The following is a 72,089-nucleotide window of genomic DNA, read 5'->3' as shown; positions in this document are numbered from 1 at the left end:
CAGTGACCTGAACACTAATAATAATAATAATAATAATAATAACATCAAAAAATACCTTAGGAATGAGAACCCAGATTCGAAATTTCTGCAAGACACCTGAAGAAGGGTGGAGAGTATATCAGCCGAAACGTTGTGTTAACAACAAACAAGATGAGGACAAATATCCATCGAATGTAAATAATGTAAATAAAAATTGCCCATGGCAAAAAGTAAACATTGTTCAAAAGTAGATGTTCTGTGGTCCAGACTACACATCAATTTCACTGGTCCTTTAAACGGTTATTACTACTTAGTGGTAATCAATAGTTTCTCGAAATGGCCAGAAATTTGCAAGTGTAAAATAAAAAAAACCCTCTTCAACTATGATAAATTTTTTAACATAAATTGTTTGCAAGGTTTGGCATCCCAGACAAGATAGTGTCTGACAATGGAAAGCAATTTGTGTCTAGTGAATTGAAAAAAATTTGTTAAACATTCATGGTAGAATATATAACTACAGTGCCATACCATCCCAGATCTAATGGACAGGCAGAATGTTTTGTTGATACCTTCAAGAGAGCCCTAAGAAAGTTGAATAAGGATGTCATGGATGAGGTAGCTCTACAACAATCCTTAAGAGTGTACTGTGTGACACCCAGTCTGAATGCACCAGGGGCTAACTCACCAGTGGAGCTGATGTTTGCAATGAAAGTAAAATCAGTCTTTGATAAATTGCTACCTGGCAAGAAAAGAAAAAGTGCCTGGGAAGACACAGCAAGATTCTTTAAAGTTGGTGAAAAGGTGTATATGAGGGCACACAAGAATGGAAAGCAGAGTTGGGAAGATGGTGTAATTACCAAATGCATAGGTAAAATGATGTATTGGGTAAAAAGTAGAAAAAGCCTACAAAGGGGACACAGGAACCAACTGGAAAAGAGATTTGTGGAAAGCAAACCAAAGAAGTTGGAGGAACCGATGGAATGGCTGTATGAAATGTTCCAAGTACCAACACCACTGCAGGTGATTGAACCCAGGTGTACAAGTGAGAGGAAAAGAAAATATACAGAGTTCCTGAAAATATATGCCAAGTACAAAAAATATTAAAATTGTATGGAAAAAAAAAGACTCACAAATGGGAGGTAGGGTGAATAAAAAAGGATTATTGCTGAATAAAATGACACTACCTAAGGAAAGCTTGAAAGGGGAGATGTTGTAGGGAATTAGTAATAATGGTACATCCCTCCCACATGAGGAATGGAATAACTTAGTCACTATAAGTAAAGAGAAGTACATGAAGTACCAGAGTGCATAGTAGGCGGTCAGAGATGGTCGTGTCTGTACTAGTTTTATTAAATATACTGTATACTGAAGTGTGTGTTATAATAATCCTAACGTTATTAAGGATTATAACAGATCATAACACACACACACACACACATACACACACGCATACACACACACACACATATATATACATGCATACATACAAACATACATGCATACATACATACATATAAATAAATATATATATATAAATACTAAAATAAAATATGTATTAATTACCAGAACATATGCATGTCACTGGGAACCAACTCATCTCCAAGAAAATTAATTGGAACCTTTGTCAGCCAGGCATAAACACAAAGAGAGAGCATTTAACCAGAATATAAGTGCACTCATGCAAACAAAACGATAATGTGCAAGGTGTCAATACTTTGTTGTAACATGACTGATTCCAGTCTCCCATATACATGTGCAGATGAATATTAGAATGCATCAAGAGATGCAGAACGATCTGTACTCAGAGTATTAAGTATATAATTATTTCAAAATGCATCAGTAATGTATCTTAAATAGAGGAATCTATCTCTAAAAAGCTACATTTAGAGCATTATAAATTGAGTGTGTGTAAATGCATATGCATGTATATGTATACATACATATACATGTCATGTGTGTGTGTGTGTGAAAAATGGAACATGTTCTATAAGTTTCTCATGGATTTAACTTTGGATAAAAATTATATGGAACCCACAGGCTTTCAGGGAGAATTTGCTCGAATATATTTTGCAATATATATATAATATATATATATATATATATATATGTAAAATACAAAATGGGACAAGAACGCAAAACATCCGGACAACTAGGTGATACAAAAAGGGACAACAAAACATCCAGATAGACGATAGAAAAAAACACACAAAAAGGACATGTATGCATATATATATATATATAAATATATGATGATCTCATTTGAATGAAACAGTTCTAGTCCTGTAGAAGCTCCTTCTATAAAATAAATATGTATATATATATATATATATATATATATATATATATATATATATATATATATATGAATGAAAGAATAGAGTCAAACGAAGATGTTAACAAAATTCCTTTACTCTCGACATATGTTTCGACGACAGCATCTTCGTTCGACTCCATTCTTTCATTCATTCATATACAACACACAAATTTCTACACAAGAAACCGGAGTTTCTACCCTTGACAGGTCGCTTCAACCGTGTTTTCTGATGTAAATTTGCTACCTAGGTTTCGGTTAAACGAATTTTCCATGCTGACGATAAACATAGGATAATTCATTCACCTACTTAAATATATATATATATATATATATATATATATATATATATATATAAATATCACGTGATCACGTGACCGACCAGACCATCAGATGTTGTTACACATTGCTGGTCACAATGCGTTTGCATTGTTTTAGCCTTCAAATGACGCCACCCCGCTGGCTAAGCGAGCAGGTCAATATATAACAACATGTCAAGACATGTCAAGAAGTCTGGATGTGCTTTCAGGAAGACATTGTTTATAAACCGGAAAATGCAAGACAAATATGAATGCACTCACACAAACATAAGCTCACCTAGATACACATACATACATATGTACACACACACAAACAAGGAAGGGCATCCAGATCAGAACACTGCCAGATCAGACTGGAGCCTGGCGCAGCCTCCTGGCTTCCCAGACCCCAGTCAAACCGTCCAACACATGCAAGCATGGAAAACAGACGTTAAAAGAAGAAGAAGAAGACGACGACGACGACGACGACACGACGACGACACGACGACGACGACAACGCTGCTGCTGCTGCTGCTTACATACATACATACATACATACATACATACATACATACATACATATATAATTTTATTATGTAGCATTATCAAATTATTTTATTAGTCCAAAATACCCTAATTTAGATATCAGTTGGCAGAGAAAGACAGAGAAATGTTAATGCAACAGAATATTATAATCTTTTTAACATCTATTTATAAATTTCTTAATGTCCAATATCTTTTGAAAAGTAATAATTAAAATGTCGAACTTATCATATAATCTAATATATCTTTTTTTTTTTTTTTCTCTTTGTATCTTCTTTTTTCAGATCCCTTCATTGCAAGTCATAAAAATTACATTGAGGTTCTACGTGATGGTGAAAATAAGTCAGATGATGACAATAACGTATCGCAAGACTGCTACGAACGTTGTCACTTGGAATCACAGCTTGCAGCTTCCCAATCTACAACAGGCTGTGACAGCATCCCTTCCCAAAATGTAACTAAATGTCGAGAGTTGCAACTGTTTGGCAATCATTCGGCTGTCATGGCAGGTGGTTCTAGCCACCTCCTTTTAACATTTAAATCATCAAGCAGCTTTTGGTGTAATTTAGTTAAATATGTACATATATTTTGGCTTTCGCAGACTTTATATCAATATTTGTCTGCTGGACTCACCTAGAATTGGTTTTAGAATTCTTTCCCTTATGCTTCATCTGTCCTAAATTGTTTGTGTCCATAGCTGGGGTTGTTATAACTAATTCCACTCAAATTTAAATACAAAAGAAGACATATACACAGAACAGAAAATGTGTGTTTAGTTTATAGACACACTTACATTAAAAATAGAAGTTGCCAAGATAAAAAGATAGGAAAAAGAAAAATATATCTCTTTCAATTTTCTGGCAGTAAATTTTCTGTCCTTTTAGATTTTCTGAAAAGAGAGGAAAAAAAAAATTCTTTTAATAATTATAGTGTTTGTGGTTATATATATAAAAAGAAAAACAGAAAAAAAAAATCAAACAAAAAATGTTTTATCAAGGCATTTGATGTTTTGGTTAAGTATTAAAATTATGGTTGATGGCATATTCTTAGGTGTGCTCCAGTAAGAGAAATTTGAAAAAGAAAGAAAAAAAACAACAACAAAATTCTTTGAAGCAAATAAAGGATGAAAAGAGAGAAAGGTTACTGAAATTATATGTATGTATGTATGTGTGTGTGTGTAAGCATGCATGCATGTATACATACATATGTATGTATGTATGTGTATATATAGATACATATATATCATATATATATATATATATATATATATATACCGTAATCCGGGGTGAATAGGGACAATAACCGGGGAAAAATATTTTCTCGTTTCTTTCTAGTTATTTTGTACTACAAAATAGCTAGAAAGAAATTAGCACAATTTGAGTTATCTCATCTTTATTGTTCTAAAATATTTTTTCCTGGTTATTGTCCCTTTTTACCCCTTAGTCCCTATTCAACCCAGATTACGGTACACACACACACACACACACACACACACATATATATATATATATATATATATACAATCTAATAGTGTTAACAGAGAGGAGAGAAAATACCAGCAAAATATATATGTGTGTATACATGGAGGTGTGTGTGTGTGTGTGTGCGTGCGTGTGTGGATTGACAAGCTGAAAATGTTGAATCAGGAGGGTTCCAGTCACATGGATTGATGAATGATAGTTATTTACTGCACACATACAAAAACACTAAAATATCTCTCAGAAACATCATTTCAGTAGCCAGGAAAAAAAAGTATTTTATTGCTGTTAAAAAAAATTTTTTTTTTTAATTGCAAAATAAACAAAATTCAAATCTTCCCTATCAAGTCTATCTATTATTATGGCAATATATATATATATATATAAATGAAGTTATAAGTAATCATGATAAAAAAAAAAGCATTCATATATTCTATGGATGTGTATTTGAGACACAAATAGCGGAACCAACAGACACAAATGACAGTAAAATATAAATTATTAAAAAAGTTTTGAAAAAACTTACAAAAAAATTTATCAAGAAATAATTAATTCAACATTATGGGAAATTAAAAAAAAAAAGAATTAGTCTTTAATTTTTCTAGGTGTAATGTTTATTTATTCTAGTTTAACCCATGCAAACATGGAAAAAAAACAGATGTAGAAAGATGATGATGATGATTATGATGATGTACATATATTATAACATATATACATCATATATATGTATACACACACACACACATATATAACACATTATATATATATATATGTATATGTATGTATTGTATATATATATATATATGAATTATGTAACAAATATATAATGCAAAGCATACATGCATATATATTTATATGCAATACACACACAAATACAAACACACATACACATATCATATATGACATATATTATATATATGTGCATATATAAATAGATGTGTATATAGATGTATACATATATGCACAAGTGTACATATATATGTGTGTGTGTGTATTACAATATATACATACACAAAGACACACATATATATACATAATATATAAACATGCATATGTGTGTGTGTGTGTACACAAAGTTCACAATCTTCCATTTTTCTTAATTTTATCTAAATTTATATCATTATCCCTCTTTCTATAATTCTCTTTCTTCTTCCTCTCTCTCTCTCTCTCTCTCTCTTATTCATTCTTCTCATTTCTTTTCTAACATCCCTACTGTTTTCTCTCTTCCCTCCTCTGCTTTTCCTTTAAATCCATCAAAAAAAAGCATCAAGGACCTTTATTCCAAGGACGTTTATCCTGGCACAAATCTGAAAGGAATCTTTATTTTTCATAAAAATACTTTTAAAAAAATCCATCAAAAATTCCAACATCCTTTTCTTTTCATTCTACCATTTTTCACACTTAGTGGCATTAAAATTTCCAAAAAAAAACAAAAAATTAGTCACATATGCATTTATCTTTTAGACTAAATTAGCATTTTTGTTGGGGGTTTTTTAATTTATTCTGTTCTTTAAGCTTTAGTAGAGTTATCGACCCTGTTTTTTGTTTTCATTTTCTTTTGCTTTTACTAGTTCCTCTCTAGTAGTAAACACAGAATCAAGGATCCCTCTCAAGCTGTATAGTTTGTCTTTCCACACCCATTTCATTCTCTTTATCTGTCCATCTCTCTCTACGTACATCTCTTTATAGCTCACTGTATCTCTATATCTCTTTCTGTCCCTCTACCTCAGTCAATCTATCTGTATATTTCTCTTTTTAAGTCTATATCCCCTCCATCTTTATGAGTCATTTTGTCTGTCTGTCTATCTATCTATCTATCTATCTATCTATCTATCTATATATATATTATATATATATATATATATATATATGTATGTATTTATGTATGTATTTATATATATATATATTATATATATATATATATATGTATGTATGTATTTATGTATATATATATATAATATATATATATATATATATATGTATGTATTATGTATGTATTTATGTATATATATATATATATATATATATATATATTATATGTATGTCCCTGGAGAAGGACATCATGCTCGGAATGGTCAGTGGCAAGAGAGGAAGAGGCCGACTAAGAACCCGCTGGCTTGACACCAGCAAGAGTGATACCGGAATGGACAAAGCCAATCTGAAAGAAGCGGCCCAGGATAAACTGACTGAAGGACACTGATCCATCGAGTAACTGAGAGTCGACTTTGACTGAGTGGATAGATAGATGTTTTATATATATATATATATACACATATATAAATATGTATGTGTATGTATATATATATATATATATATATTATAAACAAACTTTAGAAGTGTAGAATGTGTTCGTATTTCACAGACAAGAAAGTGAATTTCAAATGCAGTATAGCTGTGAGAACAGCAGAGAAAGATTGGATGTTTTACCCTTATAGGACACTAAAAAGTTACCACTGGACATGCTATCTGTTTGTCTACTTATCTAGCTATTTATCTATATCTATCTATCCATCCATTCATCCACCCTTCTATTTATCTCTTACTCTCCATACCATCTGATATTCAATGTAAAATCGACTTCATGTACCTCCTTACTATCAAGTGCTCCATATCATCAACCTAACTCTGTCTCCCTCATTCCTAGTTTCGTGGGGCACTCTATGATTAAATGCTGTCTTGAGTCACAGAGAATTCAATTTTGTTTTTTATTTTCCGGAATGTAGGTAACTTTACATCAAGCAAACATTACAATATATATACACAATACCTCTCTAAACTTACACACAGAATTCTCCTCTATCATAATGTATGCATTAAAAGTAACCATATTTGACCAAAATCATAAAGCTCCTTAACAAAAACCCGTATCTCCTCATAAAATATTTTTTAAAAATGAAGAAAAATTATGTTAATTGTTTTAGGTATTTTTTGTTTGCCTTTTCTGTTTGAAATGTTTTTTCTTTTTGTATTTTATTTCTTTAATTTTTTTTTATCTGAAACTTACCCTTTCCCTTCAAAACTTCCTCCAGTAATGGAACATTCTTTTTCTTTTTTTTTTTTGTCTGATAATATATTTAATTATTTATAAAATGACAAAGGGATGCAAGGATGTTATATTTCAGAAAATCCTTAAAAAAAATGGCTGTTCTTTTTCCTCACTCATTCCTCTCCCACCCAACACTAAAGAATTATAAGAACTGATTTACAAGAAACTGCAATGGAAGAAAGTATTTTATTCAAGAGGTTTTGGGTAACATATTCAAAATTCTTGAGTATTTTATTCAATAAATATGAGTCTTTAATTCCAGGACTGAGATTAATTTTTTCAAGATACTCTTGACTATTTTGTATTACGTAACTCCTGAGAAAGTTTATTTTTAGTTCATGTGAAAATGTGTGCATATGTATTTGTGTGTTTGTGTGTGAGTATACACATATATGGCATATACATTATAGATATGTATATATGTGTGTATATTTGTTATGTTATATATAATATATGAAGTATATACACATGTGTTATATATTAGATACAACGTTATTGTAACAAATATATGATAGCATCTATAAAACATATATTCTATATATAAAATTTATTATGTGTGTGTGTGTGTATATATGCATACATATATATATATGTATGTATGTATATATATATATATATATATATATATATATATATATATACATATATATATATAGAGAGAGTGAGAGATATACATACATATATATATATATACATACATATATATAGATATATAGATATATATATACATGTATATGTATTCAATGTGTGTGTGTGTGTGTGTGTGTGTGTGTGTTTGTGTGTTTAATTCTTAAATGACCCAATTGAGTATATTTTCTCTCTGTAGCAGCAGCGAACGTTGGAAGTATGGAGTTACTTCCCCTGAAAACTTTCAACTCCAAGTAATGGTATCTCTGAAAGAGATGTGAAAATATTGTTTTAAGAATTCTTATGATCAGTGACTAATGTAATTCTTATCAAAGAATTCTGATATCAGTGACAAATGTAATTTGTTTTCAAAGTAGAAGGGAAATGCCATATTCTTAATAAATATAATTTTTTTGTTACTTATTTTCTTCATGAGATTTTAAGAAACTTTTTTAATATTTTTTATTTCTTTTTTCATTGGCTCAGTCTTTAAAATACTTTCAGGATAATTTGAAATGTAAAAATTTTAGGGGATTTTGTTTTTTTAGTTTAGAAGCATCATTATTTCTTTAAACATTGAGCTTCTTCATATTCATGCTGCCAGGAGATATATAAAATTGTTGATTAGATTTTTTTTTTTAAATATCAAATTATCTCAGTGAGTAATTTAGAGAACATAAAAATCTTAAATTCAGACTGTTTACACTAGATTTAGTGCACAACAACACACCTGAATAATTATTTCTAGGTGTCAGCTTTCTCAGTAGTATTTTCCTGTATAATATTCACTCTGTGTGTGTGTGTGTGTGTGTGTGTATGTGTGTGTGTGTGTGCATGTGTGTGTGTTTGTGTGTTGTAAGGATAGATCAGGCTGAGGTTCTTGTTATTTCTTCAGGTGAGCTCTAATGAAACACACCTATGATCAGGGACTCTGAGATAAATCTTACAACCCTGAGTGCTTTTGAACCAAAACAATCTTCTCAAAATTCAAGGTGGTTACAATTAATTCTCTGGGCCACAGGCTAATGTACCACCTGAATCAATATATCACCTGAATCAATATATTACCTGAATCAATATATTACCTGAATCTCTTTCTTAGGCCCAACATCTGATCAAAGCTATCCTGTGATCATTTGGTAGATTTTGTTGGGTTTTTTTTTTTGTGTTCTTTTTGTTTTTTCAGGTAGTGAGTATCTAAAACCACAATATCCAAAGTGTCATTCTTTTTAAGAAAGTAAAAAAGGTAGCAATGGAGAGATTTGCTGCTATTTCTAGCACATCAGATAACTGCATGCAGGTTCCCTCATTGGTTGAGGTTAGGACAACTGGCTTAAAATTTAGAAGTGATGTTTCAAGAAGGAGAGAAATGAAATGAAATGAAATTATGCATTATATATATATATATATGTGTGTGTGTGGTAAATAGCTTGCTTACCAACCATATGGTTCTGGGTTCAATCCTGCTGCGTGGCATCTTGTGCAAATGTCTTCTACTATAGCCTCGGGCCAACCAAAGCCTTGTGAATGGATTTGGTAGACGGAAACTGAAAGAAGCCCGTCGTATATATATGTATATTCATATATATATATATATATGTCTGTTTGTGTGTCTGTGTTTGTTCCCCCAACATCACTTGACAGCCGATGCTGGTGTGTTTACATTCCTGTAACTTAACAGTTTGGCAAAAGAGACTGATAGAATAAGTACTAGGCTTACAAAGAATAAGTCCTGGAGTCGATTTGCTTGGCTAAAGGCGGTGCTCCAGCATGGCTGCAGTCAAATGACTGAAACCAGTAAAAAGAGTTAAAAAAAAAGAGTATCTGATGACCCTGGCTGGAAATTAATGCAAAGGAGATAATCATTTCCTAACAATATTTGGCAGGATTAGAAGTTTGAATTTGAAATTAAGGAATAAGGCAAAAAATGCGTTGAATACACATATTTATGTTTGTTTGTTTTTTGTTATATATTTATATATAGCTTCACACCAGCTTTATTCTTTTCAATTACCCTAACAGTACACTTTTATTCTGCTCTACTCAGCTGATAAAAATAAGACCCAATACTATTCAGTTCGTGAATTAGCAGAGGCATTAGAGTATTGAGTGGCATGCCTTGTAGTATTTATTCCATCTATCTATGTTCTGAATTCAAATCTCAATGAGGTCAGCTTTGCCTTTCATCTTTTGGGGTCAATAAAAGAAGATACTAGTCTAGATCAGTAGACTGATTGAACTGTTAGTGCACTGGAAAGGATGCTTCATAATATCTGCTCCAGCTCTGCACATTCTGAGTTCAAACTCCACCCCATCACCGAAAAATGGTAAAAGTTCTGTTAAGAGTTGTGGTTGACAGATAGTATCAGCACTATGACAAACCAACAGAAATATGAATTGTTTGCTTAGATCAGTATATCAACTAATACTACATCACCATGCCACCTCTATTAAAGAATTTTAGATTTAGTAGAGCTATCATTTAAGTATTTAGATCCTAGTAACCAACACAAATATTGAAGTAGGAAAGTGAAATGAGAATATATAAGACGTAATTAGCCTCTCTTGTTTCAAGATCTACTTACTCCCTCCACAACACTAATCTCAAAAAGTTTTCTCAAGCTGTACATCGAAATAAAAAGGACAGATCCTGTACACTATAGATCTTTATTGCAATCAGCCCTAGACACAATGCAGTAGTGGATCATGGACTGGCAACTCAAGCTGGCTGTGAACAAATGTACCACCATGCATTTTGGGAGGAAAAACCCAGCATCTACTTACTCTCTCCACTACACTAATCTTGTGAATATGACCCGGGCATTATTGTTGACAGCGATTTGCGTTGGACAAAACACATTGCTAAAATTGCCAAGAAGGCAAGTCTTTTGTGAGTCGCTCTCCGGCTAACTATCTGAGGATTTATATAGCTATGGTGCAGCCTCACCTGCAATTTGCATCATCGGTCTGGAACCCCTATCTTGCCCAGGATATTAATCGTCTGGAAGCCGTTCAGCGACGTGCAACCAAGAGAATACCCTCCATCAGGCATTTGCCATATTCTGAATGCCTTACTTCCTTGGGCATGGATACATTGAAACTCCGACATCTGGCGACCGACTTGGCAGACACCCATAAAATTATTAACCATCTTACTAGCAATAACACTGAGCACCTTTTCAAACTACATCTGTCTAACACCCGTGGACAGGTTTACAAAGTCAGAAAACAGTACAGCTCCCATGACTTTCAGAAACATTTTTTCATGCTAAGAGTTGCTGAAGCAGGGAACAAACTGCCGGCATCAGTTGTTAGTTGTCGGAGCACTGCATCCTTAAAAATTTCCATGCTTCCTGAGATTTGCCAACACTACACCTGATTTTCTCCCCTCCATACACATGCAAGCAAGTATCTGACTCATACACTGTTCACTTCCCAGACATTTGTACATTACTGCATATGCTTTATACGCACTTTTGACAAGTTGTGGTGCACCTGAGCACTGTATACAATAATTTCATTATTATTTTTATAAGATTGTTTTATCTTGTATCTATTTTGCTTATCAAATAATTCAAACATAATTATGTAACATGTATTTCTATTGCAAAAAGATTTCTTGATATTTAACAAATCCCTTAATTCACCAGTTCACTGTATTTCTTAAAATTCACCCCACTGAGCAACTTGTTTGTCTCATACATTCCTCGATTGTCTGCCAATCTCCTTTTGTATTCTCCAAAATTCCACATCTTTTAGACATTAAAAGATGACAACTGTATCTACCAGATACCAACACAAATCTTGCTACATTTCTTCAAACCAACCAAAGTATTTCAAATTTCACCAGATATATTTTCAAAAAGTTTGATTTTGATGTGGCTTTGCACGCTGATGACGAAAAGTGCATTCGTTTTTTCTTTCCTTTTTTTTTTTACTAGAAATTAATGATTTCTACTATAATTTCTATTATTAATTGCTAGAACTCAATAATAAATAAGTCTCAATTTTCGTCCTCAGCCCACAAAACAACATCAAAACTACATTAAAAATATATATATAATCAGGTGAAAATCTGAGATACTTCAAGTGATTGGAAGAAATTTAACCAAGACCGGCCGACAGTCATAGCTAAGACATTTGCAATCGCAGTACTATTTAAGAAGAGTGGTCCCGGTGCGCATCCGCGCTAGCTAGTCGATCTTACTATGACTACCTAGCGCGTGTGCGCGTATGCAAAGTATTAGATTTTTTTTTTTTAACAAATAGGTTTTTTTTTAAACAAATAGATGTGATACCAAAATACACCCATTTCAAGGTGAGCCATTCCGAAAATTTTGTCGCTCCTATAACAAATGTTCGTACAAATTCGGTTGAAAGTTAGAATAACGTAAAATGACGTTTTCAGAGTATGATGGGGGTACCAAAAACAGGTAGTGTGTTATTTTTATTTTAGTCGTTGTAGGATCGACTAGTCACGACTAGCTAGCGCGGATGCGCGAGTGCGCGGATGCGCGAGTGCGCGCACTGGGGGCCACTCTTCTTAAATAGTACCTGCAATCGCAACTTTATCGTTTTGGTTTTGGTTCCCCTGAACAGCATCTTAAGTAAGTGTCTTCTATTGTAGCATCGATTTGACAATAACTTGTGAGAGAAATTTGAAAGATTGAAGCTCCGTGGATGCACGTTGTGTCTGCATATATTTTTCCTTTGCAGATGTATGTAACTCCGACGTCTGGCAGACACCCATAAAATTATTAAGCATCTTACTAACAATAACTCTGAACAATAAGCATCTTAATAACAATAACTCTGAACACCTTTTCAAACTCCACCTGTCTAACACACGTGGACAGGTTTACAAAGTCAGAAAGCAGCACAGAAACATTTTTTTCACTCTAAGAGTTGTTGAAGTATGGAACAAACTGCCAGCATCAGTTGTTAGTTGTCGGAGCTCTGCATCCTTAAAAATTTCCCTGCTTCCTGAGATTCGCCAACACTACACCTGATTTTCTCCCCTCCATACACACGCAAGCATGTATCTGACTCATACACTGTTCACTTCCCAGACATTTGTACATAAAACTGTATGTGCTTTATACGCACATTTGACAAGTTGTGGTGCACCTGAGCACTGTATACAATAATTTCATTAATATTATAATTATATCAGCGAAGGTGAACACGTTGGCAAAACAGTTCGATAAACTGCAACATTCAAATAAGAAAAAAAAAAAGCCTAGTGAAATTTTATTTTATCTGGTTTGAATTGATACTACCTTGTCCCTTATGCCACTCAGAAATTCGGGGTCCCAATGTTCGGTACATTGAAATCCTACAACCAACAATAATTATTGTTTGGGAAATACTTGCTGAAGTTTAAAAAAAAAAATGCACAAGGGAGAGCACTGGAAGTTAAAATAGCGACTTGAAATATTTGTTATCTACCTTGTTTCTCAATATCGACTAACCAGATTATTAATAGTCAAAACAGGTGATTTGATTAATGTATTGACAGGTGTTAGCGTGCTATAGTAATAGTTTCACAATCTGAGGCTCTTTCGTAGATCATTTGTTTTTATAAGTTCAAATGGTTTAAAAATTAAAAGCAGATTGAGCAAATTTTGTTAACACGACAATTGGTCCAGCATTTTGTAAAAGATTTATTCAATGGAGGAAGGGTAGTGTACAGGATTTTTTCTCAGAGATTAAAGGGCAGAAGGGATGAAGCTATGCTTACACCAGACAACTGAACTGAATACTTGCAACAGAGTCAATTCTATGAAGAACAACCAAGAGCCAAGTGATTGTGTAAAATCAGGTGACAGATAAAATACATCAGGAGTTAAGAACAGCTTTAGGTTGGCTGATATTTTGGGGGTTGGAACTTGTTAGATGGAAACTGAGCAGAAGCTTGTTTTATATAAAAATGTGTGTGTGCTCTTACATCAAAAGATACTCTCTACTCTCTTTTACTCTTTTACTTGTTTCAGTCATTTGACTGTAGCCACGCTGAAGCACCGCCTTTAGTCGAGCAAATCGACCCCAGGTCTTATTCTTTGTAAGCCTAGTACTTATTCTATCGGTCTCTTTTGCCGAACCGCTAAGTTACGGGGTTGTAAACACACCAGCATCGGTTGTCAAGCGATGTTGGGGGGACAAACACAGACACACAAACATATACACACATACATATATATATATATATATATATATATATATATATACACACACATACATACATATATACAATGAGCTTCTTTCAGTTTCCGTCTACCACATCCACTCACAAGGCTTTGGTTGGCCCAAGGCTATAGTAGAAGACACTTGCCCAAGGTGTCACGCAGCTGGACTGAAGCCAGAACCATGTAGTTGGTAAGCAAGCTATTTACCACACAGCCACTCCTGTATAAATATGTAAATATTAATGAGAAAACCAAAGAACCAAGAGCCTTTTAAACAAAGTCACTAGTAATATTTATTCTGTATTGTGACAAATACTCTCTTGTCATTCACATCATCCAAAATGCAGTAAATCTGAAGTTGTCCTATTGGAAAACTATAACAAGTGACATTATTGATCAACAGTTATGATATAAATAAAATATGGGCCCAAATCTGTTTAGTATCTTGCTGAAAAGCCTGGGGGAACTACAGGGAGTATGGGTAGATGTTTTCAAGAAGAACCTTTACTTTCTGGTGTCTAAGATCTCCGATGAGCCTCTATCAAGGTAAGAAATATAAATGAGGGCAGCAATATCGAACTCCCTCATTCAACAAAAGCCAATCACATAAGAATGGACATTGAAAAGGTGATGAAAATGGCAGTACTCCAACATAGCCACAGCCATTTGGCTGGAACATATAAAAGACTAAAGGAATCTCTTCCAATTAAGAAGTAACAATGTGAATGAAGGTGCTCAATACACATAGCCTTACTGGTACCAAATGGTCATTACATGAAGAAACTACCAATATGAGGAGACAGGTTTTTGATTAAGTAATCGTTGTTACAACTGTGCATCTTTTGTTCTGGTGATTCTACCATCACCAGTTTCCATCCTACCATCCCACTACACTATCATTGCTATACCATCATCACTCTATCATCACCATGACATTATCAACCTTTTACTGTACCATCTCCACTCGATTGTCACTACTATATCACTACCATCAGCAAATATCATGGACAGCGCTTCGTATTGGAGTAATCCCTCTTGGAAATGTTTCATATGTCATGGCACATGACTTTTATCTTTATTTCTTGCCTTTATGTTGATTTTTGTTTGATTAAAAACAGTCCAATAGTGTAAAGGGGAATGCATCTTAATTAATGTGTAGAAGAGAGTTATATGAAAATGTCTAGATATGAACATATTTTAGTTAATGCATGCAGGAGAAGCAGATCAAATCATATAGAGGTGAGTGGCCTTTACTTAATGTATGAACCTAGGACAGATCAAATTAATATAAGAGAGTGGCTGTAAGTTAATGTATACAGCAGAAATGGAATCAAATTGTATGGAAGCTGTGGTTAATCCATGCTGGTGAAATAATTGAATTATGTAGAGGTGTGTGTATGTTAGTTAATGTGCTGGACAGAGACATGGGTCAACTTAAGTAGAAAAGGCTGTATGTTAGTTCATGTCTAGAAGTTAATGGTTTTTTGCTAATGTATGCAGAAGAAGCAATCAAATTGTGTAAAGTCATATGTTGACATATTCAAGGGGATCGGATAAAGATTTCCTCGCTTGAAATGAGTGGATGTCAATGTATTCTTTTAACAAATAAATCAAAGAGGGGGGGTGCATTGCATGACCTTTTACAGGGCTTTTAAGAACCTGCTTTTAACAGTGAACTCTGCTAAATGTACCCAAGCCCCAAGTGGTAGAGTTAAACTGGTGACAGATATTGAGCATCTTCCAAAAAGAGGAAAGGACCCTCCAGTAGACTTCCATACAAATTTCAGTTACAATGCATTGGTTAGTCCAAGACTGTGACAGAAGGCACTCACTTAATGAGTGTGTGCAGAGTGATCAAACACTTGAGCATGTAATTGTGAAAGAAACTTCTTATTCCTAGAGTCATGCTTACAAAACGATTAAGTGTCAGTTAATGTATGCAGGAGAGGCCACTCACATTGTGTCGATGATGAGTGTATGCTAGTTAATATATGCAGGAGAAATAACTCAGGCATTTGCCTGAGCAATTAAAGAGATCAGATAACATAGTCAGGAGAGGCAACTGCTCTGATATAGAAATTTGATACAAAATGAGTGATTCTTTCTGGGTAAAAATATCCCATGTGCTATCAGTAAAAATTAAGTATCTGTTACTGAATAAAACTAAGAAAGAGATAAGAAGGAACAGTGGGGCCAGATTTCAGAAAACTGGTTTTCATAATAAAGATAGCCCAAGATTTAGAAGAAATATCCTGTATCATAGACATGTGAACACACTAGCAGAGTTATGAAATCTGCATGTGATAAATATTCTGTTTTCTAGTTCATTATTCCTTCCATCCCACCATTCTCGAAAGCTCAAGAAGGAAGTAGAATCATAAGATGCAGGCATGGATGTGTAGTTAAGGTGCTTACTTCTGAACAATGTGGTCTTGGTTTCCATCCCACAGTATGGTACCTTAGACATGTAACTTTTACTGTGTGTGTGTTTTGTATATGTGATGATTGTAAACAAGCATGAAAAACAAGTCTGGCTATGGGAAATATCACCTTGCTTAGAAAGTTAATGGTTGGCAACAGGAAAGGCATCTGGACATAGAAAATCTGCATCATTGAATTCTGTCTGACCATGCAAGCATAGAAAACTGGACGTCAACTGATGATCGTGGTGATGATAATGATGAACACTGCCCTTCCCTCCCTGACTCAGCAGTAGAAAAAATATTTTTTTAAATCACTAGAGTTGTTTTCTGTCCAAGAGGAGCTCAATCTCTCATCTATGTATCATAATGGAATCACGGATAAGTATTCACCCCATGCTTTTGTCTTTTAATGATCTTCTCAGATTAGAAATCTAGACTGAATGCCTACTAAATTGATGGATTCTATTAAAACTCAAAGACCAGCCAGATGGTAATGTTAATTGAAGGATTGAGTCTACCAAGGCAAGCTCTGATCCAGCAGACTGATCAAAAAGCATTGAAAATATGACCAAACTTCTTTATCCTTTTTTTTTTATTCAGTGTGTCTGTGGTTAAGAAACTCACTTTGCTACCACATAGTTTCAGGTTCAGTTCCACCACATAGCACGTTGTGCCAGCATCTCCGGCTATAGGCCCGGGTTGATTAATGCCTTGAAAATGAATCTGATAAATAGAAACTGTGTGGAAGCCCATATTATATGTGTGCATATGTCTGTGTGTGTTTGAGCTTGTTATGCCAGCATTGCTTGACAACCAGTGTTGGTTTGTTTATGTTCCTGTGACTTAGCAGTTCAGCAAAAAGAAACAGAATAAGTACCAGATTTATACTGGGGTCAATTTGTTCAACTAAATACTACAAGGCAGTGTTTCAGCATGATTGCAATCCAATAATCAAAAAAAGTAAAAAAATTAAAAAATTCTTTTTTTTTGTTGGAGTAGCATAGTTAAGACATGTCCATCATCAATGACATCACCAACATTATCATCATCATCTTCACCATCATTTTCATCATCATCACTACCACCCAAACTCTATGACACTAATATTTTTTAACATTATCTTAATATCTCTAATCAATCATAATCATCATCATAGAAGATGACATTCTTTTTTAAACCTCACATAAACCCCACCACCAACCATTTGATGACAAAAGTTATCATTACATTAAGCTGTGTGATAAAAATGACTGTATCATATTTATATAGTCAGAAGACATCCTAACATTTATGGGTTTCTGTTATAGAAACATATTGTACTTTGGGAGGGTCATTCTTTGAATAAACACACACATACACACACACTAGTTGTAGTTTACTTTTTTTATCTTTACTGTTAAATAATTTATGAACTAATTCTTTATTTTTCTTTTGGAGTTTCTTTTACTCTCTTTTACTTGTTTCAGTTATTTGACTGTGGCCATACTGGAGCACTGCCTTTAGTAGAACAAATCGACCCCAGGACTTATACTTTGTAAGCCTAGTACTTATTCTATTGGTCTCTTTTGCCAAACTACTAAGTTACAGGGACGTAAACACCAGCATCGGTTGTCAAGCGATGTTGCGGGGGACAAGCACAGACACACAAACCTATACACACACACATATATACATACACATACATATATACGACAGGCTTCTTTCAGTTTCTGTCTACCAAATCCACTCAGAGGTTTTGGTCGGCCCGAGGCTAAAGTAGAAGACACTTGCCCAAGTGTGCCACACAGTGGGATTGAACCCAGAACCATGTGGTTCGTAAGCAAGCTACTTACCTCGCAGCCACTCCTACACCTATACTTACCACACAGCCACTCCTACGCCTTTGTTAGAGAATTTTTCATCACACATCTGTGACCTTCTCAAATGATCTTGATTTTGCAACTGACTTTTCTATTTGATGTTTGCAATTTATATGTTGCCTAGTATGTGCTCTTTATTGTGTTAGTATGTGCTTGCATGTATGTGTGTGAGTGTAGTTTGTATTGTTGTGTGTGTGTGTGGTGTGTGTGTGTGTGAGAGAGAGAGAGAAAGACACAGAGAGAGAAAGACAGAGAGAGAGAAGACAGAGAGAGAGAAAGACAGAGAGAGAGAGCTTTGTTTTCATTGTTCATGTAGGCTAATCTCGATATAAATTTATGTTTTTGTATAAATGATGCCTGGCAGCAACATAGACAAGAAAAAGAGCCATCAGTTTCAGGATGCACATCAATTAAGAAGGTCACAGATGTATGACAAAACATTATTTGATAAACCAAAAGGGACTAAATCAATAATTTATTAATTATTGATTAATTAACACTGACAATAAAGAAATGTAAATGCTTTTATTTGCAGTATGACCCTTTGAAAGTACAAAAGTATCTGTTTCAGTATTGAATATCATGTTATAAATCTTAGCAAACAAATACAAAAAAGGAATAGTTTAAAAGAAAGATTTTGATGAAATTACTCTATTCTTTGCAGAGGAACAGTTTTTCCTCAGAAGTAGAGTATGATTAGTTGAAATAAATGACTATGTTACTGATATTTAATCAATGAAGCACTTGAAGAGATGAAAGACAAAGTTGACTGAGACAAAATTTGCTGTTAAAGTATAGGATTAAAAACTGAAAAGGTTTTAGTCATGTGCTCTTAGTTATTTTTCTCCTTTACCAATTCTATCAATAATCTTATATACTTACTAATGAATTCTTTTATCACATCTTCAGTAAGTACAGTGAAGTCTATGTTTTGCTAATGCAATTATAATAAGTTGGAAGCATGTCTAGAAGCAGCAGTTGGCAGTGGTGGTGGTACACTAAATATGTGGATTAGGTTCACTGCTGCTTGCAACAGAAAGAACTCTAATAAATGCACCCAAGAACCAGTGGTGTTAAATCAGGAGTTATATTGGGCCACACACTCGTTTTACGATAATTTCAATACTTAATTAACAAATTATAGGAACAACAGAGTATTTGATAAAATAGCTTACATGGGTGAAGAGAAAGAGTATATGTGTGCTTTGTTTCCATTGTTCATATTGGCTCATCTCTGTATAAATTTACTCTATTGAATAACTCATCGTTGGCAACATTTTTCTATAAACGATTGTAGATATCTTTTCTGTTCAAGATTCAAGTCCAGACAAGGTCAATTTGGCCTTTCATCTTCCTTGGGACAATAAAATCTATAACAGTCATGTAATGTATTGAGGCATATTTAAATAATTATGTTCTCCCAACAAAAAAATGTATCCCTGTGCTAACAATAAGGATCTATGTTTCATAAACAAGAAAGGATAGAATGGCTGAAATAATAGACTGCTGGAACAAATGACAAACAATATTTAGCTTCGTCTCTCAATAATCTGAGTTCAAATCATGCCAGGGTGAACTTTGTCATTATCTTTCGGAGGACAATTGTAAAGACAATACCCTACACCTAGAAATTTTTGACCCCATGGTAAAATACTATATTCCTTCCCGGCTATGCTTTGACCTTGTGTCAAAGTGGGAAATTAATATGTACCACCGGCACAGGTATCACAACTACAATTTCCATTTTTTAGTTTGTTTTTTTTTTGATATTGAGTCAAGTACATCAACATCAAAAAATCAAATGGAAATTGTAGTTGTGATACCTGTGCCGGTGGCATGTAAAAAGCACCATCCGAACATGGTAGATGCCAGTGCTGCCTGACTGGCGTCCGTGTCGGTGACACATAAAAGCACCAACCGATCGTGGCCGTTTGCCAGCCTCCTCTGGCCCCTGTGCCAGTGGCACGTGAAAAGCACCCACTACACTCCCGGAGTGGTTGGTGTTAGGAAGGGCATCCAGCTGTAGAAACACTGCCAAATCAGACTAGAGCCTGGTGCAGCCTCCATGGCTTCCAGACCCCAGTCGAACTGTCCAACCCATGCTAGCATGGAAAATGGACATTAAATGATGATGATGATGATATATATATATATATATAATATATATATATATATATATATATGTTGCTTTGTTTGTTCCTTCTCGAGCCATGCCTGGCTCATAAGGGCCAGTTTCTGGTTTCCTTGGCATAAAGGTTCCCCACCTGGATGGGACACCAGTCTGTCGCAGGCGTGCTGCAAGATGCAGGAGGAAAGAGTGAGAGAAAGTTGTGGCGAAAGAGTCAGCAGAAGTTCGCCATTACCTTCTGCTGGAACCGTGTGAAGCTTTGGTGTTTCACTCATAAACACACACATCGCCCAGTCTGAGATTTGAACCCACAATCCCTCGACCGCAAGTCTGCTGCTCTAACCACTAGGTCATGTGCCTCCACTTGGTAGATAGAAATTGAAAGAAAACTGTCATTTTATATATATATATATATATGTATATAATGACAGTTTTCTTTCAGTTTCTATCTACCAAATCTACACTCAAAGCTTTGGTCAGCCTGGGGCTATAGTAGAAGACACCTACCCAAGGTGCCACACAGTGGAATTGAACCCAAGACCTCGTGGTTGGAAAGCTAGCTTCTTAATCACACAACCACACTTGGGCCTTTGGTTGTGCATGTGTGTGTGTGTTTAAAAGTTATTTTCATCTATAAAAGTGATTATATTCTTTTTTTTTTCCCCCACCTGTTTTTAAAAAATTCCATCAGAATGCATCTCATTATTTTAATGGAGGTCAATATAAAAATAGGTTTCACAGAATGGAATTCCAGATTGCATCAGGATTTTCTGGAATGCAGTTTTTTCTCTAATGTACAGGATGTCTGTACTTACATTAAATAATGCAAATGATAACAAAAAATTTCATATAAATATTGAAAAGTTAATAATGGGTTGAATAGACAATGTTTATGCCAAATAGTTGGACAGCTTCTCAGAGAATATTCTGTTAGATTGTCTTAAAAGAATGACTGGAGAATGGGGTGGGATTATAACTTTTCAAGGTCACCTTCTGAAGGTATCTTAACTGTAAAGTGGATGCTAGCATACTTGATTTAGAAAACCATTTAATTTTAATGATAATAATAATAATAATTGTGTACAGTGCTCAGGTGCACTACAACTCATCTAAAGTGTATATATAATCAGGTGTAGTTTCGACGGATTTCGGGAAGCATGAGGGCCTTAAAGGATGCAGTGTCATGGCAGTCAACAACTGATGCAGGCAGTTTATTCCACGCTTCAGCAACCCTGAGCGTGAAAAAATGTTTCCGAAAGTCATGGGAGCTGTGCTGTTTTCTGACTTTGTAGGCATGTCCACGTGTGTTAGACACATGGAGATCAAAAAGGTGTTCAGTGTTGTTGTTGGTGAGGTGGTTGATAACCTTGTGGGTGTTTACCAAGTCCGTCGCCAGACGCCGGAGCTTCAGTGAATCCATGCCCAGGGAAACAAGGCGCTCAGAATATGGTAGATGTCTGATGGAGGGTATGCGTTTGGTTGCACGTCTCTGGACAGATTCCAGGATGATTACAATCATTATCTAAATTACAAATTTTTGGTTAAAAAACACAAGGGACTTAATTCTGAAATTTTAATTAATTAAATTTTATCCTATATGTAAATAACAGGAATGGCCGTGTGGTTAAGAAGCTCGCTGCACCACCAATTGGTTTCAGGTTCAGTCCCATTGTACAGCATCTTGGGCATGTATCTTCTACTATAGCCTTAGGTTGACCATTATCTTGTGAGTGAACTTAGGAGTTGGAAACTGCAACGAAGCCTATTGTATAATATAATACATATATATATTCTTTTACTTGTTTCAGTCATTTGACTGTGGCCATGCTAGAGCACTGCCTTAAAGGGTTTTCAGTTAAAGAACTCGACCCCAGGAGTTATTCTTTGTAAGCCTAGTACTTATTCTACCAGTCTCTTTTGCCGAACTACTAAGTTACAGGGATATAAGTACACCAGCATCGGTTGTCAACCAATGGCAGGGGACAAAGACAAACAGACACACAAACACAAATAAATATATGTGAAACCTATTTTTGTATTATCTTCCATTTTATATAAAATAATGAGATGCATTCTGCTGGAATATTTTAAAAACAGGGGGGAAAAAACAATAAAATCACTTTTATAGATGAAAATATCTTATAAACACACACACACACACACACACACACACACACACACAACCAAAGGAGTTGGTATGTGGTAAGTGGCTTGTTTACCAACCACATGGTTCTGGGTTCAGTCCCACTGTGACACCTTGGGTAAGTGTCTTCCACTATAGCCTCGGGCCAACCAAAGCCTTGTGAGGGGATTTGGTAGATGGAAACTGAAAGAAGCCCGTCGTATATATATATATATATATATATATATATATATAAAGTTTTGAATGGTACAACAATGCACTATAATACTAACAGTGGGCTATATACTTGTTGTAATTTAGTCATCCATAGTCTGATATCATATTTCGGAATAATATTCCTTCTTCAGATATTCTATTTGGTAGATGGAAACTGAAAGAAGCCCGTGGCATATATATATTCTTTTATTTGTTTTAGTCATTTCTTTCCGAAATATCATATCATACTATGGATGACTAAATTACAGCAGGTAAATAGCCCATTGCTTGTATTATAGTGCATTGTTATATCATTCAAAACTTTTCATTACAAACAATACACAATGCTTCAAGCGAACTACAATACCCTCCTATATATGTATGTATATATATGTGTGTGTGTATCTTTGTGTGTCTGTGCTTGTCCCCCCAACATCACTTGACAACTGATAGAATAAGTACTAGGCTTACAAAGAATAATTCCTGGGGTCGATTTGCTCAACTAAAGGCAGTGATCCAGCATGGCCATAGTCAAATGACTGAAACAAGTAAAAGAATAAAAGAATATATATCTATACTACGGGCTTCTTTCAGTTTCTGTCTACCAAATCTACTCACAAGGCTTTGGTCAGTCTGCCTGAAACTATAGTAGAAAACATTTGCCCAAGGTGCCATGCTGGGACTTAACCTGGAACCATGTGATTGAGAAGCAAGCTTCTTACCACACAGCTACGATCACACCTATGGACTTTTATACATATAAAAGTCTTGGCAGTCATGCACTTTCAAAAATTCCATTTGTTCTGATATAGACCCACCTGTAGCAGCCTTTAAATCACCACTGGCAACTTCACTGATCATTTTAATGTTGAACAATTTAAGGTACCTGCTAAACCTTTCAAACTAGACATTATTAGAAAACATTTTGTATCAGAAATTGTACTTCTTCCAGCAAATCATCATACAAACTTTGGTTTTCACAATGTGTTTATCAGTCAATTTCAACATGTCTGATCATCACTTCACACAATCAGGAGCCATGCCATATTAATTAGCATTTCAAATCTATGAAAAAAAAAGCAATATCCAGCCGTTTCACAGAGTAGCTGATTCAGCAGTTGGTCAAAGTTTGTCATTATTGTCAAAATGTGGAAATTGCAAGCTTTACTGATTTTGCCCAAAATCAAACTTTCATAAGACATCAGATTTAACATCTTACATCCTTTATAATTCCTTTTGCTCCCCCCCCCCTACTGCTTTTATTTCTATTTGGTAGTCTATTTTCAGTCATTTCAGATAAGGATAATGCACTGTATTGGACACAGTAGTAGTTAAGTCCAGCAGTGGTGACTATAGAGAACAAATACTCACCAAATAATAAAACAGCAGAATCTGAGAAAAGTGATGATATTCTTTTTAAACAAAAATAATCGTTTTATTACTTCAGAAGCAAGAGTGTAAATTAGAAGTTGAAAAGGTTGAAGAATTGATGTTGAACAGTGGGAGCTGTACAATGTGGGGAGAATTACTGAATAATAAAAGTTAGTAATAAGACTCAGACCAGTTGAATTTATGCATCACAAATAATGTGAAGAAGAAAGGAGTGGTGGGTAAGTATTGGTAAAATTGTCGCAAACAACAAGAAACAAGATATGGAGTGGTTATGCAAGCAAACAGATGTTAAGAGTCAGAAAAACTTTAAGAAAATGCTAGTCAGAGAAAGCATGAATAAATTTAAATAATTGAATAGTAGGATTGTAAGCAACAAAAGTGTACAGACAATATAGGCAAGAAATGAGAAGAGAGCAAGGTTTATAAATGTATTACACAGAGAATATAATTTCTCAAAATAGCACTTTTTATACCTGTAAACATTGTTGATTTTCCTTTTAAACTGTTAAAAAATCTAAATTTCCCTGAGATTTGAATTTTAGACCATATCCTGAAACTAGTGGTAATAATTTACAAATTTTATAAGAGCAGAATTCCATAATCAGAGAATCTGTGGTGCAGGAGTTACCTGTATATTAATTGAATTTTTATGAATTGAATTTAGTCATTAACCCTTTCAGTAACTTTTTAAATGAACACCCAACAACTTCAATGTTATTTGGAAAAACATGAATGACCCATAACATATTTATGCTCCTCCTCATCTACATACATACATATATATATAATAATAATATGAAATTATTGTATACAGTGCTCAGGTGCACCACAACTTGTCAAAAAGTGCATATAAAGTATATGCAGTAATGTACAAATGTCTGGAAAGCAAACAGTGTATGAGTCAGATACATGCGTGTGTATGGAGTATGTATATAGTAGGGAACCAATACTTAGTGTGTTTCCTGTGTTATAACAATAAATCAACTGCTCAATTTTATTAAGGGGCTGTGACCATTTGATTTTCTATACCACACTTACACACTTAAGAGAAGTTTGAACACTTTATTACAGCTTTTCCTATTCTTGTAAAACTAAAGTTAGTGGTAGGCTAAATGGTATACTGTTAGACTAAATGGTACAGTACTAGATTAAATTGTACAGTGGCAAATAAAATGATACGAGAGATTTACTAGTATAGTGGCAGACTAAACAATACTGAAACAGGTTAAATCGTGCAGTAGCAGATAAAAAAGGTACAGTGGTAGAGTAAATACTATATTAACAGGATATACAGTACACTGGTAGAAAGTATCAATCTAAATGGCATAGAGGCCACCTAAATGGTACAGTGCCATACTAAATGGTAAAGTAGCAGATTAAATGGCACAGTACTTGACTAAATGCTACAACAACAAACTAAATGGTATTGTGATAGATCATTCGAGGTCGACTTTGCCTTTCATCCTTTCGGGGTCGATAAATTAAGTACCAGTTATGCACTGGGGTCAATGTAATTGACTTAATCCGTTTGTTTGTCCCCGCTGTGTTAAGCCTCTTGTAGGTAGTAAAGAAATAGGTATTGTGATAGATCAAATAATACAGTAGAAGGTGATATGTTGCAATAGTGACTAAATTGTACTGTAGCAAAGTAAATGGTACTGTAGCAGACCAGATGGCACAGTACTAAATGGTATGGTACAAAATTAGATAGTACAGTGGTACATCAAATGGCACAGATGAAGGCCAAATAGGACAGAACTAAACTAAATATAACTGTGGCAGGCTAAATGGTACAGTGGTATGCTAGCTGGTATGATACCAGATTACATGGAACAGTGGAAGGCTAAATGGTACATTTCAAAGCAAAATGCTATGAGCAGTGATACAAAATAAACAAGTGTAATTATTGAGAGGATGGGCTGGCAGACCTTTTGTAGTATATTGGTTGTGTGGACATCTGGTAAATGATATGTGGTTTAGGGTGGCAAATTGGCAGAAATGCTACTGCACTGGGTAATATGTTTAGCAGCATTTCAGTCATCTTTATGTTCTGAGTTCAAATTCTGCCAAAGTTAACTTTACTTTTCATCCTTTCAGAGTCAATAAAATAAGGACCAGTTGATCACTAGAGTGAATGTAATGAACCTACCCATCTCCAGAAATTGCTGGCATTGTGCCAAAATTTTAAACTGATGTGTGGTTTGAATCCTGTGAGTGGCCTGTAACTTTTGTCTTTCTCAAATTGGTACTTCTGTCAAATATGACTTTATGCTGAAAACCTTAGCAGTTAAATGGTATAATTTTTAAAAAATAGAAAATTTTTTAAAATAGTGTTTACTTCTTCTTTTAAGAGAAGGTAGGGTTTGATTTATCGAAATTGAACCAATCCTATGACTGGCACCTGGCAGATGCCAGGACCCTTGGACTGGTGGTACGTAAAAAGCACTATCCGAATTGTGGCCAATGCCAGTGCCGCCTTGACTGGCTTCCGTGCCGGTGGCACGTAAAAAGCACCATCTGAATTGCGGCCGATGCCAGTGCCGCCTCGACTGGCTTCCGTGCCGGTGGCACGTAAAATGCACCAATCCGACCGTGGCCGATGCCAGCCTCGCCTGGCACCTGTGCAGGTGGCACGTAAAAAGCACCCACTACACTCACAGAGTGGTTGGCGTTAGGAAGGGCATCCAGCTGTAGAAACACTGCCAGATAAGACTGGAGCCTGGTGCAGCCTTCTGGCTTCTCAGATCCCCAGTCGAACCGTCCAACCCATGCTAGCATGGAATACGGACGGTAAACGATTATGATGATGATCCCTTGTACTATAAGCATAAGGCCTGAATTTTGGGGATAGGGGGCTAGTTGATTACATTGACCCCAGAACTAAGCTAGAACTTATTTTATCGACCCTGAAAGGATGAAAAGTAAAGTCAAGCTTAGCGGAATTTGATCTCAGAACACAAAAATGGACAATATGCCACATAGCATGTTGTCTGGTGCAGTAACAATTTTGTTTAAATATCAGTTTAGTTGAATAAGCTAAGTAGATGTCACAAATTCATTTTAAAATTGTAATAAATTGTAAACATATTCTGCGGGAAAAACAATGCAAACTTGTTTATTATGAGTGAGAATCACCGTTTCAAGAATTCCTCGATTTGGAATTTTGAAATTGATAAATGTTAACACTTTGTGAAAATACTTTGTTATGACGTCACGAGAAACGACATAAACGTCATCACAAGTAGCGTACAAGTTCGATAACTCTAAGAGAAATATAATAGAGTTTATTAATGAAAAATCAATTTTAATACGGTTCAGTCGTCGTTTGTGATTGTTTACAGATTTTGGGGGAAGGTTCTTCGTTGAATATTTGCTTTCTCGCAGGAATTAGTAGCTCAATAAAACGAAAGAAAGCTTTGTATACTACTAGTTCCCAAATGGATCTAGAGACGAAATGGCGAAGTTTATGGAAACCGGATTTGAAATGTTGTCCCTGGCGTATCCTGCAAGCTGACGAGTATGTCTACTTGATTAAAACTCGCTTCGGAGAGAATTGTTACGAATGCATGATTACAGACCTCACTAATTATTGGTGCGAATCATTAACAGAAAGAGAATGTTGCCAACGTTTACAGGTAAAGATATTCTGCAGATATTTACTTAATCTCTTGTTTGTTTATATTTATATATTGCCAAGAAACAACGTTGTAATATTCTGTTTTGTGTCTGGGGAGAGTCATTTTCTTTTTGTGCCTTATAATGTAACACACCCACTGGCAAAATTTCCACTTATTTCTTATTTTTATTCTCCTAAAATTTTTGTTGCGTCTTGCAACCTTTTTGAAGAGTCGACGCAACGAAAATTTTAGGAAAATAAAAATAAGTGGAAATTTTACCGGTGAGTGTGTTACATTGTAAGGCACAAAAAGAAAATGACTCCCCAGACACAACAGAATATGCTTCAACACACGAACTCATATAAAGAATCTTGCAAACCAAATCCCAAAACGAAATAACGTTGTAATACTTACATAGAGATGTATAAAGACTGAATGGTCGACAATTGTTATATATATATATATGTATAACAGTATTAATAAAATAGGAGATGCAATATGTAATAGACTTTAGTGGGTACAATACATGTGGGTCGAAACATGTGTTGTACCCAATGAAGTCTATTACAAATTCCACCTCCAACTTTATTAATACTGTTATCCTAACCGCCACTACGAAGTTCCTGCAATAAATCTACGGATAACAACAGGTAATCGAAACTGCCGGCGCTTTACTCATCATCTGTTGATACATTTTGTACAATTTCTCCATTATATGTATATATATATAGTCAATAATAATAAGGGTAAAATTAATTAATTAGTAATTAATAATTTTACCAAGCTGTGTTCAGTATGTAAAAGGACCATTTACGGTATATATATATCTTCTTCTTCAAGTAGTTCTACCTTATTTTATCACGCCGCTTTCAGCAGGAAATTACTTAGTCACCAATCTTATTCTACGTTTATATTGATTTTCTAACATTGACACAAGGAATAATACGGAGTTAACGGCCAAAATGCGATTTTTTCTAAGATATAGGGTCGTTGGACCAATTGAAAGTTTCCAAATTTTGGGGGAAGTGTTCTTCGTGAGATAAAACTAACGGACGTCACATTTTAGTAATGGCCATCATTATATTTATTCAATATAACGGAATACCCAGTTTATTGTCATATTGCTCTGACTATTTTCGTAATCGTCGTTTCAGAGTTTATTTCGAATAGCCATGAATATTTTGTGCTTTGGCAGAATCGTCAGTGTCGAACAAAATACGTAGCATTATTTAGTTATTGCCCTTTGCGATCAGAGGTTCAAACCTTGCCTGTTCGGGAATCCAAGTTTGCCTTTCATCCTTCCAGGATCCATTTATGAATTGGTTTCAAATTCTGGTACAAGGCCAGCAATTTGGGGGAAGGATGTAAACCGATTACATCGACCCCAGTGCTCAGCTGGTGCTAATGTTATTGAAAGGGATGAAAAGCAAAGTCGTCCTTGCCAGAATTTGAACTCAGAGCATAAAGACGGACGAAATGTTGCTATTGCCTGACTTGCTAATGATTCTGCCTGCTCGCCACCTTAAGGGGTCAATATATATATATATATATATATATTTATATTTATATATGTGTGTGTGTGTGTAATCCTTTAATAATGTTACAGAACTTAATTCACCCATAAACCTCCCCTCGTGACATAGATAAAGAGGCTAAACTGAAAAAGGGAGTGAATGACGTCATCTCCTTACACCGACACTCTGTAGACTAATACCGAAGGAATGCCATACATATTCTTATGTTGCATCATAAAAGTGAACAGAATTCTAATAGAAGACTGAAAGGAGTAACTTGTCTGGTATACTCGACACAACAACACATGTCCAGTCCCTCTAGACTTATAATACATTTGGAACCTTTTGTTTTGTTTCTACCTAAACTCACAGAAACTATTTCAAATTGCCAGAGTTACATAAATGAGATGCAAGACCTAATGGTTGTTTAGATCCAAGTCAACACTGACTGAGATCTATGACCATTCCATATTTCCCTCCAGTATCTAGACTGCATGACACAGTAAGACCCTCTCTTTTCAAGACAGTAATGTGTAATTTAAGAGATTTGGTTGCCATGCTTAGCTAGTCAAGTGACTATGTAGAGCCACAATCACAAATTTATCAGGAACAAGTATTCGATTACTCCTTTAGTTGATAATATTGATCCCCAATATTTTGGTACTTTATCAACACCATAAGAATGACTAGCAAAGTGGCCCTTAAAAATAGATAGCTAGTTTGGATATGAATACTACTAAGTATTTGTGTTTAATTTACTGGTTTTACTTCATATACAGGGTGAGTCAAAAGTAGCACCTGGTCTCTGAGAAGTCATGCCTTTCTCTGTTGCTCTGCAGGTTTTTACTGACAGTTTTGAAAGTTACTAAATTTGGATCATGTTGTTAATACTCTTTGATATCCCAACCCATAAAACAAGAATTAAGAGTCAAAATTATCTCCCAATTGGGAAGTTATACATATTAACCCTAAAACAGGAATTGAGCACTACTTTTGACTCACCCCCATGTATATATATATGTATATATATATATATAGGGTAAAAAATTAATTAATAAATTTTACCAAGTAGTTTCAGTATGGAAAAGAACCATATTCGGTAAAAACTTATACAAGAAGTTTTTTATATATAATTATACCAATAATTAAGGGTTTAGCAACAAGTTGCTTCACCACATACTGAAAATTTAGAAATTTCTTTTCACTACAAAAGTAGTGAAAAGAAATAAGTCTTTTGGCTACTATTTCTAAATTTTCGGTATGTGGTGAAGCAACTTGTTGCTAAACCCTTAATTATTGGTGTGTATATATATATATATATATATATATATATATATATATATATATATATATATATATACACATACATACACACACCTTTTGTCCATCCACAGCCACCATTTCTGCCTCGGGGCTGCAAATGTTTCCTTTGGTTTATTACTGTAATAACAGGTTGCTGATCCGTAGCTTAATCCTCTTTTGGGACTAGCTAGCATCTTTGTTTGAATGACAATAACTAGTTGGAGATAGCTAATTCATAGAGAGAAAATGAAAGAGGAATCAATTTTAGTACTCAACTGATACTTTATTTTATCGACCCTCAAGTGTCGGGTGGTGATAAAGTTAACTTCAGTGGATTTTGAACTCAGAAAGTAAAGAGCAGAGAATTTACACACAAAATATTGGTCAGCACAAGGTTATAGTAGAAGACTGTGTTGTATGGTGAGAGCAAACTGAGAAATACATGGTTGTAATGCAAACAGCCATTTTTGTAGTAAATCCAATAATCCCAGTCAGTTGATATTTAATCTACTGAACTTACAAGGATAAAAGATAGTCAACCCTAGTGGAATGTGATTTCAGAGCTTAAAGTACTAATGCACTCTACTAATTCTATAATCCCAGCCCTTTGACCATCATTATCATCATTTAACATCCGTTTTCCATGCTGGCATCGGTTGGATGGTTTGACTGGAGGAGCTAGCAAGCCAAAGGCATGCACCAGTCTCCCATTATCTGTTTTGGCATGATCTTTATTGCTGGATGCCCTTCCTAATGCCAACCATTTTACAGAGTGTGCTGAGTGCTTTTTACATGGCACCAGCACAGGTAAATAAAGATTCAATATAAAATGCAGTACTTCTTTCGAGTAGCTCATCATTGCTTGCTCCACTTTTCTCCTATGGAACCAGAGTTATCATGAAGTCTGTCATCTGAATGCTGATTTATGATGTGATGGATATTTACTTCCATTGATCTATAAGTATTTCTTCATTCAGTTATTCACTTAACATTCAATTTTTTTTTACCCCATGGATTAGATGGTGAGTTATTAGGGGCAAGATTTTATAGCCTAATGCACTTCTTGTCATCAGCCCTCACCTGTTTTTCAAATAAAAGGGTTTTTTTCTATTAGCACTCTTTTAAAGAGCAGAACAATAGGTCATAATGTCGACATCATAATTTCACTTGAGTGGCAACAAGAATGGAATATCAACAATATTAACAATGCACACGCGCACACACACACACACGTCTATAGGGTGTCCATAAATTGTGTTTACAACTTCCACAATTTATCATCAAGCTATGTTGCACACAACCACTGGAGCTTACATGGAAATATTCTGATTTTTCTAATAAAAGTTGTTTTGTGTGCCTGTGTTTTGCAATAAACTCTAAGTTATCCTTACTTTTCTTATTTCTCTGAATTTTTGAAATTGTAATGGTAATCTATGGATATTCTACACACACACACAAAGGCTTCCTGCAGTTTCCATCCATCAAATTCACAATCATCCCAATGTTATAATAGCAGACACTTATCCAAAGTAGAATGCAATGGGACTGAACCCAAAACTATATGGTTGCTTGGCAAACTTTTTAACCACATGCCTATACCTAGAGTAGTGATCTTGACCTTTTTTCAGGTTCTCTGAATGGTGGCAGGAAGTTATGCACAGAGCAGAAAGCTAGCTTGAATACTTGTAACAGAATAGACTCCACTAAAGGCAATCAGGGGCCAAATGGGGATGTTAAACTGAATGATAGACGACATTTACCACCTATGAAAAGAAACAATCCCCCGGATGAGCTTCCATCTACAGTTTACATCTACTCTGTTCTACCCACAATTAATTTGTCAACCCAAGGCTATAATAAGTGTTATGTAATGGAATTGAATCCACAGCCCGTGGATGTGAAACACACCTAACCAAACAGTCATGCTTAATCTGAACTAATTACTGTGTAGCTTCCATCAAGCAGTGACATCAACAGCATAGAAACTTTTGACTGATTTATGAGCAGGAGCCTACAGATATAACATGCAAGGGACACAAACCAACTTTTATAGGGTTGCTCAACCTGCGAAAAGCAGCAGCTACTGCCATCATAAATAAACGTACAACTCAGTGAGAAATGTATTCCTTGACATACATTAAATGAATGTGATGGCCGTGACAGAATAGGCTAAACAACAATAACATGCAGGAGAATATACTTCATTTATATGTAGAAATATACTGCACCCACCATTGTAGTTTTTGTAGATACAAGGTACAGTGTGAGAGTGTCAGCAAGTTGCTTATAAAGTACAGTGTGGGTCAAGAGATCTAGCCACTGTTGCAGCTGATCTACAGTGTATTTATATTATTTTTTTCACAATTTTAACTAGCAGCAGTAACAGGTTATTCTAATGCAGACAGTGACTGATACATTTTATATTGAATCTTTTTTTACCTGTGCTGGTGCCATGTAAAAAGCACAGGCACACAAAACAACTCCAGTGGTTGTACGCAACATAGCTTGATGATAAATTGTGGAAGTTGTAAACACAATTTATGGACACCCTATAGACGTGTGTGTGTGCGCGCGCGTGCGCATTGTTAATATTGTTGATATTCCATTCTTGTTGCCACTCAAGTGAAATTATGATGTCGACATTATGACCTATTGTTCTGCTCTTTAAAAGAGTGCTAATAGAAAAAAACCCTTTTATTTGAAAAGTGCATTAGGCTATAAAATCTTGCCCCTAATAACTCACCATCTAATCCATGAGTTAAAAAAAAAATTGAATGTTAAGTGAATAACTGAATGAAGAAATACTTATAGATCAATGGAAGTAAATATCCATCACATCATAAATCAGCATTCAAATGACAGACTTCATGATAACTCTGGTTCCATAGGAGAAAAGTGGAGCAAGCAATGATGGGTTACTCGAAAGAAGTACTGCAGGCGTGGCTGTGTGGTATGTAGCTTGCTTACCAACCACATGGTTCTGGGTTCAGTCCCACTGCGTGGCACCTTGGGCAAGTGTCTTCTACTATAGCCTCGGGCCGACCAAAGCCTTGTGAGTGGATTTGGTAGACGGAAACTGAAAGAAGCCCGTCGTATATATGTGTGTGTTTGTGTGTATTTGTTTGTGTATCTGTGTTTGTCCCCCCCCCCACCATCACTTGACAACTGATGCTGGTGTGTTTTCATCCCCGGAACTTAGCGGTTCGGCAAAGAAACTGGTAGAATAAGTACTAGGCTTACAAAGAATAAGTTCTGGGGTTGATTTGTTTGACCAAAGGTATTGCTCCAGCATGGCCACAATCAAGTGGCTGGAACAAATAAAAGAATATAAAAAAATAAAAGCAGAAAGAATTATCTTCACAGTTGGCTGTTTCGCTTTTTTTTTGTTTTTTTATTGACTGAGAAATTTAGATGACTGTTGTAAGAAAAGGTTTCCATAGAGATTCAAACTGAACTTATTAACCATGTATTCTTAGTATGTTTCATTCTATTGCAGGGCTCCAAACAACCATAATGGTGAAACATGCCTAGGAACTTTAATATAAATTCATGCTTCACTCTGATTTATTGATGCAGCTATAATTTTATCTCAGTTTTATTTATTATAAAATGATGCTATAATTTCTAATTTATTTTACTTTGTTTTAGGAACTTAATCCCAATCTAGAAGCTCCAATTTCTAAAATTCTTGAGCATATTAAACTGAATATTGATAAAAATCCGTCTGACAATTTGAGAATTTCCAAAGATGACAAAGGAACTATGCATATATGGATTAATTCCAAACTTTCTAGGTTCCCTTTCACCTGGCAATTGGTTGGAGAACCAGCACATGAAGAAATGGTAATTTTTATCAATTTTCTTTGTTACAGTTATTTATTTATTTATTTTTCTTGGATGAGTTAATAAAGAATTCATTTATCAGAACTGCAGACTTTCTTGTGTGTATTTTAGTCTAAGTCTGCTTCTAAGCCTTCTTATATATTTGTGATGAAAAATATTCTGAAAGTATATAAAATAATTTTGATTTTAGAATTTTTCAACTATATTGTTATTTTAGTTTTCTTTCTATTTTTCCTTTGTCATCAGGTCTCTGAGAACATGACTATTCCACTTTTAATGATGGTGTCCGAGTTGAATCGTCGCCAGAGAGAACTTATTCATATTATTTCCAAAAAGGATTTAGAAATTGAGGATTACAGAGCTCAGTCTGTTAAACTTAATCAAAGTAAATCATTTTTGATATTTTTTGTCATTTTAACTGCTATATCTTACACCAAACTGAGAAAGCAAGGAGCCACAGGCTCCTTGAACATGTCAGTAATTATATGCTTCTCAAACTGTGCAAGAGTAATTTCATGCTGTAAACTTTGATATTAATTCATACTTTATTTGTAATTAAATAAGTTTCTTGTCAGAATCTGTGATAAAATACTTCAGATTAGATTAGTGCTGCAACATGGTTTAGCAATCATTATCTCGTCCTATGCCCCTCAGCTGAGGCTACCTGATGAACAGAAAGACTGATTTTATGACACCCTCTTGCAGATTACCTCGACGACGAATGACAGGGACCTTCGCTTTGTAGCTGGCGACTTCAATGGGCATGTTAGACAACATGCAGTAGTCTATCATGGCATACATGGAGGCTATAGTTTTGGTTCCTGCAATGGGGAGGGAACCAGGCTGTTGGATTCTGTGGTGCAAGTGATCTTATGGTTTTTAATACTAACTTCAGGAAACCTGCCAGCCACCTATTCACCTACCGATCTAGTAGACACACTAGTCAAATTGATTACATCCTCACCAGGAAACGGGAAAGATGTCTACTTATAAATGCCAAAACCTTCCCAGGTGAAGAATGCACCCCACAACATGGATTAGTAGTTAGCAACTTCAGGATCAGGGCTAAATGGATGCCCAGAAGACGACCAACATGGAGAAGAAGGGTTTAGAAGCTTAAGGATCCTGCAAATGGACAGAGATTTAGAAATGTATTACTCAAAGCTTTTGACAAAATACAGGGAGATATGATGTGGAAGACAACTGGAGGTTTGTACAGGAGAACCTGTTGAGTGCTACTGACCAGATCTGTAGATGGTGCAAAGTCCCCTCTCAACCCAAGGTAACATGGTGGTGGAACAGTGTAATTGACAGGTCCATTAGGGAAAAGAAACCAGCTTGGGAGGACTGGAAGAATGGCGGGAGGAGAGAATTGTATCAGATTGCCAGAAGGAAAACTATGTGACAGGTTTACTTAGCCAGAGGGGAAGCAGATAAGAAAAAGTTTGCAAATGTTCTGTGTGGTGAGGACCAAAGACTTGAGCTGGTTCTTGTTGCAAGACAGTGTGAGAGAGAATCATGATGTCATAGGAGAGAAATGTGTCTGCATGGATGACAGCTCACTTGCATTTAATGAGGCTGCAAGGAGAGAGACTTGGAGACACCACTATGAAAGGTTGCTAAATGTTGAGCCAACAGAGGGACCAGCTATCTGAATTGACAGTACCTTGGTAGATAAATCAATTTAGGGTATGAAGACAGGGAAAGCCCCCAGCTCATCAGGAATCACCGCAGAAATGCTTAAGATATCTGGCGGTGTCGGCTACAGTCTAGTCACCTATATAGTCAATCAGGTGATGCATGAAGAAATCATACCCAATGGCTGGTGTAGCATCACCACAGTCAACTGCTACAAAGGTAAAGGTGATGCATTAGATACAAATAATTACAGTGATATCAGATTGTTGGATCAGGTAATGAAAGTCCTGGAGAGGGTCATAGCCCAACTAATTAGGGAGAGAGTCAGTTTAGACGAGATGCAGTTTGGGTTTGTGCCAGGGAAAATCACTACTGATGCTATATTTCTGGTAAGACAGCTGCAGGAGAAATACCTAGCCAAAGATAAACCTCTGTACCTAGCTTTCGTTGACATGGAGAAAGCCTTTGACAGGGTCCCCCAATTCCTTATCTGATGGTCAGTTTGGAAACTAGGGATAGCTGGGTTGGACAATTTGACTGAGGTCTGACGAACCAGATGGCTGCACCAGGCTCCAATCTGATCCTGCAGAGTTTCTACAGCTGGGTGCCCTTAACGCCAACCTCTCCAAGAGTGTAGTGGGTGCTTTTACGTGCCACTGGCAACGACCACGCTCAATGGTGCTTTTTATGTGCCACCTGCACAGGAGCCAGTCCAGCGGCACTGGCAACAACCTTGCTTGAATGTTTTTTTGCATGCCACCAGCACAAGTGCCAGTAAGGCGACGCGGGTAACGATCACACTCGAATGGTGCTTTTTACATGTCACTGGCACGGAAGCCAGTTTGTTGCTCTGGCAACGATCACGCTCAGATTGTATTCTTAGCGCTCCACTAACATGGATGCCAGTCATTGAATTTGATTTCGATTTCACTTACCTCAACAGGTCTTTGCAAGCAGAGTTTAGTGTCCAAAGAAGGAAAAGGTATGCACAAGTGGGCTGGTTACACCCCTGGCATAGGCCACGAGGTTATGGTCTCACTTGGCTTGCCGAGTCTTCTCAAGCACAACATATTTCCAAAGGTCCTGGTCACTAGTCATTGCATCAGTGAGGTCCAATGTTCGAAGGTCATGCTTGACCACCTCATCCCTGGTCTTCCTTGGTCTACCTCTTCCACAGGTTCCCTCAACAACTAGGGTATATATATATATATATATATATATATATATATATATGTATGTATGTATCTTTCACCAATATACATAGGCAAAAGTTGTACACATCAACAAGAAATATTTCTGAAATTGTTCTTTTTGAACAAAGTTCCTGCATAGATTGATCCATTGAGAAAGTGTGATCTGTTATTCTTCACTATTTGTAATATAAAAGGCAAAAAGTAAATCTTCTAACCTTAATATTTTTATATCATCATTTCAGAGCAATTAGCAACTGTTTACTTTGATGAAACATCCTTTGGAAACAATATGGTGCTATCAAAGGTGAGTGGATTATTATTTTAACCCAAGGAGTCCTGATCAAGCTAACCCTATGATCAGAAACATTCCAGTTGTTACAACCCTGTCTTTTTTTGCCAAGATATAGAGTTTCTTACTTAAGCCCATCATTCCCAATTGAATATAGCCCATAGACAATTTTCTCCACTTTTCTTGACTCTGGACTATCTCTTCTGTTTTTATCCATTAGGATCCCTCCTTTTTGATTTCTACCTCCGTATCCCCCCTCCATCTAGATTTAGGGTGTCTTCTCTTCCACCTTCCTTGTAAGTTCCAGGTCAGAGCCTGATGTATAATACCGGATATTGGTTTCCATTCAGATTTTGTTGCATCACATCATTTCTCTGAGAGGCCTTCTCCCAGGTGTTGCTGGTTTTGAATTGTCATCAGTGCTTCTGTAACTGTTTTTTTTTTCTAGACAGTGTATGTGCAGGTGGCACATAAAAAGTACCCACTACACTCTCAGAGTGGTTGGCGTTAGGAAGGGCATCCAGCTTTAGAAACACTGCCAGATCAGACTGGGCCTGGTGCAGCCTTCTGGCTTCCCAGACCCCCAGTTGAACCGTCCAACTCATGCTAGCATGGAAAACGGACGTTAAACGATGATGATGATGTATCAGCCCTATGCAGACCCATTTTTTACCTCTGGAAGAAGTGGTCTATATTTGTCCGGCCTGTTTCTGTTCTCCTGTCCAGCAAGAGAAGCTCTACCAGGGGCTTGTGCTCCACTGGAATAGCTCTATGTCTCAGTCATTGAGGCTCACAGGCCACCACACAGTGGGGTAGAATTTGAGGGAAATATGGCAACTATTTCTTACAGGTTTAGTAACCGTATTATGTTGCTTTGTTGGCTCTCATTCATAATATTGAAATGGTATGTCATGATTGGTAGAACACCTCACAAAGTAGCCCGTGGTAGCTGTTCATGGTATTTATGCTCTAAATACCTTCCTCTATGCTCTAAATAATAATTAAAAAAAAGGAACTGTCCAGGTTGACTTTGCTGGTCATCTTCTCATAATTAATAAAATAAATGCCAGTCAAGTACCATGGTTGTTTTAAACAACTCTATCTTTCAAGACAGTGCTCCAATACTGTCAGAGTCTAATGACTGGAACCAATGAAAACATACGAGGAAAAATATAAAGAAATAGGGTACCTCATAAGCACTTCTTGAATGTTATTATTTATTAATTTTTTCCTGGCCTTCTGCCAAACTTGCAAAGAATTATTAATTTCATCATTCAACCATGTATATTTTTTAATGTACAATTTAATTCAGAAAAGCTAACTTGCAATTACAGATAGAGCAGACATCTACAAAAAAGCCATCATCAGAAATCTATCTGTCTGCTACAGACCAGTTCTTCCTATCAGTGTTTGACTAGGTATATACAAAGAACTTCATTATATCTGCCTTGAATGCAGTGAGACAAAAGAATGGGCTTTCCATATCACACGGTTCCAGAAGATGCTGAAAGTCAAAAATGAATTCTTAGCATCTGTTGTTAGTCATCTTCAGAGTTCTCAAGCAAGAAATGGAAAACCTCTTCCAACACCTGTTTTCTACTCTTTAGTGATAGTATAACTGCTGTTTCCTACAAGGCTATCCATAAAGAAGAGCTGGAAATGCAACTGTTCACTGACTTTCACCTATGGAAATGTTCATCTCAGAAGTAACTCTCCAATGACAAACCTATACATTGTGGCCAACTACCCCATCTGCTATGTGTGTACCAGGTTCAGTCATGAATATTACATAGCCAGTGCTATGTAATATCTGAATCAACAAACATCTCTAGATGGACATCATTGTTCATGAAACACTTTGATAAATTTAGGAACATAAATAAAGATAGGGCAGTCACTCAAAACCACAGTCAGTATAGTTGGTAACCTACAGATTAAAGAAGCCATTCTGATCAAAAGACATAAATCAACCTTCCAGGACTGGTTGAAATTGAATGAGCTGCAGTGGCTACTATAGCCACTTCTTTCAGTCACTGTATCTGACAATACCTGGTCCAGTTTCTTGCATTCATCACAGTCCATGGAACATAATCCACAGCCGAAAATTCTTCATCTCTGCATATGAGATCTTTTGGTTATAGTTATGCAGAACCCATATGTCAACCAGTCATGTTTCCTTCCAGTTGCTTTAACACCATTGGAAAGGATCATTTTACATGTAATATAAAGTCTTATTAAATATTTCCAAGGTAATAGTCCTTATGTTTGTTATTGTTATTGATGTTTAATGTTCCAACTGCATTGCCTCTTTTTGTTTTGTCTTTGATTAATTGATGAAGCTTAATTATTTTGTTTTATTGTTATTTCTTGTTTTTTTTTCTTTGAAAAATGTAGGAATTTGAAGATAATGTGAAACTGTTGGGGACAACTGCTTTTGAAAGTTATGGTCAGGATCTTTATCGGCAAATTATGACAAAATACACATGGTTGCACAAATGTAGCAAAGCAGATCCAGGTAGTTGACCTAATTCTTTTGTAAAATTTTGTCATTGTCACCTGTTATTGCTGTCATCATCATCATCATCACCACCACCATAGTCAACAATCTGTTTTTCAGGTTTACAGTGGTCACTTTTGTGAGTTTTGTCTTGTCATGTCCTTTCTGTATTATGCTTCAAGAGCAGAATACAGTTAAGAATTTTCTGAATCAAAAAGTTTTGATTTTGCTGCAAAGTACCTTGAACAAGTCTTTTATTTCATGGCCTTGAGTCAGCCTGAATCTTGTGAAGGATATTAAATAATCAGCCAGTCATATCATATAATGTGTCACTGATCCTACTCTGGTATTAAGTCAATGGTACCAGTGTCTAAAATACTTTGCCATTTGCATTATAATCAATGAATAAACAGTTCCATTGATTCAATGACAGGAACACATGCCACTGAAATTGAGAGATGTGTCTGTTTTATAAAATTTGGTTTACTCAGCCTAAAAGAATTACTGTTCTCATTATTATTTATTTTCCCTTGCTGCCATCATTTGTGTTTCTCCATTATTATTTTACTGTTTACACAATTCTTATAACTTTGTTCATTATAGTTTCATAAATTTCATAAAACTTCATATCATTATAGACCAAAGTTGTTTTGTTTTTTTTCTGCTAATTCCCATAAAATCTTGTGTATAAAACTATACCAAGACAGATCTTTCCTCCTCTATATGGAAATCACATCTACATCTGACTGAAATTCAGATGGTTTCTTTTAGGCCCAAGATATTTTTGTCACTTGTTAGCCTTATGTGTTTCACTATCTCACAGTCTTGGCTCTCTGCATTGAATATCATCATCATCATTTAACATCCGCTTTCCATGCTAGCATGGGTTGGACGATTTGACTGAGGTCTAGCGAACCAGACTCCAATCTGATCTGGCAGTTTCTACAGCTGGATACCCTTCCTAACGCCAACCACTCCGAGAGTGTAGCGGGTGCTTTTACGTGCCACCGGCACGGGGGCCAGTTTGGTGGTACTGGCAACGGCCACATCCAAATGGTGCTTTTTACGTGCCACCTGCACAGGAGCCAGTCCAGCGGCACTGGTGACGTCCTCGCTCGAATGCTTCATGTGCCACCAGCACAAGTGCTAGTAAGGCGACGCGGTAACGATCACGCTCGAATGGTGTGCTTAATGTGCCACCGGCACGAAGGCCAGTTTGTTGCTCAGACAACGATCTCACTCATATGGTACTCTTAGCGCTCCACTAGCAACGGATGCCAGTCACCGAGTTTGATTTCGACTTCAATTTCACTTGCCTCAACTGGTCTTCACAAGCAGAGTTTAGTGTCCAATGAAGAGAAGGCATGCATAAGTGGACTGGTTACCCCCTAGCATAGGCCACAAGGTTATGGTCACACTTGCGCTTGCCGAGTCTTCTGCAGCACAGCATATTTCCAGAGGTCCCGGTCACTAGTCATTGCCTCACTGAGGCCCAATGTTTGCAGGTCATGCTTCACCACCTCATCCCAGGTCTTCCTGGGTCTACCTCTTCCATAGGTTCCCTCAACTGCTAGGGTGTGGCACTTTTGCACACAGCTATCTACATCCATTCTCGACACATGACCATACCAGCGCAGTCGTCTCTTTTGCACACCACATCTGATGCTTCTTAGGTCCAACCTTTCTCTCAGGGTACTTAAACATCCATCGGAGCATGCTGGCTTCATTCCTTGCGAGCTTACGCATATCCTCAGCAGTCACAGCCCATGTTTCACTGCCATGTAGCATGGCTGTTCGTACACATGCATCTTACAGTCTACCTTTTACTCTGAGCAAGAGGCCCTTTGTCACCAGCAGAGGTAAGAGCTCTCTGAACTTAGCCCAGGCTATTCTTATTCTAGCAGCTACACTTTCAGTGCCCCCTCCTCTGCTACTGATTTGGTCACCTAGGTAACGGAAGCTATCAACTACTTCTAGTTTTTCTCCCTGGAATGTGGCGGAAGTTGTTCTCTGCACATTTTCAGTGTTATATATAGCTCTCAAGCATCTACCACATACAGAAACTATCCTCCCAGTTAGCCTTCCTTTGATATTGCTGCACTTATGTGTCCATAGCTTACACAGGGTACATCTTATAGAGTTTCTATCTACACCTTTTCTACAGATCGAGCAGGGCCATTTACCTGAAGGAATTTGTGGTTTGCCTGCTTTCCTACATATTAGGACTTTGGTTTTAGCTAGGTTGACACTAAGGCCCTTCAATTCTAATCCTTCTTTCCACACTTGAAACTTCTCTTCTAGTTCTGTTAGTGACTCAGCAATTAGAGCAAGGTCATCAGCATAGAGGAGCTCCCAGGGGCATCCTGTCTTGAATTCCTCTGTTATTGCCTGGAGGACTATGATAAATAGGAGGGGGCTTAGGACTGAACCTTGGTGGACCCCTACCTCTACCCAGAATTCTTCACTGTACTTGTTACCAGCCCTCACCTTACTGACAGCGTCCCTGTACATGGCTTGCACGGCTCTCACTAACCATTCATCTATCCCTAGTTTTCTCATTGACCACCAGATAAGGGATCAGGGGACCCTTTCAATGGCTTTGTCCATGTCAACGAAAGCCAGGTACAGGGGCTTATCTATGGCTAGGTATTTCTCCTGCAACTGTCTAACCAGAAATATAGCATCAGTGGTGCTTTTCCCTGGTATGAAACCAAACTGCATCTCATCTAAACTGACTCTCTCCCTAATTAGTTGGGCTATGACCCTCACCGTGGTCTTCATTACCTGATCCAAGAGCTTGATACCTCTGTAATTATTTGTATCTAAAGCGTCACCTTTTCCTTTGTAGCAGTTGACTATAGTGCTGCTACACGAGTCATTGGGTATGACTCACCTGGTTAACTATATGGGTGACCAGGCTAATGCCGACACTGCCAGTTATTTTGAGCATCTCTGCAGTAATTCCTGATGGGCCGGGGGCTTTCCCTGTCTTCATACTTTTAATTGCTTTAACTATCAAGGTACTGTCAAATTGGATAGCTGATCCCTCTGTTGGGTCGACAATCGGCAGACTCTCTTTCTCACATTCATTTTCTTTGTTCAGCAACCTTTCATAGTGGCGTCTCCAAACCTCTCTCTTTGCAGCCTCATTTAGCGCAAGTGAACCATCATCCATGTGAACACATTTCTCTCCTACCACATCACGATTCTCTCTCACACACTGCCTTGCAACACGAAATACCTCAAGTCTTTGGTCCTCACAGCGCAGAACATTGGCAAATTTTTTCTTATCTGCTTCCCCTCTGGCTAAATAGACCTGTCTCCTAGCTTCTCTTCTGGCAGTCTGATATGATTCCCTGCTACCACCATTCTTCCAGCCCTTCCAAGCCTGTCTCTTTTCTCTGATAGCCCTGTCTACAATGTTGTTCCACAACCACGTTATTTTGGGTTTATATGGGACTTTGCACCATCTACAGATCTGGTCAGTGGCTCTCAGCAGGTTGTCCCTTAGAAACCTCCAGTTGTCTTCTACTCCATGTGAAACTATATCCCCTTCTATTTCGTCAAAGGCTTCAAGTAATATGTCTCTAAATCTCTGTCCATTTGCAAGATCTTTTAGCTTCCAGACCCTTCTTCTCCATGCTGGTCGTCTTCTGGTTGTCCTCTTAGTCCTGATCCTAAAGTCACTAACAACCAGTCTATGTTGTTGGGTACATTCTTCATCTGGGAAGGTTTTGGTATTTATAAGCAGCCATCTTTCCCTTTTTCTGGCAAGGATGTAGTCAATTTGGCTAGTATGTCGGCTCGATCGGTAGGTGACTAGGTGGCTGGTAGGTTTCCTGATGTTAGTGTTGTAAACCATAAGATCATTTGCATCACAGAACTCCAGCAGCCTGGCTCCCTCCTCATTGCGGGAACCATAACCGTAGCCTCCATGTACGCCATAGAAGCCTCCAGCATGTTGTCCAACATGCCCATTGAAGTCACCAGCCACAAAGAGACGGTCTCTGTCGTTCAATACTTACTGAACCCTTTTGTGACTATTTTGTGTTTCAATTAATTTTTTTTAAATAATCAAGAAATTGATGGGAATTTAGTCAAATAACTTTTTCATTATTATGGTGGTGTTTGGAACATAAAAGAGGTTTTTATTTATAAGTCATGGTGGAATATTTTAATTTAAAACAGAAGTAGCCTCAAGCAGGTTGATATAATACAAGAATTAACTGTCTCTGAATCATTTATTCTGATACCTCTAAAGCTGGAGTTTTTCACCCAACACACTGGTGCTCTGCTGTTCTTGCACATTACTCTCACACACCTAGTGGAGCATACTCCATTTCTTTTCAGCTTTTAATATATCCCCATGCACAGTGCCCATGAGCACTACCATATATTGTACCACACTTTGTATAAAAGTGTTGTACAGTCTACTCTTCATTTGCAGAAAGAAGTTCTTTGTTACTGACAAAGTAGATAAATTCCCTGAACATTCTTCACTTCATCCTTACCTTGATTACTATGCTTTTGCGACACTTACCTCCGCTCTTGCCATCAACTAACTATTCCTATGCATTTTTAAGATAGGAAATCCTTTGTCAGCCTGCTAGCAATCCTCCTACATCTTTTTTACTTTCTCTCTCTATATTAAAGATGGCCACTTTCCGATTAGTAGTGTTCTGTTTTCTTTTGACTACTAGGTAGGTCCTGGTCTTGCTTGATTGGGCTGGGGTCATTCCAAGTTGGTGGTCTCAGACTCAGACATCATCATGTGTAGAGCCAACTAGATCCACTAGTGCTTTCCATCACTGGTGGTCCCTGTGCCAGCTCTCCTGCATCCTCCACAGTGATGTCGAGCCTCTGGAGATCTTCCCCAATCATGTCCACCCATCTGGTGCGGGGCCTGCCATGATACCTCCAGCAGCCTGTAGCTGCTACCTCAAATGAGAGTAAAGCCCTGACAGGATGATCTGGTGGAAGATGGAGGACATAGGATATTGGCTTCAAATTTTGACACAAAGCCAGCAATTTTGGGAGAGGGGCTAAGTAGATCCCATTGACCCCAGTGCTCAACTGGTACTTATTTTATCAACCTGGGAAGGATGAAAGGCAAAGTCAACCCTGGCAGCATTTGAACCCAAAACATAATGACAGAAAAAATGTCACTAATCATTTTACCCAGCATGCTAATGATTCTGCCAACTCACCTCCTTATATCTCTCTATATATAAACGGCAAAATGCCGGGTCATAGTGCTAGTATAATATAAAATATCATCACCATTTTTACCACAATTTTTTCCATACTGGTATAGGTTGAATGAATCATCATATCCCAGGTCAGTCCTTATTTGGTGTAACTGACCTCGTGTGTGTGTGTGTATGTAACATGCATAGAGGTCTGACTGTGAGTATAACTGTATTGTATGTGTTTCATGAGTGTACAGCTCTATGTATATATCTATGTGTGAGTATGCATAATGTGTATATATAGTTGTCTGTCTATGAGTATATCTGTATTTCTTGAATGTTGTAGTCTCTCAATGTGTGTTTGTATATCTTAGCATTTATGTTTGAGTTTTCATAACAAAACATCACCACCCAACCCATCCCTCGTCACCACCACCAACTCAGTAGCCACATCCCTCCATGCTACCTGATTTGGATTGGTCTTCTTCAGCATAATACTTTGAGTTTGTTGCAGTCATTTGTCATCTCCTATATATATATATATCTGTGCCGGTGACACATAAAAAGCATTGTCTGAACGTGACAGATGCCAGTGCCGCCTGACTGGCGTCCATGTCGGTAACACATAAAAGCACCAACCGATCGTGGCCGTTTGCCAGCCTCCTCTGGCCCCTGTGCCGGTAGCACGTACAAAAAACACCCACTATACTCACGGAGTGGTTGGCGTTAGGAAGGGCATCCAGCTGTAGAAACACTGCCAGATCAGACTGGAGCCTGGTGTAGCCTCCTGGCTTCCCAGATCCCGGTCGAACCGTCCAACCCATGCTAGCATGGAAAACAGGCATTAAACGATGATGTATATATATATATATATATATTGTCTGTGTGGTAAGATTCTTGCTTCCCAACCACACTGTTTTGGTTTCAATCCCATTGCATAGCACTTTGTGCAAGTGTCTTCTGCTATGGCCTCAGGTTGACCAAAACCTTGTAAGTGGATTTGGTAGACAGAAACTGAAAGAAGCTTGTCATTGTCATCCTCATCATTTAATATCCATCTTCCATGCATGCATGGGGAGGATGGTTGACAGGAGCTGACCAGGTAGAATGACCCTGGCGGCATTTGAACCGAGAGTGCAAATACAGATGAAATGTCACTAATCACTTTACCTGACATGCTAACGATTCTGCCAGCTCACCTCCTTAAATATAATGTATATGTGTATGTATACGCACACACTCACACATATTTATACATACACGCACGTTTGCCATTATTTACTTGTATGGTAATTATTGTGTATATATTTACATTATTTATCGTTATGTTCTTGTAAATGTTTGTTTGCTTATTTCATTCAGAAATGTAAAATTCATATTACTGCTACTGCTGTTGTTGGTGTTCAAACGTTTCGATCAAGGGTACCTCAGTCTTGAAAACTGTAGTTTTTATTATTATTAATATTATTATTGAGTGAGAGAGTAGTGCAAGCCATCAAAGTGACACTGGGGTAAAATATACCAAGCCCAGTATATCCATCATGACTACCCGTCTGATAAAGGTACACTAGGCACATGCATCATAACCATATGTGTGGGACATGGTGATCTCATTTCAAGATAAACAGCACATGACCTTGCAGGTGGGGCCCGGTTAGAATTTTCTTCTGGTCAAGTAGCCCATCCAGCTCAAGATGTCCCTGAATAAGGATTGTTTAAGGATATTGAATGATCCACCCATGTTTCCAAAGGTGAATTATCCAAACCTCTAAGAATTCCTTTCAACACACAGCTATGATGCTCTTCCACTACTTCTGCTCGTGATCAGAGATGCACGTATCGTCAGCCACTAAGGGACATGCTCAACTGGTTATGGTCAAACAACTGACAAGCAAATCTGTGGTATTGAGCAGAATATTTGCTGACGCCCATCTTTTATACCAAGATAAAACAATGTACATGATAACACTTCCTATCAGTTAAGATCAGAAACCATGAGAGCCACTGTCTGGTATTGCATCAGGGCATTTATTATTATTATTATTATTTCATGAAAAATCTCAGCTTTATTTTGCTGGATGTGGTGGAAAGTGTCAGCTACCCACAGCCAGTTAACTAAGGTGACACCTGTTTACTAATCATACTTCACGAACTCTGCAGAGGACCCTTGCAATTCCAAGCAATGATCATTTTTGTATCATCATCATCATTATTACTATCCAGTGTGTCCCCTTTTTACGATGATAGAGTGAGATATGAGATTTGGTTACTAATTTTAAAAATGATATAGTCACAGCTGATAACCGGTATTGGTTTAAGTTATCATAACTTAGCAGTTCACATAAAGAGACTGATAACTACCAGACCTCAAAAATAAGTACTAGAGTCAATTTCTTCAACTATCCGGTAAGATAGGATACAGGCTGGTCACCCTACATAGTTTAATCAGGTCATTCAAGGTGTGATACCCGGTGACTGGCTTAGCAGCACAATTGTTAGCTGCTAACAGGGTAGCAACTTTAAAGGCATCAATCTGCTGAACCAGGTGATGAAAATTAGAGAGTTATTGCCCAGTTAGTTAGGAGCAGAATTAGGCTAGACAAAATGCAGTTCTGCTTTGTCCGGGGAAGAAACACTACTGACATTATTTTCATAGTCAGGCAACTGCAAGATAAGTACTTAGCTAAGAATAAGCCATTATAATTGGCATTTGTTGATCTAGAGGAAGCCTTCTGTAGAGTGCCCTGCTGTGTGATATGATGGGCTGTGAGAAGTCTAGGTATAGACAAGTGGCTGGTGAGAGCTGTACAAGCCATGTACGAAGATACTGTAAGGTGAGAGTTAACCACAAGTAAAAGGGAAGAATTTGGTGTACAGGTAAGGGTTTATTAAGGTTTGGACCTTAGTCCCCTCCTTTTCATCATGGGAATGACTATATGCTGATGATCTTGCCATCATAGTGAATTCCATATCAGAGCTAGATGAAAAATTTCAGTTGTGGAAGCAAAACCTGGAATTTAAGGGCCTCAAGGTTAACTTAGCAAGAAAACTGACAGGTCTACTGACTGCTCTGATGCCCTGAGATGATAGAGAATTTGTAAGATTCTTTAGGGATGGAATTTGGAAGGATTTTTTAAAATCCTTATAGTTGCAGTAAGCGAGGCAAAATATTTATTGTTGACCAGACAAATTTGGTGTCTGAAAACTTTGTCTCTGCTGCTTGCACTTATGACAACAGCAATATAAGTTTTGGTATGAAGTGCTCACAGAAGTGTGTTTGATGAGTCTGCCTTGCTTACTCCAATTTCAAGGATTTTTGGAATCCTTTCAGATGTCATCCCTAAAAAGTCATACCAATTCTCTATCATCTAGGAGTATCAGATCAGTCAGTAGACCAGAACTCTTACTATGATGACATAAGCATTTTAATTTTTTTGTCTATTCCTCTCAAATCATTGTATATTATTTTATTTAAGAAATCTTCATGATTGGGGTTACAATAAGCTATCAACAATACAATGAAGGGGTTTATTATATATGAAATTTACTGATCCCTAAATGAGAACAGCAGACGTGTGTTTAACCTACCTAGTTGTTTGACTGACTACCTGCATTCGTGCCATGTGTTTGGTCAACTAGAACTGCAATTTGATCTGTGCTAAGTACTTATTTCTTTTATATTTTTACTGGTTTCCTCAGTTATTGGATTGTAGCCATGCTAGAGGGCACCACCTTCAATAGTATAACTAATATCAATCCAGTATTTGTTCAGTAGTTACTTCATTAAGTTCACAAGGATGAAAGACACTTGAATTTTTTTTATATAGCAGTTCAGAATTTTTGAAAAATTCTGGCATTTGTTTGTATATGGAGTGTATGTATATGTGTATCTAAGTGTTATTTCGTTTTGATATTTTCAATGCCTAGTGTAATGATTTTTTTTTAGTTTGTAATATATATATTAAGTTACAAAGTGTGTAACTGTACAGTCTGTATATGTGTTATACAACTATGTGTATATACATATACTTTGTACATGTATACAAATACATTCTCTTTTACACTTTTACTTGAGTCATTTGACTGCGGCCATGCTGCAGCACCGCCTTTAGTCAAGCAAATCGACCCCAAGACTTATTCTTTGTAAGCCTAGTACTTACTCTATCGGTCTCTTTGCTGAACCGCTAAGTTATGGGGACGTAAACACACCAACATCAGTTGTCAAGCAATGTTGGGGGGACAAACACACACACAAACATATACACACACACACACATACATATATATATATGCGAAGGGCTTCTTTCAGTTTCCGTCCACCAAATCCACTCATAAGGCTTTGGTCGGCCCGAGGCTATAGTAGAAGACACTTGCCCAAGGTGCTACGCAGTGGAACTGAACCCGGAAGCAAGCTACTTACCACACAGCCACTCCTGTGCCTGTTTATATATTGTTTATATATTGTGCGACTATGTTGCACAAAGTGAAGGTATGGTTAAGGTTCATGCATGGCTGTGTGGTTAAGAAGTTTGCCTTTTATCCATTTGTTTTTGGGTTCTGTCTCACAACATGGCACCTTAGGTAAGTATCTTCTACTATAGCCCCAAAGACTTGTGAGTGGATTTGGTAGATGGAAACTGTAAGAATCCTGTCATGTGTGTATGACTATGTTTCTGTGTTAATATTGCGTGGTAGTTGTAAATGAGTGTCACTGACATACAAGCAGTGTCATTCATTACCAATATTTTGCAAAAGCATGTCTGGTCATGAGAAAATATTACCTTGCTTGGACTGAGGTGTGGTTGACGATAGAAATAGAATCCAACCACAGAAATTCTGCCTCAATAAATTCTCTCTGAATTGGATGTTGAAACAATGGAAAAGCCTGCCAAAATTGAGGTGCATATAGCATATGAAATACTCAAAAAAGGTTTCCTCTGATTTTTTTTTCTTACCACCATATTTAACCTTACTATGAATATTAGTGATATGGAAAGACTTTGGAAATAAGCAAAGCCATCATTTTATTAATTTGACATCACATTTGCCGTGGCAAAAAAATCAATTGATAAAGTTCACAAAATTAAGTGTGCCATAAGATAAAGGGCTTTTTAGACTAAAGCCCTTTACCAAAAACAATAAGGTATTTGAGAGTGGCAGATTGAGAATAAAAGAGCATCAGACTAAAGATCATACAGTATAATTAAGATTCATATCACTTTATTCTGAAAAAGTAAGAGTTGTGATCCATGAGGGTTGTTTAGCAAGATGAGGTTGGGTAATGACTGAAAAAGATGAGTGTGGAACAGGTAAAATCCCTTGTTGTGTTCCCGTGACTAATGTACTTTTTAAATTTTTAGTTGACCGAACTGTTGTCAGTCTCAGCTTTGCTTTAATCGCTCAAAATAGTCAGTGAAATAGTAATAATATTCTGGTGTTAATTCAAGTGACAGTGCTCTCACTACTTACCTACAAGAGTTTTTTATGATAAAAGAAAATATTTTTTGATTAATAGTTAATTGTTTGTAAATTTTTACTAAAATCTTGTAATTTTTAGGTAACTAATATTTGGATAACTAATATTTATATTCCATCTTACATTTCATTTCCACTTCCAGAAACCTTTGAAATTACAAAACCCATAGAAGAATCTTCCAATGTGTTCACAGAGCTTGCAGAACTGTCAACTGCTGTAGAAGAACATGAGCAGAAGGTTAACATTGGCCCTGACATCTATGATTGCAACCAGTGCATATTTTCAACCAGTTCTCAAGAACTTCTGCTTCATCATGTCAGCATGTACCACAGAGACTCTGCTCTAAATATCAATGCCAACTTTGATGGTCAACTTCAGCAAACAGTTCTGGCTGATCCATTGCCATTGTTTAATGCTGGGAATATATCTTGTCCACAATGTGGTCAGCACTATAAAACTCAATATGGATTGCAGAGTCACATGAATTCTAAACACCTTGGAAAATTTCTATTTAACTGCTCAATATGCGGTCGTGGTTTTGATAGTTTCTGGACATACAAAGCTCACATTGACAAACATCACATACTAGAAGAAAAATGTGACCGATGTAATTTAACATTTCGTTTCAAAAAAAGTTTGTTGTCCCATAAACGTTTCTGTGGTCGTACAAAGCACCATGGTGGTGAGTTGTTTCGATGTAACATCTGTGAGCAGACTTGTTCGTCAAAAGACTCTCTTTCCACTCACATGCGTGGTCAGCATGGCAGTCAACATTATCGATGTCGACGCTGCAATAAGATTTATAAATGGCGTTCATCTTTGCGGTACCATACTGAGAAATGTTTTAATCAGCCAGTTATTCTCAACACAGAAATAGAAAATCACAATATTTGTTGCTGATGGCTGTTTAACTATTCAACAATATGTGGAGGTGCAATGGCCCAGTGGATAGGGCAGTGGACTTGCGGTTGTAGGATTGCGGTTTCGATTCCCAGACCGGGCGTTGTGAGTGTTTATTGAGCAAAAACACCTAAAGCTCCACGAGGCTGCGGAAGGGGGTGGTGGCGACCCCTGCTGTACTCTTTCGCCACAAATTTCTCTCACTCTTAATTCGGTTGGCCTGCTCGCTTAGCCAGCAGGGTGGCGTCATTTGAAGGCTATAACAATGCGAAGCGCATTGTGACCAGCGATGTGTAGCAATATCTGATAGCCTGGTTGGTTCATCATTGCGGTGCCATACTGGGAAATGTTTTAATCAGCCAGTTATTCTCAACACAGAAATACCAAATCACAATCTTTGTTGCCGATGGCTGTTTAACTATACAACAATATATAGGTCAAATTTATGTATATATTATATTTTCTATCAAGGAGTTGTTTTGCTTCTGACAGTCTGTAGTATTAGGTGTACTGGGTGAGAAAGGGACAGCAACAATACCAAATACATTGCTGCTCTTAATAATTTGTAGGTGTTTTCACAACTAGGCTTCAAAATGTATTTTTGCTACAAGAAAAAAAACAAAAGAAAAAGGAAAAAGACACATTAGCAGGCTGAAGGTTGAGGATTTGAAATAATTCTGTATTGCATCAATAGTTATGAGAAGTTACATCTGAGTTCAAATCCTATCAGAATTAGATTTGATTTTTACCTTTCACCTCGAGTCTTATATAAACAAGTACCAGACAAATAGCTGGGGCTTCAGTTTAATTCATTATTTTCCCAGTTGCCTACAAATTTGTGGATTTGTGCCAAAGATATCATTATTAGTTAAAGGACAAAATTGGGGCTGGATCTCATACTGCTATTTTTTTTTTCTTTGCTTTACACACCATCTGTTTCTCATTACCTTAATCCTTTAGCATGTAAACTGGTCATATCAGGCCAAAATATTCTACCTGTTTTATGTTCAGACAGGTCAGATCCAGCCTCTCACACCTACCCTACACAATATCATTCTAAAAATAAACAATCTCATCCTCAGAATCATGAAGCTACAAGGTAATGCATGATTATTCAAAACAATGTGAATCAATAAACATGACGTTTGACAGAGTAGTCTGAATGCTAAAGGGTTAAACTCATTCTTAATATTCAGTTTACCTTTCATTCTGCTGAAAAAGGAATTGTCTTTTCTGAAATTCCTCTCTTACATAAAAACATTTTCAACAATTACATCTCCTACACCTACAAATCCCAGCCAACTACCACAATGACCCTCTTAAATCAGTCAATGCCTCCTAAAGCTTTTAAATAAATCCTATTTCTTATATAAATCTAATCTTAACGTCAATTAGACTTATTAACTTTATAGATTATTTATTCAAGATAAATGTTATTACTTATTTTTCCTTAGGAAAATGATTTGACTTAATATTAAAAAAATCTTTTTCCATTCTAAGTTAAATATATATTTTATAACTGATTTTAGTGTTGTTTTGTTAAAAAAAAATCTATTTTCTTTCTCTAAACAATTGTGCCTTGGCAGTTATCTTCACATCTTATGTTGTTGCTTATAGTTAATATATTTGTTGGGTATTTATTGATAATGTTGAAATTTCTTGCATTTTTTTATTTCCATATTAAAATTAACTACTTCCAAAGAAAATGAATTAGATAACTTGTTACAGAAAAGACACTTATAAGTTGCTATTTGGTGTTGCAATAGTACCGGCAGCAACAATGAACCTCTGTGTGGTCACCTGACCTGTTAGAAAAAGCAGCCAAATTACACCCAAGCATTTTAAAAAGAGAAAGCATATTTTTGACGATGTAGTACTTAAATATACCAAATCATGGAATAATCATGGCTGGAGTGCTTCTAATCATGACTGCTCAGTCAAGGTTGATCTGAGCTCAGGCTAAACAACAACACTGTCAATAGTATTTACTGAAGTCAAAAGAAGAAAAAAAGTATGTAAATATTTATGGAAGTGAAATTCTATGTGGAATTATTTAATTCAAATACCAAGATATTTTCTGCAGAATGGAAATAAGTATGACTATGGTTAAGAAGTTAACTTTGCAACTACAAGGTGTTGGGTTCAATCTCATCACATGGCACTTAGGGCAAGTGTTTTCTTTCTTAGCCTTGTGTTTGTCAATGGTAGAATTTGGTAGAAGGAAAGTGTGGAAGACTGTTGTATGTGGTTATATCAACATTGGGAGCAAACTGGTACATACTCACTGAAATATCTTGTGACAATTGTTAATTACCATTATTACATTGCCTACTTTACATTTCATATTTTATGAGAATGATAGAGGAAACACTAGCGAAAGCTCTGGGTTGATATCATAATCGACTTGAAGGTAGGGCCCCAGCCTAGATACAGTCCAATCACTAAAACCAATATAAGTAAAAGAATAACTATTTTTCTGATGTGCCAAAGACACTTATGTGTTTGTTGTGCTATAACAGAGTGGTCAGCCTAAACCATGAGTTACCTGCTGGCTAAACCATTATGGGATTTCCCTTGTTTGGATTATTTAAAATGTTTTGATATACAAATAATAATTCTTTCTAATTTTGGTACAGCATCAGAAATTTTATTAAGGAGTGCAGGATGTCAATTACATTGACTCCCCCAGTGCTCTACTAGTACTTTTTTACCCCCAAATGATGAAAGGCAATCAACTTTGGTAGTATTTGCATTCAGAGAAAAAGAGCCGGAAGAAATACTGCTAAGAATTTTGTCTGGCACAGTAGCAATTCTACCAGCTTGCCACCTTAATAATCCTTTCTACTGAAAGCACAAGGCTTGAAATTTTGAGGGGGGAACTATTGGTTTGCTTCGACCCCACTGATTCACTGTTATTTAATTTATTGACTGTGAAAGGCAAGGTTGACCTTGGCAGAATTTTAACACAGAACATAGTGATGGGCAAAATACTGCTAAGCATTTCGTCCAGCATGCTAACGATTGTGTCCGCTCACCATCCTGTTGCCACCTTAATAATGGTCGATATAATTCTCGATCTCTCACAACTTGTGACTAACTATATCATCATAGCAGTCATGATATCCTTCTAAATACTGATCCATTGTCAATAATATATAAACCTAGGTTTCATTAGTTTTCTGCTCTGCTAAATCCACGAGCCTAGTTGTTGATATTGTCACATGTTTCCCAAACTAACACTTCCACCTGGTCTTTCAGTGGGTGCCTCTAACAAGATTCACTCTCTTGTAAACACTTGGAGCAGACCTCCAGTTTTCTCCCTTCAGTAACACCACTACCACTTGGTCTTTATATGCCTTCAGCAAAGTTAACTGTGTTTCAAGTATTCAGATTAGAATCTCCAAGTTTTCTTCCTTCACCGGAAGGCCTAAAACCACCATTTGGTCTTTGTGTACCTTTAATGAGGTTCACTCTCACTCTTTTGTAAGCATTTGAACCAGACTAACACTCACTGTATCCTGGCAGCCAACATGTTTCCTGAAGATGTCAGAGAAGAACTAGAAAGGTCTTGGTACTGCCCCTCTCCTATGAGACTATTTGCTATAAAAAAAAGTAAATATTACTAAAGGTTTGAATATCATAACACAATATTACTCACCCACTCCCTATAAATCTGAGGTTTGTATCGATGTCAATCAATTTTATCAAGCCCATCTTTAAAAACAGTAGCCAAATTTCCTCCCTGAATCACACCCTATTGTCATAAAGAAAAATGCAGGATGTTTTGGGTAAGGAATTTATGCAAAAAAAGGGACATGATCACTGCAGGAATGCCTTTGATCATAAATCTGTTCAGTCAGGTCTGTCCTGGGGCTAAACAACAACAACATTCAGTTTTATGTAACTCTTTTGATACCATACTTTTATTGAAATACTTAACCTTTTTTTTTTCAATAACTTTTTTAAATAATGGATTGCGTAACATAACTTTGTCATTATTAAGCTGCTGTTTGGTGCCCGCACTAACACGAGATTTTGTTTAGATCACTTTGAAATAGAAAATTTTTTTTTATCTGACCAGGAACACCGGCAGATTGGTATCAAAAGGGAGTTTTGTCAACATAGTCATTTTGATTAGCAATGATTGTAAATACTTTGATTGTCTGAGATTTATCTACGTAAATTTGTGTGTTTGTAAGGAACATGACATGTCCTAAACTAAGTTTCTTTCTGCCTATTGTGGTAAATTTTTAGAGATAATGTTTTTCTTGTTGAACAAAGAGGATATTTTACGTAACTTTTCATTATTTAAACATTCCTTGATTGTTATATGAGCTCATATATATTTCTGACTCAGTTGTATGTTATTCTTATAAAACTGAAATATGCTGTTAACTATGCAACTTGTTTTGTAGCTAACTGTTCTGAGATAAAGTTTAGTTTTATTAACACTGCATTTTTTTCTTTATTCACTTCTATTAACTTGATTACTCAATGCCAACTCAGAATCAGTCAGGTCAATGAACCAAGATGACTGACAATATATAGTTATGTCCCTTTGTACTCCAATGTCAGCCTTGCATTTCATCTTCCTTGAGTTGATAAGAAAAAATTACTAGTTAAGTATTGAGAATCAAATGTTTTGTCGATGACCCACCATCAATGCCAAAAAATCATTACATTGAAAATGGACATTTGTCAAATATATCAAAGTGAGAGAGCAGTGCATGCCATCAAAATGACACTGGGGTAAAATATACGAAGCCCAGTATACCCATCATGACTACGCGTCTGATAAGGGTACACTAGGCGCATGCATTACAAGCATATGTGCGCGATATGGTGATCTCATATCAAGATAAACAGCACATGACCTTGCAGGTGGGGCCCAGTTGAAAATTTCTTCTGGTCGAGTAGCCCATTCCGCCCAAAAGGTCCATGAATAAGGTTGTTGAATAGGGTTGTTTAAGGATGTTTCCAGAGGTGAATTATTCAAACCCCAAAGAATCCCTCTCAACACATGGCTATGATGCTCCCCAACTACTGCTCGTGATCAGAGATGCACATATTGTCAGCTATTAAGAGACATACTCAACTAGTTATGGTCAAACAACTGACAAGCAAATCCGTGGTATTGAGCAGAATATTTGCTGTAGCCCTTCTTTTGTACCAAGACAAAATAATGTACAAGATAACACTTCCAGTCAGTTAAGATCAGAAGCCATGAGAGCCACTGCCTGGTACTGCATCAGGGCATTTATTATCATTATTATTATTATTATCATTTCAAAAGTTTGCAGTGAAGCAGTTCGTTGCCATAATATTAATGCCTTGATAATAACAGTAGCACTAATGAAAGAGAGCAGTTATATTGTGCAAGAACCACAACTGGATCCCGGTTTCTGAGGAGCAATGAAACTATGTCAACAACCAGATTTTATATGGTTTAATCATAGGAAGAAAGGCAGAGCCCTTAGCACTTTTTCAGGGTTTTTATGTTGGTGATAAAAAGAGGAGTAATTATTATTAGCTCAGAGATTAATGTACTGCTCAGTCCATCCGATGAAACTCCACAATTTTTATTCAGCTGTTTCTTTTATGGGATCTAGATCAACCTGAAGCTATTGTAGAAGACTTCCACATTGCCCTGCCATACAATATGTGTTTTATACAGGCACAGGCATGGCTGTGTGGTAAGAAGCTTGTTTCTTATGCAACGGTGTGGTTGCTGTTTGAATCCCCTGAAGAAGCTTGTGAATTTGCAAGCCAGCCCCTGGAGGGCAAGGAAATTTTGTTCCTTCCCACTTATTGTGGGAAGAAGTTGACGAGGGCTTGGGTCTGCGGTTTGCCACCCGGAATTGAGTTCGAGTGGATAGAGGATACTATCTGCTGGAGTCTGAGTGGCAGCAGTACCAAGTTACTCAATGTGAACATTTTGCCTGTGGCTGATTGGGAGGGGTCAAAAGCTGTTTTGACCCTATGGACCCAATCAACCAAAAATCTTGTTTTTCCAGATATTTTGAGAAAGGCCGGGTCTAGGTATCCAGTGATGCTGAAAGGATGCCCCCCTCCAAGTGTCACCTATGCCTGGAACCGGGCTATATCAAAAAGAACTGCCCTAAGGACCAAAATAGGATCCTGGAGCAGTTGATAAAAATACCGCCCCCTACTCCCTCATTGGAGGGAGAGAAGGAGAAAGTTGATGAGGTGGAAACCTCCTCGAAAAAGGGGAAAAAAACAAAAGGTGGGCAACCATTGTTGCCCACCAAAGGATCCAAGAGCTGCGGGAGGGAGGGAGGATCTGCTGGACAAGGCGGAGGAACTCCATCCTCCCGTGGCTCAAAGGTAAAAAAAAGAAAAATGGATCATTGCCGGTGTGTCCTAAAGCATCTTGGGTGGGATCTGTCACCAAAGATGGAAATTTTACATCCCTCCCCTCGTGATACGGAGGAGGAATTTGTGGTCCTCTTCCATAAGGGACAGTAGAGGGCTTTGTCAAGAAGCTTAAAATGAAAGGCCGAAGGGAAGGGATTCTGTCCTGCATGGGGGACCCTGACTGGCCTTCGCAGGTGGCTCTGAAGGTCATGAGGGAGAACGACCTGTTCAGGATAAGGGACTCCTTCCCTGGGGATACCTACAGATTTATGCTAAATTGGTCCCACTTGGAGCTGTCTAGGTGTTTAGCTGAGGCGAGAAGTCTGGTCGGGCAGGAAGATTGTTTCATCGATTCCTAAATGGACTTGTGTAAGAGGTTTATTGCCTCACAATGGCTTTGTATGCCATAAATGTAAGAGGTCTATTGCCTCCTTAATGTGTTATTATGTAAGGTTTTTTGGTTGCCTCAATGTTTTATAAAGAACAATGTGCTCAGGTAAACAGTAATCGATGGGTGTTGCTGTTGTCCTCGTTATTATCATATCATCAATCATTCCATCTCTTATGTCTGTTTCCAGCCCGCAGCTTCCTTTCTTTGTAAGGCCCTTGTGGCCAATTGAATGAATAAAAGAAGCTTGCTTCCGAAATACATGATTCCAGGTTCAGTCCCACTGCATGATGCTTTGGGCAAGTGTCTTCTATTGTAGCCACAGGCTGACTAAAGCTTTGTGAGTGGATCTGGTAGGTGGAAACTGAAAGAAGACAGTCGTATATGTATGTATGTATGTGTTTGTCCCCCCACCATCACTTGACAACCAATGCTGGTGTGTTTACATCCCCATAACTTAGTGGTTCAGCAAAAGAGACCAGCAGAATAAGTCCTGGGGTCAGTTACTTTGACTAAAAAAAAAAAACCCTCTAAGTCAGTGCTCCAGCATGGCTGCAGTCAAATGACTGAAACAAGTAAAATAATAAAAGAATATATTTTATACAGAAAGAATAATCTTTGTTACCAGCAAAACATGCTCCCCTGAACTTCGATTTCATTTCCCACACTGGACTCTTATAATTTTACTAATCATTTCACAAGGTAGTAACAGTTTCTTTCTACTCTTTCCAGCAAGGCACCTGGGCAATCTTAGTTTTTCATTTAGTCAGTGTCCTTACTGCTAACTTTTCATGTATATTTGATACATTTATTGGTGTATTTAGAGTGTGTGTGGCGTAGGGCCCCTTGAGTTTGCTGCCCCTTGTACTGGCTTATACAGCAGACCCAAAAGTACCATCCCCATTTAAAGCATATCCTCTATGCCCCCACATCCTCCACTACACTACTGGACATGTTTTAAAATGTATGTATATATGTGTGTGTGTATGTATAAATATATGTATGTATATATATGTGTATGTATATGTGTGTATATATATATATATTTATCAGTAGTCTGAGAGCATCCAAAAATGATATAAGCTCTACCCATCCTCTCTTCATTGGCTTATTCTTTTACCTGTGACTATGCTGGGGCATCTTGAAGGTTTTAGTCAAAGAAATTGACCCAGGACTTATTCTTTATAAGCCTAGTACATATTCTATTGGTTTCTTCTGATGAACTGCTAAGTTAAGGGGCATAAATACATCAGCATTAGTTTTCAAGCAATTGTGGGGGCGGGGGCAAATACAGACACAAAGACACACACACACAGATATATATATATACATATAGATATATATACACAACAGGCTTCTTTTAGTTTCCATCTACCAAGTCCACTCACAAGGCTTTAGTTGGTCTGTGGCTAGCAAAGAAGACATTTGTCCAAGGTGCCAATGAGTGGGACTGAACCTGGAACCATGTGGTTGGGAAGCAAGCTTCTTACCACACAGCCATGCCTTCACCTATGGAAAGATTTTAACAAATATTTTATGATTCAGAATTAAGTTGTTTGTGAAGTTGCTCTGGTGTTGTTTCCTTGATTTCTTAACAGATGATAGCTACAGCATTGGAGAAGGATGCTAATTAATCAAGAAATGATAAATCACAGGAAGAAAAGGTAGCAGAGGAAACATCTATCAAATCTACTGTGAGCCATGCCTGGCTCATAAGGGCCAGTTTCCAGGTTTCCTTGGCGTATAGGTTCCCCACCTGGATGGGACGCCGGTCCGTCGCAGGTGAGCTGCAAGATGCAGGAGGAAAGAGTGAGAGAAAGTTGTGGCAAAAGAGTCAGCAGAAGTTCGCCATTACCTTCTGCTGGAGCGCATGGAGCTTAGGTGTTTTGCTCATAAACACACACATCGCCTGGTCTGAGATTCGAACCCACTATCCCTCGACTGCGAGTCTGCTGCTCTAACCACTAGGCCATGTGCCTCCACAAAATACAACATGTGGTATATAATTATTTTAAAGTTATTTATTTCTTAAGTGTTATGATTCACAAATTCACAGAGTAGATTGATGGACAAAATAGTTTGCTATATTTAATTACCCATCTTTACATTCTAGTTTTATATCTCACAGTTTTGTTATTTGTCCTCTCGAGGACAAAAAATAAGTGTACCAGTGAATTTGTAATTTTGTGTCTGTTAGAAATTTTAGGCACAGGAGTGGCTGTGTGGTAAGTAGCTTGCTTACCAACCACATGGTTCTAGGTTCAGTTCCACTGTGTCTTCTATTATAACCTCGGGCCGACCAAAGCCTTGTGAGTGGATTTGGTTGATGAAAACTGAAAAGAAGCCCGTTGTATATATGTATATATATATGTATATATATATATATATGTTTGTGTGTCTGTCCCCCCCCCCAACATCACTTGACAATCGATGCTGGTGTGTTTACATCCCTGTAACTTAGTGGTTTAGCAAAAGAGACCAATAGAATAAGTACTAGGCTTACAAAGAATAAGTCCTGGGGTCGATTTGCTCGACTAAAATGCGGTGCTCCAGCATGGCCGCAGTGAAATGACTGAAAGAAGTGTAAGAGTAAGAGTGATACATTGTTGGATGTCTTGTATTTTTGTGAGGGTAGATGATTGGTAGACTGGACCTCTGAGAGGTATTGTTCTGAAAGTTAATGTTTAATAGTTTAATTGCTTCTCATTTTGTGGAAATAGCAAGGTTGATAAAATTCCAGTCAGGTACTGAAGTAGATATGATTACCTATGAACCATCCCACCTCAAAAGATTTTGTAGTCTTGCAATTAAGTCAATGTCATTATTTATTCTCAATCACTGTACATTGGTGGTCAAAATGCATTGCAAGTTTTACTTACAAACCTTTATTCTCTGAGTTCGAATTTTGCCAGAACTAATTTTTTTTTTCTTTCACTCTTCTGGGGTGATCGACAAAGTCAGTCATTCTGAAATATATACCTATTGGTGTAGGAGTGACTGTGTGGTAAGTAGCTTGCTTACGAACCACATAGTTCCGGGTTCAGTCCCACTGCGTGGCACCTTTGGCAAGTGTCTTCTATAGCCTTGGGCTGACCAAAGCCTTGTGAGTAGATTTGGTAGACAGAAACTGAAAGAAGCCATTCGTATATATGTATATGTGTGTATATGTTTCTCCCCCCCCCCAACATCGCTTGACAACCGATGCTACTGTGTTTACGTCCCCGTAACTTAGCAGTTCGGCAAAAGACACCGATAGAATAAGTTCTAGGCTTACAAAGAATAAGTCCTGGGGTCGATTTGCTTGACTAAAGGCGGTGCTCCAGCATGGCCACAGTCAAATGACTGAAACAAGTAAAAGAGTAAAAGAGAGAGTATCAAGTACTAAGTTCCGTATCATCATCAACACTATCACTGTCATCACTCTTCCACATGGCTTGGATGTATTTATCATTGCTATGTACTATTGTCATTCAGCATCACATCACTCCTTAGTCCTGAGTCACATAATTCCACTATTTCTTTCGCTGTTTCTAGGGGTATGTTCTATTGACAGTATACAGCATGTTTCACCCAGGTCAGGGCTTCATTACTCCTGATGGAGGAATCCGTCCCTGGACTCCTTCCACTTCTGGATATCTCTGATTGTCCATCTATCATTCTTCAGTCACGCAATGTGGCCAGCTCATCTATATTTGTTCTCCTTGATGGTCCTTATGTTGTCATTGACTCTCATATACTGTTAAAGTGAGTACTTATCAGGGTGGCCTATATTCCAGGTGTGCACTGCTCACTGGTCAAAAATGGCAAAAACATTTATAATTTAATCATAAATCTTAATGGAAAACTCTTAGTTATATCCCTGCTTGAAATTTGGCAGCAGGTGTCCTGAAATAACACTGCACACTTCACAGCGCATTGTATCATAATATGGTACCAGACACATCATAGGATAATGGGGGAATGGCAAAAAATCAATGGTGAAGGGTGTGCCAGCTTTGACAGCACAGTCACATGGTCGTTTTCTTGGTGAGAAGTTATACTCTTTTACTTGTTTCAGTCATTTGACTGTGGCCATGCTGGAGCACCGCCTGTAGTCAAGCAAATCAACCCCAGGACTTATTCTTTGTAAGCCTGGTACTTATTCTATCAGTCTCTTTTGCTGAACTGCTAAATTATGGGGATGTAAACACAGACACACATACATATATATATATATATATGTATATATATATATACATATACATACACGACAGGTTTCTTTCAGTTTCCATCTACCAAATCCACTCACAAGGCTTTGGTTGGCCCGAGGCTATAGTAGAAGACACTTGCCCAAGGTGCCACACAGTGGGACTGAACCCAGAACCATGTGGTTCGTAAGCAAGCTACTTACCACACTGCCATTCCTACGCCTACACTTAAATTAATTTAAAATTCCTAAACTAAAATTAATTTATTTTACAATTTTTTTTCTTCCAATATCATCATATAACTTTGATCTTAATCTGTTTTCAAAACTAATAATATGCTTTCAGAAGTCAGAAGCAAAACTTAAGTGAGCTCATATTCTGGCGCTGTATCGGAAATACACAGATTGTATTGCCTAATTTGAGTAATACTAATGTTAGTCATAGTATGGTCAATGTGGCAGCACACCCAATGACAACAATATGCCACTTGTACCTATTCACCCAATACCTATCATATATTCTTATTTGTCTATATTAGGAAATTTATCTTCCCTTCATACATCAACTGATGCTGGTAGCACCTACCCTTCCTCTAAGCTCACTTATTCTCTGTTTCTCATAAACGTTAACATTTCACACATACTAATCAGTCTTACAGTATTTCTCTCCAGCCTCCTTAGATCTTCAACATTCACTGACCCGCGTCTTAATACCATACTTAAACATGCTTCATGCAATCTGCCTTCTACATATAGAAAAAAGTCATTTGTTGTCAACAAAAGCAACATCTTCCTGAACTTCATCCCTTTCGCTACTTCACTTTCACTAACACCACCTCAAGCACTAATTGTTGCTTAGTTCCAGGCCAGCTTTGATCTTAGAGATGTATCATCATCATCATCATCATCGTTTAACGTCCGTTCTCCATGCTAGCATGGGTTGGACAGTTCGACCGGGGATCTGGGAAGCCAGAAGGCTGCACCAGGCTCCAGTCTTATCTGGCAATGTTTCTACAGCTGGATGCCCTTCCTAACGCCAACCACTCCGTGAGTGTAGTGGGTGCTTTTTACGTGCCACCTGCACAGGTGCCAGGCGAGGCTGGCAACAGCCACAGTCGGATTGGTGCATATTACGTGCCACCGGCACAGAAGCCAGTCGAGGCGGCGCTGGCATCGGCCACATGACTAAAGATATCACAGCCACGACCATCCTTTCTTTTTGTTTTGTTTTTCTTGTTTTGTATGTATCCAGTACTACATTATCCAATGTGTTCTTCCTGTTTATTAAATTGTAGCTAATGAACAGCTGTTTATAGGTTCTCATGTAGTCTTCAGCATTAATTAGATCATCTAAGTAACAAAAACTATCTTGTCTTTGATTGACTTCTTGATCTTGTCCCTGATCTCTTCCATATCTCTGTCCATCTATCATTCTTCAGTCACTCGATGTGGCCAGCTCATCTATATTGTCATTGACTCTCATATGCTGGTCGAAGTGAGTACCTATTAGGGTGGCCTATATTCCGAGTGTGATTGGTGTGCACTGCTCACTTGTTGAAAATAGCAAATTCATTATAAATATTGACCTTACTCATTAAATCAATCACAAATCTTAATGGAAAACTCTTAGTTATATCCCTTTCTACTATAGGCACATGGCCTGAAATTCGTGGGGAAGGCAAAGCCAACCTCAGCAAAATTTGAACTTGGAACGTAAAGACAAATGAAATTCTGCTAAACATTTTTTGCCTAGAGTGATAATGATTCTGCCAGCTCGCCACCTTAATAATAATACTAATAATAATCTTTTCTACTATAGGTACAAGGCTTGGAATTCTTGGGGAGGAGACTAATTGATTTAATTGACACCAGTGTATCACTGGTACTTAATTTATCGACCCCAAAACGATGAAAGGCAAAGTCAACCTCGGCAGAATTAGAACTCAGAAAATAGCAGCAGATAAAATACTGCTAAGCATTTCGTTTAACATGCTAACAATTCTGCTAGCTTGCCACCTTAACAATAATAATGCCTATAACCCAATAATTGAGCCAGTATGTGTTCGCTTGAGCTGCTAGAAATAGTTGCAAAATTTCCCTCAACTCCAACATTAGTATTTTAAAGGATACTTGGATAATGTGGTCCTGGTTTTGTGCATATAAAGAAAAGGCAGAATTTTCATATTTGGAATGCTTTGATCGTAGAACTTATCTGATCTCGGGCTAAACAGTGACATAGACAGGGTTAACAAGCTAATGAGGAAGCTTCTACATGGTCACTTGACCTCTACTGTATCTTAGAGGTCAGGTGTTAAGTATTAAATCCTTTAAAAACTTTCTCATATCAACTCTACCATCTTAAAAAATGTAATATAGGATAATGTGTATTATGCTTAGGTAAAAGATAAGATGGTCAGTGATGAAATACCTTTCTATACCAACCTGGCTGAAACTGCCTCTGGCTTTGTAGTACAAACATCTTGTTTTCATAAATTTTGAATTAAAATCTTCCACCAAACCTTAGTCACAATTTATGTTCCTAACACTAGCTTAATGATAACTAAGTTATTTTACTAAATACCATAAATCCTCGAGTATAGTCCGCCCTTGAGTATAATGCGCAGAGGATTTTTAGGGGGCTGTACCTCTGAAAAACCTAAACCTTGGTTTGTAAAAATGTGTATGGTAACGTCCTTTATTATTATTGTATATATAACATAATACAAACATGTAGCATTTTTGTGCATTTTGTTAGCAAAAAATAAAGAAATAACAGTAATAATATTTAATAAATGTTGCTTACTGCATGTTATGGACGATTCTTTTATGACTTCATTGCTTTCAGGCTTAGTTTAAGGTATTTTCGCGTCCAACATCACAAAATGCATCGGAATAAGCATTGCCGGACAGCAAATAGAGACATGGACATTGCTTAGAAAATAAGTTTCATTTTTAACCTCGTGCATAATACACACTAGGGATTTTGACCTCTAAATTTTGGGGGGAAAATGCGGATTATACTCGAGGATTTATAGTACTCTGTTATATTTAAATTTAACTGAACGAAACACAGAGCATCTCAACAGAAATACGGTAATGAAAGGGTTAATCATAGGTTTACTCAATCAGAGCTGACTTGGAGTTAAATAACAGCAAACATAACACTGGATTTTAAATTAAAGGCTTTGCATTTGGGCAATGGCTGTAATCAAATCCTGTGGAGTTTTGGCATTAGGAAGGACACTGACATTAAGAAGGGCATCCAGCCATAAAAACCATGCTAAAGCAGACAGTAGAGTTTGATGCAGTCCTCTAGCTTGCTGGACTTATCACTGTCCAACCCATACCAGCATAGAAAGTAGATGTTAAACAATGATGATGGTGAAAAGAAAAGTTACTCTGGAAAGATTTGAACACAGAATGCAAAGAACCATAACTAAACGCTGCATGGCATTTTTTCCTGCTATTCCATGGGTTCTGCCAATCCTATATTGGCTACATTATCATTGCAGTGAAGCACATAAGAACCCTATTCCAAGACCCAACAAAATTCTTGCAATATATTTGAATACATCATCCTTAAACTACAATTTTAACATTCCAGGCAATTTACTCTCTTTGCAATTGATAAAATTGTTTTAATTTATTTAATTTAATCATTTTAATTTATTTTCAGGTGATACTAGTGATGACAATGAAAGTTCTCAATGTGCTTACAAAGCAGGTGGCCCTTCTTGGTTGAATGGTACTTCATACCTGGATAAAAAGGAGCCAGTAAAGAATGAGGTAGAAATATGTCCTCTTGTGACTTCGCCATCCATGACAGAAATTCTAGAGAAGGCATGTATATCTTTTTCCCCTTTGTCCTTCTTTCTTTTACTTGTTTCAGTCATTTGACTGTGGCCATGTTGAAGCACTGCCTTTAGTCGAGCAAATCGACCCCCAGGACTTATTCTTTGTAAGCCTGGTACTTATTCTATCTGTCTCTTTTGCCAAACTGCTAAGTTACGGGGACGTAAACACACCAACATTGGTTGTCAAGCGATGTTGGGGGACAAACACAGACACACAAACATACACACACATACATATATACATATATACAATGGGCTTCTTTCAGTTTCTGTCTACCAAATCCACTCACAAGGCTTTGGTCAGCCCGAAGCTATAGTAGAAGACACTTGCCCAAGGTGCCACGCTGTGGGACTGAACCTGGAACCATGTGGTTGATAAGCAAGCTACTTACCACACAGCCACTATTGCGCCTATCTTGGAAGATGTTGTTTAACCCTTCAACATACAGATTACTTTATTATTTTGAGTTAATAATGCATTATCTTGTAGCTTTGAGATTTCAATGATGTGATTGTTTATTTTTAGAATAACATTGTAGGGTAGGTGTGAGAGGCTAGATCTGCTCAGTTTGAACATAGAATAGATAGAATATTTGGGCCAGATATGGCCAGTTTAAATGCTAAAGGGTTAATGTATTGATCATTTTTAAAACAGTAGGAATATTTGAATGTTATTTCTAGCAGATTAAACGACTGTGTAGCCTTTCTTGGTGGCTCATACAACACCAGTAGAATCAGCTTTGAAGACCCCTTATCTTATGGATATGGGATCTTTTAAAGCTGTTTCACAGAACTCACTTTGAGGAACACTGATCTAGACTATCATATTGATGTCTGTGGAAGGCTTAGTGGATGAATTACAAATATCCCAACTCATGGGTCATGAGTTCAAAATCTGCTGCTGCTGTCACTTTATGTTTCTAAGCAGACCACTTAGTTACACAGTGCATCTGGCTTTGAAGGGGTCTCTACATTATACAAGTATCCTATCGGTATTTTTCTATTACTGACAGCTAGTTTGTTATTTGCTAAAGGATTAGTGAATAAATTATATTGTGAGATGTATGTAATAGTTGTATGTAATAGTTGACCCACAGATTTTTGGAATAACTATCAATACCAGTAGAATTTTATTGGAAAAAAGACTAGAATTGGAAGGCAAAAATATAAAAATATTAAATGTTTTGAAAAATGTATACTAGCAAGAAACAATATTAATACTGCGAGGTAATATTTATGTCCTCTTAAATGTGAATGTTCTGTTAGAACAAGCCATACTGATGTAGATACCATCGCGGTTTCGATTCCCAGACTGGGCGTTGTGAGTGTTTATTGAGCGAAAACACCTAACACTCCATGAGGCTGCCGCAGGGGATGGTGGCGATTCCTCCTGTACTCTTTCGCAACAACTTTCTCTCACTCTTTCTTCTGTTGGCCTGCTCGCTTTGCCAGCGGGGTGGCATCATTTGAAGGCTAAAGCAATGCGAAGTGCATTGTGACCAGCGATGTGTAGCAACATCTGATAGCCTGGTCGGTCACAGTGATTATGGTGATATATATATGTATATAATTTGATTAACAGGAGATAAGTCCTTCCATGTGGCGCCATATGGAGGAAGGAATGTTGGCAGATTTCAGATTTTTCTTGTTACTGTTGTTTTTTTGTTGATGCTGTTGGTATTCATGATAAAAATAATGATGAAGAATATGAAAAAAAAAAAAAGAAAAGAAATAAGTACAAATTCTATTTCACTGTTTTTCTAGGAAAAGGAAGATGCAAGAAGAAAGGAACTCCGACAGCGACTACTCCTAGACAAAAAGAAGAGAGGTTCCAAAGTAAGAAAGCGAGCGGCTTAGATGGTCATTCACAGGGTAGAGTTAATTCCAAAGGTATACTTCTACTAATAACGTTCCAATCATTTCATCTAACGCCACCTTGTGTCTCATACTCTTGTAATTCCAAATCATGGTCATGGTTAGATTTCTAATGCACAGACTAAAATAGCTTTCTCTTACTCTTATTTTGTCACAGGTAGGGCAAGGTACATGGGATCTTGGGTTCAATCCCTCTCTATGGTACCTTGAACATGTGTTTTCTATTATAGCCCTGAGTAGATTTGGTTGGTGGAAATTTAATAAAGTCCATTTTTTTTTTGTAGGCATAGGAGTGGCTGTGTGGTAAGTAGCTTGCTTACGAACCACATGGTTCCGGGTTCAATCCCACCACGTGGCACTTTGGGTAAGTGTTTTCTATCAATACCAAAGCCTTGTGAGGAGATTTGGTAGACGGAAACTGAAAGAAGCCCATCATGTGTGTGTGTCTGTGTTTGTTCCCCCAACATCACTTGACAACTGATGGTATTGTGTTTACATCCCCGTAACTTAGCAGTTCGGCAAAAGAGACCAAAAGAATAAGTACTAGGCTTACAAAGAATAAGTCCTGGGGTGGTGGTGCTCCAGCATAGCCACAGTCACATGACTGAAACAAGTAAAAGAGTATATATATATGTATGTGTGTGCACCTGTGTATGCACATATGTATATATGATGATGATTTGTGTGTTTTTGTGTGTACTCTTGTCTTGGCATCACATAATGGTTGTAAATGAGTATTAGTATCATACAAGCAATGCTGCTTGCTTCTTTTCTTTCTAATGTTCTACAAAAACATGTCTGACCATAGGGTTCGTGACAGGAAGAACATCTAGCTGCAGAAAATGTCTCAGCAAGTTCTGTCCGACTCATGCAAACATGGAAAAGTGGATATTAAATGATGGTGAGCGCCGCCCCGACTGGCCTCTGTGCCGGTGGCATGTAAAAAGCACCATCCGATCGTGGCCATTGCCAGCCTCGTCTGGCCTCCGTGCCGGTGGCATGTAAAAAGCACCATCCGATCATGGCCGTTTGCCAGCCTCGTCTGGCATGTAAAAATCACCCACTACACTCACGGAGTGGTTGGCGTTAGGAAGAGCATCCAGCTGTAGAAACACTGCCAGATCAGACTAGGCTTGGTGCAGCCTTCTGGCTTCCCAGACCCCAGTTGAACCGTCCAACCCATGCTAGCATGGAAAGCGGACATTAAACGATGATGATGATGATGAATAAGCTACACGCTCCTGCTTACTGTCTTTTCAGATTTATCTTTGTTTTTTTTTTTCTAATAGAAATAATCAAGTTCTTTGAGACCAGTTGATTTGTACCAGTAATTATATACACAACCATAATTACTGTTTTTTGGTATCTTTGAAGGTATTCATAAGCAACTTGTCATTTCTTACTATGTTCTATAAGAAATTCAAAAGAGTCATGTGAGACAAATACTCAAGTCTGAAACTATCTGTTAATAAATTTGCTATTTTAAGCCAAGATTCAGCAAACTATGACCTACAGACCAAACCCAACTAGCCATCTGTATTAAATATGTGACCCTGTAGGCAAAATTTTTTAACTTTTTCTAATCTATATTTGGTTAGCATCATCATCAACATCCATTTTCCATGTTTGCATGGGCCAGGCAGAATTCACTGTGGCAGATTTTCTGTGCCCAGCAAGGAATATGTCCCCATGTCTAGCCATGCTTTCATTGAAGATTGGAAATGAGAGATATCCCTTATATGATAGTGTTGCTCATTTACAACTGTTGTATGATGTCAAGACATGGCAACATAATACACATACACTATATATATACATGCGCACACATACACAGGTATGGCTCTGTGGTTAAGTTTATTTCCCAACCCTGTGGTCTTGGGTTCAATCTCATTGTGCGGCACTTTGGACATGGATTTGATAAATGTTTTCTTCTTCATGACACTGTCACAATATAGTTTACATGAATAATTGATTCTAAGAAAGGATGAGGGACCAAAAATGTTTACCTGTCTACTGAGAAATGCAAGTAAACTGACTGGTACCACATGTACCCCAATGCACAATTGCCATAAGAAATATTTAACTTGTCACTGCAATCTGTCATTAAATGTATACTGGCCCCTTCATTACAACAGGTGACTTTTAAAACAAACTCATAAAAATAAGCCATTTCTATTGCATTATATAATGATAATATTTTTACTAATTTTGAATTACTCTTTTACTTGTTTCAGTCATTTGACTGTGGCCATGCTGGAGCACCGTCTTCAGTTGAGCAAATCGATCCCAGGGTTTATTCTTTGTAAGCCTAGTACTTATTCTATCGGTCTCTTTTGCCGAACTGCTAAGTTATGGGGATGTAAACAAACCAGCATCGGTTGTCAAACGATGTTGCGGGGAGAAACACAGACATACAAATACACACACACACACACATATATATATATATATATATATATATATATGACGGGCTTCTTTCAGTTTCCGTCTACCAAATCCACTCACAAGACTTTGGTCGGCCCGAGGCTGTAGCAAAAGACACTTGCCCAAGGTGCCTCACAGTGGGACTGAACCCGGAACCATGTGGTTGGTAAGCAAGCTACTTACCACACAGCCACTCCTATTTGCTAAATACATAAACATTTCCAATCCAGCCTACCTTCCAGAAAAGTTTGGTAGCCTCTGTTCAAAGCTACATCCGACAAACAGCTTGCTAAACTATGCTTCTGACAATATCATTTGATATAAACATATTACACTAATGATCTCATAAATTATCGATTAATCAACAAATGAAATAAATAAATAAAATTAATATTAAGTATCATTTTGATAAATATTTTAACTTCATTGATTTGTTTTCAAATCGGATGTAAACTTTTTTTTAAGAAAATTATTTAAATGTAAGGAATTAAAATTGTGTTTATTGGTTGTAAAAGTGTTGCAAGTAAGTGTTTAGGACAAGCAACAACATGGCTTGATTGTAGATGAAGAGCACAGCTATCTGCATGAAGTGAATCGCAGGACTCAGTAAACATTAACACCTCAAATGCACATTATGGCTCTGAGGTCCCATCATCCCAGGGCCCTGTCTGGTCAAGAGATACTTACAAGCACAGCAGTGCTTGTGTGATAAGAAGTTTGCCTCCTCAACCACATGGTTCTGTGTTCAGTCCCACTGCTCGGCGCCTTTGGCTGACTAAAGCTTTGTGAGTGGATTTGGTAAATGAAAACCGAATGAAGCCTATTGTATGTGCCTTTGTTTGTCCTCCACCACCACTTAGCAATTGATTTAGTTGTTCAGCATAAGTGATCAATGGCATAAGTACTAGGCTTCAAGAATTA

At 37.1% G+C, this 72,089-nt stretch overlaps 2 protein-coding genes across 6 annotated transcripts in view; both read left to right on the top strand.

The window, feature by feature from the left end:
- The window catches only part of LOC115209659 (transmembrane protein FAM155A-like), a 366,779-nt gene extending 362,544 nt beyond the window's left edge, over positions 1–4,235 (top strand). The window contains exon 3 of the mRNA XM_029778127.2: positions 3,417–4,235. Within this exon, the coding sequence (XP_029633987.1) occupies positions 3,417–3,769 (353 nt within the window). The 3' untranslated portion in view covers positions 3,770–4,235. The remainder of the gene's footprint in view (positions 1–3,416) is intronic.
- A 23,631-nt stretch (positions 4,236–27,866) lies between these two features.
- LOC115209249 (non-homologous end-joining factor 1-like) lies at positions 27,867–69,064 on the top strand. 5 transcript variants are annotated; one of them, XM_036501004.1, is made up of 7 exons: positions 27,867–28,243; positions 34,690–34,884; positions 35,131–35,269; positions 37,958–38,019; positions 40,399–40,519; positions 51,309–51,977; positions 52,385–55,876. In XM_036501004.1, the coding sequence occupies exons 1-7, from the start codon at positions 28,046–28,048 to the stop codon at positions 52,582–52,584; spliced, it is 1,584 nt and encodes a 527-aa protein (XP_036356897.1). In that variant the 5' UTR covers positions 27,867–28,045; the 3' UTR covers positions 52,585–55,876. The 5 variants fall into 5 exon arrangements, with proteins under 5 accessions (XP_036356897.1, XP_036356896.1, XP_036356898.1 ...); XM_036501003.1 differs by having other exon boundaries at positions 51,309–52,005; positions 52,413–55,876; XM_036501005.1 differs by having other exon boundaries at positions 27,868–28,243; positions 51,309–52,091; positions 52,499–52,532.
- Positions 69,065–72,089: the final 3,025 nt, after the last annotated feature.

This window comes from Octopus sinensis, linkage group LG3 (assembly GCF_006345805.1).
Source record: "Octopus sinensis linkage group LG3, ASM634580v1, whole genome shotgun sequence".
NCBI lineage: Eukaryota > Metazoa > Mollusca > Cephalopoda > Octopoda > Octopodidae > Octopus > Octopus sinensis.
This window is presented reverse-complemented; position numbering and strand designations above follow the sequence as displayed.

Bases quoted from the DNA above. Each gene is read 5' to 3' on its own strand.
- LOC115209249 (XM_036501004.1), top strand. From the start codon at position 28,046: ATGGATCTAGAGACGAAATGGCGAAGTTTATGGAAACCGGATTTGAAA. The intron at 28,244-34,689 runs GTAAAGATATTC...ACTTTGTTTTAG, and splicing joins AATGTTGCCAACGTTTACAG to GAACTTAATCCCAATCTAGA. The intron at 34,885-35,130 runs GTAATTTTTATC...CTTTGTCATCAG, and splicing joins AACCAGCACATGAAGAAATG to GTCTCTGAGAACATGACTAT.